At 37.5% G+C, this 72,089-nt stretch overlaps 1 pseudogene; it reads right to left on the reverse strand.

Annotated features, from left to right (window-relative positions):
* Window positions 1-25,884: 25,884 nt before the first annotated feature.
* Window positions 25,885-37,304, reverse strand: LOC122690418 (annotated as a pseudogene).
* Between the last annotated feature and the right edge of the window lie 34,785 nt (window positions 37,305-72,089).

The raw sequence follows: 72,089 nt of genomic DNA on the forward strand, positions 1-72,089 counted from the left end.
ATCTCTATATCAGACCAATGCCAAATAAGTACTTGAATACAGAAAAAAAAAAAAAACTGAACAAGAAAAAATAAAAAAGAAACTTTAAATAGATCCTTAATAAAGCCTGGGGAGCTTCAAATGAAAACCAACAAAAATATGCCTTCAAAAGACATACCTTCAAACTCAAAGGTTGGCCTGAAAAGAAGTGAGCTATTGGGGTTCAATTTTGGGTTTCACATCTGTTTGCTCACTAGCCCTGAAGCCTTCAAGGGTTTGCTCTTGTCCCCGTACAGGCCAAAAAATATTGACATAAAACAAATAGACTGCCAGATATTCTCCAGGAAAAGATGAACTTATTCTGTATCAGCAGAGAACTGTTATTCAGGTATCTGCAACCATGGTGAGTCAGTCTAAGTCCTCACATAGCAAGGAAGGAGAAAAAAAATTACAAGAGGAAAATGTTGAAAAGGTGTTTATATTTAACAAAGAGTCTATAACTATTTATTGGCTGAGTCCTTGCCAGGAAAGAAGAGGAGCCTTTCTTCTTTCTGTTGGGCTTTGTGATCATCACAAGGTGTAAAAATTCTCCCTTCTGGTCTCATGACTCTAACTGAGGTTTTAGTTTATTAAGCCTTTACAACCTCAATAATAATTAGAGATATTAAATATAAAGTGTCACTGGCGTGCCACCTTAGAACTATTAGAAGGCAAAACAAGAGGATCAAATAATTTAAAATGTTGGTAGGAATTTGGGGAAGCATAAATTCTTATGTACAGCCAGGAGAAATTTAAATTCCTGTGGATGTTTTGAGCCACTATAGCAATATTTAGTAAAATTGAAGATGTTTATTTTTAAATAATTCCATGTCTGGGAAATATATTAAAAACAAATAAACTACAGCCAAGTACTTAAGAAGCTATGATTTAGTTTGTTCATTAGTTTAACTTATGGTAACACTAAGTTGTAGACAACCTAAGTGTCCATCTACAGCAGAACAAATACATGAAGTGTTTATACAATGAATTGTAATGCACTTTATTTTTTTAACTGATGAAATTATTTGTAATGTACTTTAAACTAAAACTACACAGTAAAGCTCCCTTCATGGATCACAGCGTTGTCATGGAAAGGGCTTTGCATAACTCAATGAAGCTAGGAACCATGCCATTCATGGCCACTCAAGATGATAGTAAAAAGTTCTGACAAATGTGGTCCATTGGAGAAGGAAATGGCAACCCAATCCAGTATTATTGTTGGAGAATCCTATGAACAGTATGGGAAAGGACAAAAATATGTGATGGACAAGATGAGCCTCTCAGATTAGAAGATATCCAATATGCTATTGGGGAAGGTTGGAGGACTATTACCAATAGCTCCAGTAAGAATGAAATGGCTGGGCTAAAGCAGAAATGATGCTCAGCTGTGGATGTGTCTGTTAGTGAAAATAAAGACTGATTCTGTAAAGAACAATATTGCATAGGAACCCGGAATGTTAGATCCACCAATAAAGGTAAATTGGACACAGTCAAGCAGGAGATAGCAAGAGTAAACATAGACATCTTAGGAATCAGTAAAATAAAATGGACAGCAATAGGAGAATTTAATTCACATGAGTATTATATCTACTACTGTGGGAAAGAATCCCTTAGAAGAAATGGAGTAGCCCTCAAAGTCAACAAAAGAGTCCAAAATGCAGTACTTGGATGCAATCTAAAGAGTGACGGAATTATCTTGGTTCATTTCCAAGGCAAACCATTCACCATCACAGTAATACAAGTCTATGCCCCAAATACAAGTGCTGAAGAAGCTGAAGTTAACTGGTTCTATAAAGACCTACAACACTTTCTAGAAGTAATGCCAAAAGAAGATGTCCTTTTTATCATAGGGAGTTTGAATGCAAAAGTAGGAAGTCAAGAGATTCCCATATATATAGGCAAGTTCGGTCTTGGTGAACAAAATGAAGCAGGACAAAAACTAACAGAGCTTTGTCAAGAGAATACACTGATCATAGCAGACACCCTTTTCCAAGAACCCAGGAAACAACTTTACATATGGATATCACGAGATAGTCAATATTGAAATAAGATTATGTTCTTCATAGCCAAAGATGGAGAAACTCTATGTATTCAGTAAAAACAAGACCTGGAGCTAACTGGCTCTGATCATGAGCTCCTTATTGCAAAATTAAGAGTTAAATTGAAGAAAATAGGGAAAACCACTAAGCAAATCAGGTATAACCTAAATCAAATCCCTTATGATTATACAGTGGAGATGATGAATAGAATCAAGGGAAGGAATTAGATCAGGGAGAAAGAGTGCCTAAGCGACTATGGATGGTAGCTCATAACACTGTACAGGAGGCAGTGACCAAACCATCCTTAAGAAAAAGAAATCCAAGAAGACAAAGTGGTTGTCTAAGGACAATTTAAAAATAACTGAGGAAAGAAGAGATGTGAAAGGGAAGGGAGAAAAGGAAAGATACACCCAGCGGAATACAGAGTTCCAAAGAATAGCAAGGAGAAATAAGGACTTCTGAAATGAACAATTCAAAGAAATAGAGGGGAAAAAAAAAGGATTGGGAAAGACTGGATATCTCTTCAAGAAAACTGGAGATATCAAGGTAGCAGTTCATGCAAGGATGAGCACAATAAATTACAGAAAGAGTAAGGACCTAAAAGAAGTGGAAGAGATTAATAAGAGGTGGCAAGAATACACAGAAGAACTATACAAATAAGGGCTTAATGACCTGGATAATGATGATGATGTGGTCACTCACCTAGAGCTGGACATCCTGGAGTGTGAAGTGAAGTGGGCCTCAGATAGCATTAATATTAACAAAGCTAGTGGAGGTGATGGAACTTCAGCTGAGCTGAAGTTAAAATCCAGAATATGATGCTGTTAACATGCTGCACTCAATATTTCAGTGAATCTGTAAAACTCAGCAGTGGGCACAGTATGAGAAAAGTTCAGTTTTCATTCCAATCCAAAAAAAGAACAATGTCAAAGAATATTCAAGCTACTATACAATTAGGCTTATTTCACATTCTAGTAAGGTTATGCTCAAAATCCTTCAAATTAGGCTTCAGCAGTATGTGAACCAAGAATTTCCAAATGTACAAGATGGGTTTGAAAAAGGGAGAAGGACCAGAGATCAAATTGCCAACATTTGCTGGATCATGGAGAAGCAAGGGACTTCCAGGAAAAAAAAAAAATCTACTTCTGCATCATTGACTACACTAAACTCTTTGACTGTGTGAATCACAACAAACTGTGGAAAATTCTTAAAAGGATGAGCGTTCCAGACTACCTTACCTGTCTCCTGAGAAACCTGCATGCAGGTCAAGAAGCAACAGAACCGAACATGAAATAATGGGCTGGTTCAAACCTGGGAAAGGAGTATGACAAGGTTTTATATTGTCACTCTGCTTATGTAATTTCTCTGCAGAGTACATATTATGAAATACCATGCTGGATGAATCACAAGCTAGAATTAAGATTTCCAGGAGAAATATTAACAGCCTCAGATATGCAGATGTTACCACTCTTATAGCAGAAACTGGAGAGGAACTAAAGAGTTTCTTGATGAGGGTGAAAGAGAAGAGTGAAAAAGCTGACTTCAAACTCAACATCAAAAATCTAAGATCATGGCATCCAGTATCATCACTTTAGATGAATAGAAGGGTAAGAAGTGCAAGCAATGACAGATTTTATTTTCTTGAGCTCCAAATTCACTGGAGACAGTGACTGTGGACATGAAATTAAAAGATGCTTGCTCCTTGAAAAGAAATCTATAACTAATATAGATAGCATATTAAAAATCAAAGATATCATTTTGCCAACAAAACTGCACTTTCACATATTGATCAATCTATTGATATCTGTTTAGCTATTTACTGTCTATCTAGGTATAGAGATAGTATGCAAGATGGATTGGAAATGTATACATCAAATACATAAAAATATGTATCTAAGGGAGAAGAAGAAATATAAGTTGGAGAAGGATGAAGAATAAAGCCAATGGAAATTATTTTTTAACAAACAAAGAGCTGTGAATACAGCAATCTATGAAATGACCATAAAAAACACAATTCTATATGCTGGATTAAAAAAAAGAGAAAAACATATTCCTGACTTTTTACATATATTTTTCAAACTAAATTTATGAAGTTGTATGCTGCAATTTGCATTTCTAATATTTTCCTCATGTAGTTCTGATGCCTATTATTCTTTGTCAATAACTGTCATACCCTATTACCTCAACATCATGTGAAATATTGGTGCTACATTATTTCCTGAATTCCAGAGTTGTCCATAACATGTGACAGTACACACATGAAGCAAAAGTGAAAAAGGAGGTTTGCACATCATATGCCTAAACATTAAATGTCATTATGCTATAGAAATATGTCATATCCTTCTGTTGTTAAAAGTGTGTCTGTTTAGCAATTTGATGACAAGTAATTTATATTTATTTGTCAGTCATTTTGTGTCTTTAGTGTGTGTGTTTGTGCATTCACACATGCATACAGATTTGAGGAGGAGGGTTGGGGCAGACTGATTCAATCTTAAGTGAAGAGCTGAGCTCTGTTTGGGTTTTGTTGCTACAATGCCTACCTTAATTGTTCCACAAGCTTCAAATTCCTCCAGCAGTAGTTCTGCTGTGACCTTTGCTTAGTGTGAAATCTAGGGTACTAGAGGGTTTTTGTCAGGGTTTTTACTCCACATTCAACTTTCAGTGGCTGATGGAAACCTGTGTTAATTGTGTAGGAGTAATTTTCTATGATCTTTGAGTCGTATGTTCTATGTTCTTCAAGAGACGGGAATACCAGATCACCTGACCTGCCTCTTGATAAATCTGTATGCCCGTCAAGAAGCAAAAGTTAGAACTGGACATGGAACAACAAACTGGTTCCAAATAGGGAAAGGAGTACAACAAGGTTGTATACTGTCACCCTGCTTATTTAACTTATATGCAGAGTACATCACGAGAAATGCTCGGCTGGATGAATGAAGCCCAAGCTAGGATGAACATTTCCAGGAGAAATATCAACAACCTCAGATATGCAGGTGACCCTACCCTTATGGCAGAAAATGAAGAAGAACTACAGAGTCTTTTTTTGAAAGTGAAAGAGGAGAGTGAACAAGTTGGGTTAAAACTCAACCCTCAAAAAACAAAGATCATGGCATCTGGTCCCATCACTTCATGGGAAATAGATGGATAAACAGTGGAAACAGTGGCAGACTTTATTTTTTCGGCTCCAAAATCACTGCAGATGGTGACTACAGCCATGATATAAAAAGACACTTGCTCTTTGGAAGAAAAGTTATGACCAACCTAGACAATTTATTAAAAAGCAGAGACATTCCTTTGCCAACAAAGTCAATCTAGTCAAAGCTATGTTTTTTCCAGTAGTCATGTATGGATGTGAGAGTTGGACTGTGAAGAAAGCTGAGTGCCGAAGAACTGATGCTTTTGAACTGTGGTGCTGGAGAAGACTCTTGAGAGTCTCTTGGACTGCAAGGAGATCCAACCAGTCCATCCTAAAGGAGATCAGTCCTGAATATTCATTGGAAGGACTGATGTTGAAACTGAAACTCCAATACTTTGGCCATCTGATGTGAAGAGCTGACTCATTTGAAAATACCCTGCTGCTGAGACAGTCATTTCCTAAGCAGGTTGATAAGAAGTCTAGGGGTCCCCAAGAAGAGAGGGGTCTGGAATTCTTAAGGCGGAAGAAAGGACAAACCCTTTTCCTTCTACAATCTTTAGGATTATATAACACTAATGTATCTTGCCTGAGTATAGTCTCTGGATTAAACCTTCTGGCTAATCCTGTTATCTTAAAATGTAACTTATGGAAGTAGGTCTGGTGAGGTCTTTACAACATCCAGACATTCTTTGGATTCATTGGAGAGTATATAACTCCGTTGCTAACACTAGCAAGGGGGTACTCTTTCTATCCCCTTCTGATGTCTATGGCAGAAGCTTTTTCTATCTCCTTTATACTTTAATAAAACTTTATTGCACAAAAGCTATGAGTGATCAAGCCTCATCTCTGGCCCCGGATTGAATTCTTCTCCTCCAGAGGCCAAGAATCTCGGCGCCTTTTCGAGGTTCAGCAACAAACTTTCATCTTGGTGGCTCATCCAGGATTCTTCAGGACAAGGTAAGGATGCTTGGAGCTCTAGTTCTTTGTTTTCCTAGCGAACACGTTTTCTGCTGTACTTTACTAACTCTACGGTGTGCTTGCGTGAATGAATGAAACGTCCTGTGTGAAGCAAGTGAGGAGCCCTGCTCTGGTGTTTCCACAGTGACCTCATACAGCTTATGGCAGAAACCTGTCGGAGGTTTATACTAACCTGCCAATGCCAAGAGGTACCCAATGTCTCCTTCAGGGACCAACCAGAAATGGGCAAAGTGTGTGGACCAAACTCTCCTTTCTTGGTCAAACTTTTCAGTCTCTTTGACCATTTCATAACTCATTGGAAATTAGAAGTACTAACCTAATCTGTCAGATCATAGACTTTCAAGGGACTTGTGATCTATGCTGTTACTGTGTACTATGACTTAGGTCCCAAATTTGGACTGGTAGTCAGGAAGCGCCTAGCCTCACTAGGCATGGAAAGTTCAGAAGATAGATGGAGATCTAGCTACAAGAGCATCTCTGAGGTTAAAGGTTACTCAGATTGGAACTGCAATGTTTCTTTTTTTCTTTCCCCTTTGGTAACACTGGCTCTTAGGGACCAGAGAGGCTCTTATACTAGTGTGGTGATGCTTGGAAGAAACATCTCAGTTTTATGCTTATATTGGTCTTGTTGTGGTCAGGAATATACTCAGGGTCATGCACAGGCACTCAGGTGATGAATGTTTCCCCCAGTGGTCTAGCCTGGGAGGCATTCCGGAAGGTTACTCTGATCTCACCCTGGATGGCATCAGAGGCAAGCAAGGTTTTAATGGTGAGGAGCTGGACATCAGTCAGGGATGCCTTCAGGTCTACTCCTGGTGCATCTCCACCCTGTCTTGGTGGTAGAACCAGGAGGGACGAGTAGGTCGCCTGTGTCAGTAAGGGACAGACTAAGTCCAACCAGAAAAGGAAAGCTTTGGTGTAAAGTCTGTCTATACTCCCATCTAGAGCAGGGATGGACACCTCTGGTAGAAAGAGGACACTGGTTGCTTTTTTTCTCTCTTACAGATGGGAGCTAACAATTACAGCTTCACACCTTTGAACTGTATCCCGAAAAACTGGGATAGATTCGATCCCCAGGGCTTCAAGAAGACACACCTGATCTTCCTATGTGATACGGCATGGCCGTGGTACCCACTGGAGGATGGAGAATGGTGGCCAGTTGAAGGGTCTCTTAAGTATAATACAGTTTTACAATTAGACTGGTTCTGTAGAAAACAAGGGAAATGGGTAGAAGTAACATATGTGTTGCCCTTTTTCTCTCTGCAAAATATGCCAGACTTATGTCCTAAGGGTACAGATTTGGGTGTGACACCTTCAGCTCCCTCCTGTCCTACTTTGCTAGAAGATATGGAGGACAGGAGACAAAGAAATAAAGAAAAGCAGGTTTCTCCAATCTATCCCTGGGATCATATGTGCAGAGCAGCCAGAGAGACTAAGGAACAGCCACACAAGCTGTTGCCTCTTCATGAAGCACCCATTAGGAGAAATGATCAGTCTATGAGAGTTAATAAGCCTTTTTCTTATCAAGAAATACAAATAATCAAGGAGGATCTGGGAGACCATTTAGAGGACCCAGAAAAATATATTAGAACTTTTAAAGGTGTTACTCTGCTTTATGACCTTACTTGGAAAGATGTGATGTATATCTTGGGACAAATGCTGACTCCCAAGTCAAAAACTCGAGTTTTGGGAAAAGCAGTTGCTTATGGAGATGAGTGGTTTGGTAATGAATCAGTAGGGAAGAGGGAGGACGAGATAACCGCCTTCCCCACTGGGAATCAGGCGGTTCCAATTACAGAACCAGACTGGAACTACAACACAGCTAAAGGGATCAGAGTCATTTTGTCAGATGTATTCTTGAAGGATTCAGGCAGGTGTGTACTAAGCTTTTAACTATGGCAAATTGTAAACATAGAACAGGAGGAGAAGGAAGCTCCTGGTAAATTCCTAGATAGACTGAGAGAAGCCCTTTGCAGATTCACTGAAATTGATCCCAAAGAGGGAAAAGTTATCTTAAAAGATAGATTTCTCACTTAGTCAGCTCCAGATATCTGTGGTAAGCTATTAAAACGGATCTATCAATCGAATCAGTCTTTAGATAATCTGTTACAACTGGCTCAGACAGTCTATCATGGTAGGAAATATGAGGAAAAGAAAGGCAGAAAAAGACGAACAGGCAGAACCCTTCAAAATGGCTGTGAAAACCATTCTTAAACAGCCTGAGAAAAATGACCAGAGGGACCCAGGTGAAAAGAGATGGGCTTGCAATAACTGTGGAAAGGAGGGGCACCTCAAGCAGGATAGCCCTCAGGCATCTAAGCCACCCCCAGCTCCATGTCCGGTCTGCAAAGGACCACACTGGAAAAGAAACTGCACCCAGAGGCATAGGTTTCAGGGGTCAGACTCTCAAGACAATCAGGATTGAAGGTGTTCAGGGATCCCCACACAAGCTCCTGTCCTAATTACACCTGAGGAGCCCTGGGTATTAATAACTGTGGAGGCCAATCCGTTGATTTCCTTTTAGATACTGGGGCAACTTACTCTGTGCTTACTGAAGCCCCTGTCCCACTTTCTTCCTGATCTGCTTCCATAATAGGACTGTCCGGACGAGCCAAAAGAGCGGCCTGATCATATATGTGAGCCTACTTCTGCTGACTCCAAAAATCCTGAGTCTGCCATTTGATCCTCAGGATAATCCCTTCCTGTCCTGGGCTCACTCCACTGCATTCCATAATCAGTCTAACTGTTGGGTCTATGGAGTGCTCCCCTCTTCATCAGTGGAAGGCTTTCCATGGTGGACATCTCCACTTTGATGGAAAGTCTTTCTCCAAGTCTGCAAATACCTTCAACAACAATTGCATGTGATGACTCTTCTTAAACTGATGACATCTAACAACCTTAAGATGGACTGATATAACAATGGACATAATGTGACTTTTCATTTTGATTTTAACTTGGTTTAATGACTATTTTGCCTTATGTCTGTAACTGTATTTTTTTCTAACCGTCTAAAAGCTTTTAGATGTTTTCTAACCGTCTAAAAGCTTTTAAGTTACAAATGGTTGTCCAAACTCCCATGAGTGTCACAGCCTCCTCCAACTATTACTTGAGCCCCCTTGGTCAGAGACCCTCAATATGAGGGCTAGGAGAATATGTTGCCTCAACAATTTAGGGACCATGCCCCTAAACAGCAGGAAGTAGTTATGGAATGAAAATGACACCCCTTTCTCTTGGCAACATAATTCTCCTAAAAGAAAAGTGGTGAATGAGAGAGACATTTCCTAGGCAGGTTGATAAGAAGTCTAGGGGTCCCCAAGAAGAGAGGCGTCTGTAATTCTTAAGGAGGAAGAAAGGACAAACCTTTTTTCTTCTACATTCCTTAGGATTATATAACAATAATGTATCCTACCTGAGGACAATCTCTGGATTAAACCTTCTGGCTAATCCTGTTATTTTAAAATGTAAATTATAGGAGTAGGTCTGTGAGATCTTTACAACTTCCAGACATTCTTTGGATTCATTGGAGAGTATATAACTCCATTGCTAACACTAGCAAGGGAGTACTCTTTCTACCCCCTTCTAACATCTATGGCAGAAGCTTTTTCTATCTCCTTTATACTTTAATAAAACTTTATTACACAAAAGCTATGAGCGATCAAGCCTCGTCTCTGGCCCCGGATTGAATTCTTCTCCTCCAGTGGCCAAGAATCCTGGTGTATTTTTGAGGTTCAGCAACAAACTTTCACTGCTGGGAAAGATTGAGGGCAAGAGGAGAAGGGGACGGCAGAGGATGAGATGGGTGGATGGTATCACTGACTCAACGGACATGAATTAGGGTAAAATTTGTGAATTGGTGATGGACAGGGAGGTCTGGTGTGCTGCAGTCCATAGGGTCGTAAAGAGTCGGACACGAGTGGGTGACTGAACTGACTGAGTGCCCTGTAGCTGTAGTCTGCTGTGGCTGGTTACTCATAGTTTAACTCATGTTGTGAGTGGAGAGGCCTTGGATCTTCTAACCCAACATTAGTTTTACATTTATTTGAAAAGGATTGTTCAACTATGTTTCATTTTTAAGACAAATAGCCAATTTTTGAAACCTTGAACTTTTAAGTTAGCTACTGAGAGTTCTGATTATTTTGATTATTTCTTAGAAATAGTCATATTAAATAAAAACATATAGTGTACTTCTAATGCTAAATTCAAATTGCATTGTAGGTTACTCACTCATATTCCTTCTACCATTATTGGCAGTTTATATAATTTAAGTATGAAGCATTATAGATTTAAATACATTTCTAATAAAATTTCTAAATTCTAGTAAATTAACGCTTTTGATCCTTTAAAAACACTAATAAAGTAGCAACTTTAAATGTCTAAATCTTAATGTAGTTTTCAGATACCAAGTTTTGCCTCTGTGTTTGAATATTTGTAAATGAAGAAGACTGAGCATTAGAAAGTGATATCTGTGCATCACTTGGTCACATAGATTTCACTAGAACGTGTATAAAGCATATATTTGAAGCTCCCATCTGTTTAAAGAAATAACAAAACAACAAACTGAAAACTAAAAAATGAAGCAGGAGACCTTTGTATTAATAGCATTGACTTGAACTGATGTCCATTTGTCCATGCACATGACTCATATGTGTTAAACTAGAATATATATATATATATATATATATATATATATATATATATATATAATTTTACATAATGTCAGAGAAACTACAAAATTGTGCCTTTAAAGCTTTCTTTTAATGGAATGCACATGACTAGAAATATGACCTCTCCTTTTATCCATGAAAAACATTAAAAAAAAACAAAACAAAACAACACAGACCTTTAAGGAAGATTGGTTTAAAATGGTGAAGTAGAAGGATGTGCGCTCACCTCCTCCAACAAGAGCACCAAAATCTCAACTAGATGTTGAACAGCCATCCACAGGAGGGCAGTGGAACCCACCCCAAAGAAATATCTCAAGTCCAAAGACAAAGAAGAAACTGCAATGTGATGGTAGGAGGAATGCAATGAAGATAAAATCAATCCCTATACCTGCCAGGTGAGTGACCCTCAAACTGGAGAACAATAGTACCAAAGAAATTCCCCACTGTTGTAAATGTTCTGAGCCCCATGTCAGGATTCCCAACCCAGGGATCCTGTAAAGGGACTACGAATCTTCAGGGAATCTGACTTTGAAGGGCAGTTGGGTTTAATTCTGTGTATGAAGGGCATACACAAAATCTGTCTGTACCAAAACTGAAGGGGAAGGAGAAATGACCCCATAGGAGAACTGAAGTTGATTGCCATTTCCTTCTCCAGGGGATCTTCCCGACCCAGGGATCAAACCCAGTCTCCCATACTGCAGGCAGACTCTTTACCATCTGAGCCACCAGGGAAGCCCCCATATTAGACAAAATAGACTTTAAAATAAAGACTGTTATAAGAAAAAAGGCTTCTGCATAATAATCAAAAGATAAATCAAGGAAGAGGATATAGCAATTGTAAATATATATACACCAAACATAGGAGCACCTCAATATGTAAGGTAAATACTAACAACAATACAGGGAGAACTCAAAAGTAGCACAGTAGTAGTGGGGGACTTTAGCACCTCATTTTCATCAATTGACAGATCAACAAGGCAGGAAATTAATAAGGAAACAGGTTTTAAATTACACATAAGATCAAATGAACTTAATTCATATTTATAGAGCTTTCCATCCCAAAGCAGCAGAATACACATTCTTCCCAAGTGCACACAGAACATTCTCTAGGATTGAACACACGCTTGGCCAAAAGGTGAGCCACTGCAATTTTAAGAAAACTGAAATGATATCAAGCATATTTTCTGAACAACATGCTATGGGATTAGAAATAAGCTACAAGAACAAAACTATAAGGGCTTCCTTGGTGGTGCAGCTGGTAAAGAACCCACTTGCTAAGAACCCACCCATCAGACACAGGAGACACAGGTTCCATCCCTGGGTTGGGAAGATCCCCTGGAGGAGGTAATGGCAATCTGCTCCAGTATTCTTGACTGCAAAATTCCATGGACAGAGGAGCCTGGAAGGCTGCAATCCATGGAGTCTCAATGAGTTATGCATAGCTGAACGACTGAACACAAAACTATGAAAAACACAAATACAATGCAGCAAAACAATATGTTCCTAAACAACCAATGGATCATTGAAGAAATCTAGTTCAGTTCAGTTCAATCACTCAGTTGTGCCCGACTCTTTGACACCCCATGGACTGCAGCACGCCAGGCCTCCCTGTCCATAACCAATATCCAAAGTTTACTCAAATTCATGTCCATTAAGTTGGTGATGCCATTCAACCATCTCATCATCTGTCATCCACTTCTCCAGCCTTCACTCTTTCCCAACATCAGGGTCTTTTCAAATGAGTCCACTGTTTGCATCAGGTGGCCAAAGTACTGGAGCTTCAGCTTAAGCATCAGCCCTTCCAATGAATATTCAGGACTGAGTTCCTTTAGGTTGGCTCTCTTTTCAGTCCAAGGGACTCTCAAGAGTCTTCTCCAACACTACAGTTAAAAAGCATCAATTCTTCAGTGCTCAGCTTTCTTTGAAGTCCAAATTTCACAATCATACACGACTACTGGAAAAACCATAACTTTGACTAGATGGAACTTTGTCGGCAAAGCAATGTCTCTGTTTTTTAATATGCTGTCTAGTTTGGTCATAACTTTTCTTCCAAGGAACAAGCATCTTTTAATTCCATGGCTTCAGTCACCATCTGCAGTGATTTTGGAGCCCAAAAATTAAAGTCTGTCACTGTTTCCCCATATATTTGCCATGAAGTGAGGGACAAGATGCCATGATCTCAGTTTTCTTTATGTTGAGTTTTAAGCCAACTTTTTCACTCTTCTCTTTCACTTTCATCAAGAGGCTGTTTAGTTCTTCTTTGCATTCTGCCATGAGTGTGGTGTCATCTGCATATTTGAGGTTAGTGCTATTTCTCCTGGCAATCTTGATTCCATCTTGTACTTCATTCAGTCCAACAAATCACAAAACCTGAAGAGATAAGTGAAAATGAAAGCACAATGGTTCAAAACTTATGGGAGGCAGCAAAAGCAGCAGGAAGTTTTGGGGAATAAACTCTTACCTCAAGAAAACAGAAAAAAAAATATCAAATAAACGACCTAACCTTAATCTAAAACAACTAGAGAAAGAAGAAAAAACAAAACCTGAAGTTAGGAGAAGGAAAAAATACCATAAATATCTGAACAGAAATTAATTAAACAGAGACAAAGAGAGTAATCATAAAGATCAATGAAACTAAAAGATTGTTCTTTGAAAATATAAAAAAAAAAATTGATAAACCTTTAGTCAGACTCATCAAGAAAAAAGGAGATAGGGCTCAAGTCAATGAATTAGAAATTAAACAGGAAAAGTTAGAACAGACACCACAGAATTACATAGGATTATAAGAGACTACTTTGAGCAACTGTATGTCAAAAAAATAGACAATCTGGAAGATACAGACACATTCTTGTAAAGGTACAGTCTCCAAGGACTGAACCAGGAAGAAATAGAAAATTAAAAAAAAAAAAAGAAATTCAAGCACTGAAATTATTTTTATTTTTTTAATTTTGATTAAACATACACACACACACACACACACACACACACACACACACCCAACAACAAAAACAACAACTCCCAGCATACAAAAATCCAGGATCTAGTGGCGTCACAGGCAAAGTTTATCATTTAGAAAAGGCTTTACACCTATCTTTCTAAAACTGTTCCAAAAATAGCAGAGGAATGACAAGTTCCAAACTCATTCTATGATACCACCATCACTCTGAGAACAACACCAAACAAAGATACTACAAAAAGTAAAATTATGCGGCAATATCACTCATGAACATACATGCCAAAGTACTTAACAAAATATTAGGAATCTGAATCCAACAATACACTGAAAAAATCTTATACCATGATCAAATGGGATTCATCCCAAGAATGCAAGGATTTTTCAATATATGCACGTCAATCAATATGATATATCACAACAAAAATTTGGAGAATAAAACACCATATGAATGTTTCAATAATGTAGAAAAAGCTTTAGACAAAATTAAACACCCATATATGATAAAACTCTCCAGAAAGTGGGCATAGAGGGAACATATGTTAACATAATAAAGGCCATATGTGAAAAAATCTACAGCTAATATCATACTCAATGGTGAAAAGTTGAAAACCCTTCATCTAAGATAATGAAAGGAACAAGAAACGTATGTCCCCTCTCATCACTTTTGTTCCCCCATTTTATTCACTTAAAAATATATATATGAGGAAATTAGCTTTACAATTGTGGGATGGCTTCTGCCATACAACAGTGCAAATCAACCATAATTACACATATATCACCTCCCTCATTCTGGCCACTTTTATTCAACATAGTTTGGGAAGTCATAGCTATTTTCAATCAGAGAAAAAAAAGAAATAAATTGGAAAATAAGAAGTTAGATTGTCACTGTTTTCAGATGACATGATACTATACATAGAAGACCCTAAAGATAATACCAGAAAACTACTAAAGCTTAATGAGGTTGGTAAAGTTGCAAGTTACAAAATCAATACCCAGAAATCTATTTCATTTCTATATACTAACGACAAATGATAAGAAAGAGAAACTGAAGAAACAATTCAATTTGCCACTGCATCAAAAAGAATAAAATACCCAGGAATAAATATACCTAAGGAGACAAAAAAAATCTGTCCTCTGAAAACTATAAGACCCTGATGAAAGAAATCAAAGAAGACACAAACAGATGGGAAGAAATACAATGATCATGGATTGGAAGAATCAATATTGTCAAAATGATTATACTAACTGAGGCAATATTTAGCTTCAGTGCAATCCCTATCAAATTCAGTCAATTTAGTTCAGTCGCTCATTTGCGTCTGACTCTTTGTGACCCCATAAATCGCTGCATGCCATGCCTCCCTGTCCATCAAAAACTCCCAGAGTTTACTCAAACTCATGTCCATCGAGTTGGTGATGCCATCCAGCCTCTGTCGTCCCCTTCTCCTGCTGCCCCCAGTCCCTCCAAGCATCAGGGTCTTTTCCAATGAGTCAACTCTTCTCATGAGGTGGCCAAAGTATTGGAGTTTCAGCATCAGCATCAGTCCTTCCAATGAATATTCAGGACTGATTTCCTTTAGGGTGGACTGGATGGATCTCCTAGCAGTCCAAGGGACTCAAGAGTCTTCTCCAACATCACAGTTTAAAAGCATCAATTTTTAGGCGTTCAGTTTCTTCACAGTCCAACTCTCACACCCATACATGACCACTGGAAAAACCATAGCCTTGACTAGACGGACCTTTGTTGGCCAAGTAATGTCTCTGTTTTTTAATATGCTATCAAGGTTGGTCATCACTTTCCTTCCAAGGAGTAAGTGTCTTTTAATTTCATGGCTGCAATTACCATCTGCAGTGATTTTGGAGCCCCAAAAAATAAAGCCTAAGACTGTTTCCACTGTTTCCCCATCTATTTCCCATGAAGTGATGGAACCAGATGCCATGATCTTAGTTTTCTGAATGTTGAGCTTTAAGCCAACTTTCTCACTCTCCTCTTTCACTTTCACCAAGAGGCTTTTTAGTTCCTTTTCACTTTCTGCCATAAGGGTGGTGTCATCTGCATATCTGAGGTTATTGATATTTCTCCCGGCAATCTTGAATCCAGCTTGTGCTTCTTCCAGCCCAGCGTTTCTCATGATGTACTCTGCATATAAGTTAAATAAGCAGGGTGACAATATACAGCCTTGACATACTCCTTTTCCTATTTGGAAGCAGTCTGTTGGGCCATGTCTGGTTCTAACTGTTGCTTCCTGACATGCATATAGGTTTCTCAAGAGGTGGGTCAGGTAGTCTGGTATTCCCATCTCTTTCAGGATTTTCCACATTTTATTATGATCCACACTGTCAAAGGCTTTGGCATAGTCAATAAAGCAGAAATAGATGTTTTTTCTGGAAATCTCTTGTTTTCTCGATGATCCAGTGGATGTTGGGAATCTGATCTCCGGTTCCTCTGACTTTTCTAAAACCAGGTTGGGCATCTGGAAGTTCATGGTTTACGTATTGCTGAAGCCTGGCTTGGAGAACTTTGAGAATTACTTTACTAGCGTGTGAGATGAGTGCAATTGTGTGGTAGTTTCAGCATTCTTTGGGTTTTCCTTTCTTTGGGATTGGAATGAAAACTGACCTTTTACAGCCCTGTGGCCACTGCTGAGTTTTCCAAATTTGCTGGCATATTGAGTGCAGCACTTTCACAGCATCATCTTTCAGGATGTGAAATAGCTTAACTGGAATTCCATCACCTCCACTAGCTTTTTTTCACAGTGATGCTTTCTAAGGTCCACCTGACTTCACATTCCAGGATGTCTGGCTCTAGGCGAGTGATCACACCATCGTGATCATCTGGGTCGTGAAGATATTTTTTGTACAGTTCTGTGTATTCTTGCCACCTCTTCTTAATATCTTTTGTTTCTGTTAGGTCCATACCATTTCTGTCCTTTATAGAGCCCATCTTTGCATGAAATGTTCCCTTTGTATCTCTAATTTTCTTGAAGAGATCTCTAGTCTTCCCTATTCTGTTGTTTTCCTCTATTTCTTTGCATTGATCACTCAGGAAGGCTTTCTGATCTCTCCTTGCTATTCTTTGGAACTCTGCATTCAGATGGGAAAACCTTTCCTTTTCTCCTTTGCTTTTTGCTTCTTTTCTTTTCACAGATGTTTGTAAGGCCTCCTCAGACAGCCATTTTGCCATTTTGCATTTCTTTTCCATGGGGATGGTCTTGATCCCTGACTCCTGTACAATGTCACAAACCTCCATACATAGTTCATCAGGCAATCTGTCTCTCAGATCTAGTCCCTTAAATATATTTCTCATTTCCACTGTATAGTCATAAGGCATTTGATTTCGATCATACCTGAATGGTCTAGTAGTTTTCCCTACTTTCTTCAATGTAAGTCTGATTTTGGCTATAAGGAGTTCATGATCTGAGCCACAGTCAGCTCCCAGTCTTGTTTTTGCTGACTCTATAGAGCTTCTCCATCTTTGGCTGCAAATAATATAATCAGTGAGATTTCCGTGTTGACCATCTGGTGATGTCCATGTGTAGAATCTTCTCTTGTGTTTGTTGGAAAAGTGTGTTTGCTATGACTAGTGTGTTCTCTTGGGAAAAGTCTATTAGCCTTTGCCCTTCTTCATTCTGTACTCCAAGGCCAAATTTGCCTGTTACTCCAGGTGTTTCTTGACTTCCTGCTTTTGCATTCCAGTCCCCTATAATGAAAAGGACATCTCTTTTGGGTGTTAGTTCTAAAAGGTCTTGTAGGTCTTCATAGAACCGTTCAACTTCAGCTTCTTCAGCGTTACTGGATGGGACATAGGCTTGGATTACCGTGATATTGAATAGTTTGCTTTGGAAACGAACAGAGATCATTCTGTCATTTTTGAGATTACATCCAAGTAATGCATTTCAGACTCTTTTGTTGACCATGATGGCTACTCCATTTCTTCTAAGGGATTCCTACAGACAATAGTAGATATAATGGTCATCTGAGTTAAATTCACCCATTTCAGTACATCTTAGTTGGCTGATTCCTAGAATGTCGACATTCGCTATTGCCATCTCCTGTTTTTCCACTTCCAATTTGCCTTGTTCATGGACCTAACATTCCAGGTTCCTATGCAGTATTGCTCTTTACCATATTGGACCTTGCTTCTATCAATGGTATTTTTTGCAGAACCAGAAAAAAAAAAATCTTAAAACATGTATGGATTCAAAAAAGACACTGAATAGCCAAAGCAACTTTAAGAAAGAAATATGGAGCTGGAGGAATCAGTCTCCCTGACTTTCAGACTACACTACAAGGCTATAGTTACCAAAACAGTATAGTGCTGGTACAGAAATAGAAATATGAATCAATGGAACAGGATAGAAACCCCAGATAGAAGCCAATGCACTTGTGGTCAGTTAATCTCTGAGAAAGGAGGCAAGACTACACAATGTTGGAAAGACAGTCTCTTCAACAAAAGGTACTGGGCAAACTGGACATTTTCATGCAAAAGAAATGAAATTAGATTATTTAATACTATACACAAAAAATAATTCCAAATTGGATTACAGACCTAAATGTGAGACCAGACACTATAAAATCCCTACAGGAAAACATAGGCAGAATATTCTCTGACATAAATAGCAGCAGTATATTTTTCAATCCATCTCCTGGAATAATGGAAATAAAAACAGAAGTAAGTGAGACCTATTTAAACTCAAAAGTTTTTGAACAGTAAAGGAAACAGTAAGCATGACAAAAAGACAAATATTGGGAAACATATTTGCAAATAAATTGACCAACAAGGCATTAGTGTTTAAAATTTACAAACAATTCATGAGGCTTTAGGTTATGAAAACAAACAACTCAATCAAAAAATTGGTAAAATACCTAAATAGACATTTCTTCAAAGAAGACATACAGATGTTCAAAAGGCACATTAAAATGTTAATTATTAGAGAAATGATAATCAAAAGTACAGTGAGATATCACCTCACACCAGTCAAAACAACTATCATCAAAAAAGTCACAAACAGTAAATGCTGCAGAGGGTTTTAAGATAGGGGCACCCTCCTAACACTGTTGGTGAGTATGTATATTGGTATAGCCACAGTAGAGAACAGTATGGCGAGTCTTTAAAAAAATTAAAAATAAAGCTACCATATGACCCTGCAATCCCATTCCCACAATACCCAAGAAAAACATGGTCCAAAAGGAAACATGCACCTCAGTGTTCATTGAATCACTCTTTACAATAGCCAAGACATCTGGGACCAACCTAAGTGTCCATGAACAGAGGAATGGATAAAGAATATGTGGTATGTACACAATGGAATGTTGCTCAGCCATTAAAAATGAAACATTGCCAGTTGCAGCTATACGGATGGACTTATAGATTGTCGTGTTGAGTGAAGTAAGTCAGACAGAGATGGAGAAATATTGTATGGCATTACTTACATGCAAAATCTAAAAAAGAAATTATACAAATGAACTTATTTACCAAACAGAAACTGATTCACAAACTTAGAGGGCAAATTTATGGTTGCCTGGGAGGAAATAATATGGGGCAAGAATCATTTAGGGAGTTTGGGATTAACAGGTAAGCACTGCTAAATTTAAAATAGATAACAAGCAAGACCTACTGTATAGCACAGGGAACTCTCTTCAATATGTGGCAGCCTGGATGGGAGGGGAGTTTAGGGGAAAATGGATACATGCATATGTATGGCTGAGTCCCTTTGTAGTCCACCTGAAAATATCAGAACATGGTTAATTGGCTATACTCCAATATAAAATAAAAAGTTTAAATATAAGTTAATGTTTTGTTGCTTACTTAATTATATAAACTGAGTGGAAGTCTTATTAAGAAGCACAGACAATCTGTGCTTTCAGGTTACAGACAATATATAAAGTTAGCCTGATGTGAAAATTAGTAGATTCAAAATTAGAGATTTAGCTTTAATTGAAATGCCATGACAGAATTGAATTTGCTCCTACAAAATAAAGTAGTTTATAACTGTTTCAAGTTGCTTCATGCTCCAGACAAATCAACATTCCTTTATGATTGTTTTAACATCTGTAAACCACAAGTCCTCTACTTTTAAAGTACATGATGAAAAGATGACATTCCAATTCAGAGCTCTTTCCATGTTCTTCAAAAGATAGTGCTGACAATTTTCTATCCATCCAAATGTAGAACAATGTGAATTTGCAGTTGTTGCTCTCATTTATTCTAATTTGTTGTTTAAAAAATATAAAGACATGTAGATATATAATGTATCATATTAAAGCCTATACGATCTCAAGCTTCCACCTTCTAAACGGGAATTAAATGTGTACTTAAGGGAGAAAATAACAAAGCAGACTTGGGAAATGAAAATTATGTAGCTGCAAAATCCATTATATAACATTAATTGAGAATATTTGTTAGCATCATATGCAGATGTGCAAATTGTGTTTATATTTAAGGTAAAAATTCCATTAAGTTTCAGCTCTGTTTTGTTTTTTATCTTGTTTTCATTCATTTGAAACAGAGGTTAGCCTGACTAAAAGTAAGACAATATTGGATATTAGCTGTAAAAATGCAGATAACAATGGCCATTGTTTTGTTCCTGCCAACTGTTAACAAATACTCTCCCTTTGTCAACAGGCATGCAAGAAGGAAGTTGCTTCAGTTTCAGGTGTGCAACAAAGTGATTTAGCTATATATACACATGTATCTATTCTTTCTCAAATTATTTTCCTATTTAAGTTACTTTAGAATATTGAGCAGAGTTCCCTCTCCTGTATAGTAAATCCTTGTTTATCTATTTAAAATATACCAGTGTGCACATGTTATTTTAACAATTGAATTTATGTGATAAAAAAGACTAGTTTTTGGGTGAGAAAAACAGTAATGTTTAGAATTCTGTAGAAGCATACAAGCAGCTAGTTTAATTTGATATATACATATATATATATATATATATATATATATATTCATCCATTTCAGATGTAATTGTGTAATGATGTAATTAATCAGATCATATTTATTCAAAGTTCAAATGACAAAGAGGAAACAGAAAAAAATAATAATATTGGCAGGCACTGTCAAGAGCTTCAATGAAAGATAAAAAGAAAAAAAAACACAGAAAATATTTTCAAAAATAAAATTATCTACTAATAAATACTATTCAAAAGTCAAAAGTCAAGAAATATATATTACAATAAAATAAGTTCATGTATATATATAATTGCCCCAATATTTTCATTAAATGTAATATGAGAGCTCACTAGAGGTTTAGAAGAACTCCTGAACGGATTTTCCATAGCATAAAATAAGGTAAAATCAGAGAGCAATGTCTGAATAAGATCATCTCTAATTAAAAATAAATTTTATATTACAATAATTGTGAAATAATTTATTTTGCCAAATCGACTAATCTAAAACTGGTATATTTATTCAAACCCTCTTAAGTAGAAGTTGTATTTTTATTTTAAAACATACCCATCTTAGGTTGATCACATTAGTACCATTTTAATCGAATCACTATTCAAAGTTGTAATAAGAAAAATAAATAAGCTAATTTTTAAAACTGTAAACACTCAGCGTGCTTTGTTTTCATTTCATTTGCTGTTTCAGGAGCAAAACTTAATCTTATTAAACTAGGTAACTAATGTGTACTGATATTTTGTTGATATGATACACTGAGAAATATTTTACTGTATCTCTAATTTTGGACTTTGGGTATGGAGGCAAAGCAATGTGGGAAGCTCAGAGATGAGTCAGAAGACTCCTCTCACCATGGAAATTAAAGACTGGTTGAAGAAGTAAAACACCTGATTACAAAACAAAGTATAAATATTATGCATATTTATTAAAAACTATAATGATATTGACTTTTAAATAAATGGTGACTTAATCAGCTTTCAACTTTATTGATGTTTTTATACTTTATTCATAGAAGCATAAACAGTTATTTTAATAATTGAGTTGGATTTAGATCTAACGCCATTATTTTAAAATACTTTCTGGGCACTTCCCTGGTTGTCTAAGACTCTGCACTACTAATGTAGGGGACCTGGGTTCTATCCCCGGTCAGGGAATTAGACGCCACATGCCACAGCTAAGACCTGGCAGAGTCAAACAAATAAATATTTTAAAAATTTTTAAAAAAATTAAAAACTTTCTGAATATAAAAAAAAAATTACCCATAAATATTGAAGTATATATTCTCCTCTAAAAATATTTATGATAATTGATCATCTCTGTTCTATAATTTAGCAATACCTGTACAGAAAAGAAGCAATTTAAGCACAACCTTTCAAATATTTTTTAAAAGTATTTTATTTATTTTCCCTAATGATCTCCTTTACTCACCTTTCTGCTAATGAGAGAGAGGGGGGAATGAAGAATATAAAGCAAGGAAAGGTATAAACAAACATAGGCTTTCCAATTAAAATATCCCCAGAAAGTAATTTTGTGAATACTGATAAACTGATTCTGAAGGTCACACAAAAATGCAGCAGATCTCAAATAGCCAACAAATTGCTGAAGAAGTCAGAGAATTGACATTACTCAGCTTCAGTCTTACCGCAATGCTGTGATCAAGACAATGTGGTAAAAGAATAGATATAGATCCCTGAAATCAGTTCAGTTCAGTTCAGTCACTCAATCGTGTCTGAAACTTTCTGACCCCGAGGACTGCAGCACATCATGGCCCCCTGTCCATCACCAACTCCAGGAGCTTGCTCAAACTCATATCCATTGAGTCGGTGATGCCATCCAACCATCCCATCCTCTGTTGTACCCTTCTCCTCCTGTCTTCAATCTTTCCCAGCATCAGAGTCTTTACCAAAGAGCCAGCTCTTCGCAACAGGTGGCCAAAGTATTGGAGCTTCAAATTCAGCATCAGTCTTTCCAATGAATATTCAGACTGAATTCCTTTAAGGTTGACTGGTTTGATATCCTTGCAATCCAAGGGATTCTCAAGAGTCTTCTCCAACACAACAGTTCAAAAGCATCAATTCTTCAGTGCTCACCTTTCTTTATAGTCCAACTCTCACATCCATACATGACTACTGGAAAAACCATAGCTTTGACTAGATGGACCTTTGTTGGCAAAGTAATGCCTCTGCTTTATAATATGCTGTTTAGGTTGGTCATGACTTTTCTTCCAAGGAGCAAGTGTTTTTTAATTTCAATGCTGCATTCACCACCTGCAGTGATTTTCGAGGCCAAGAAAACAAATCTTGTCACTGTTTCTGTTGTTTCCCCATCTACTTGCCATGAAGTGATGGGATTGGAATCCATGATCTTCATTTTTTGAATGTTGAGTTTTAAGCCAGCTTTTTCACTCTCCTCTTTCGTTTTCATCAAGAGGCTCTTTAGTTCCTCTTTGCTTTTTTCCATAAGGGTGGTGTCATCTGGAATGCAAAAGTAGGAAGTCAAGAGATACCTGGAGTAACAGGAAAGTTTGTTCTTGGACTACACAATGAAACAGGGCAAAGGCTAACGGAGTTTTGCCAAGATAACACACTGGTCATAGCAAACACCCTCTTCCAATAACACAAAAGACGACTCTAGACATGGACTTCTCCAGATGGTCAAAACTGAAGTCAGATTAATTATATATTTTAAGAGCCAAAGATGGAGAAGTTTCATACATTCAGCAAAAACAAGACATGTAGCTCACTGTGGCTCAGATCATGAACTCCTTACAGCCAAATTCAGACTTACATTGAAGAAAGTAGGGAAAACCACTAGACCATTCAGGTATGACCTAAACCAAATCTCTTACGATTATACCATGGAAGTGACAAATAGATTCAAGGGATTAGATCTTATTGACAGAGCTCTTGAAGAACTATGGACAGAGGTTTGTTATACTGTACAGTAGGCAGTGATCAAAACCATCCCCAAGAAAAAGAAATGCAAAAAGGCAAAATGATTGTCTCAGGAGGCCTTACAAACAGTGGAGGAAAAAAAAGAAAAGTGAAAGGAAAAGAGAAAAGGAATGATATATCCATCTGAATGCAGAGTTCCAAAGAAAAGCAAGGAGAAATAAGAAACCTTCTTAAGTGATCAATGCAAAGAAATAGAGGAAAACAACAGAATGGGAAAGGCTAGAGATCTCTTCAAGAAAATTAGAGATACCAAGGGAATATTTCATGCAAAGATGGGCACAATAAAGGACAGAAACATTAGGATATAACAGAAGAAGATATTAAGAAAAGGTGGTAAGAACACACAGAAGAACTATACAAAAAATATCTCAATGACTCAGACAATCATCATGGTATGATCACTCACCTAGAGCCAGACATCCTGGAATGTGAAGTCAAGTGGGTCTTAGGAAGCATCACTATGAACAAAGCTAGTGGAGGTGATGGAATTCCACTTGAGCTACTTCAAATCCTAAAAGATGATACTGTGAAAGTGTTGCACTCCTTATGCCAGCACATTTGGAAAACTCAGCAGTGGCCACAGGACTGGAAAGGTCAGTTTTCATTCCAATCCAAAAGAAAGGTAATGCCAAGGAATGTTCAAACTACTGCACACTTGCACTCATATCATATGCTGGCAAAGTAATGCTCAAAATTATCCCCAAGCTAGGCTTCAACAGTATGTGAACTGAGAACTTTCAGTTGTTCAAGTTGGATTTTAAAAAGGCAGAGGAATCAGAGATCAAATTGCCAACATCTGTTGGATCATAGAAAAATCAAGAGAATTCCAGAAAAAAGCATCTACTCCTGCTTTATTGACTATGCTAAAGCCTTTGAGTGTGTGGATTAAAACAAATGGGGAAATTCTCAAAGAGATGGGAATACCATATCACCTCACCTGCCTCCTGAGTAACCTGTATGCAGGTCAAGAAGCAACAGTTAGGAACAGATATGGAGCAATGGACTGGATTAAAATTGGGAAAGGAGGACCAAGGCTGCATATTGTTACCCTGCTTATTTAGCTTATATGAAGAGTACATCATGAGAAATGCCAGGCTGGATAAAGTACAAGTTTGAATCAAGACTCCTGGGAGAAATATTAATAATCTCATTTATGAGATTCCTGAAATAATTCTACATTAATATAGTCAGCTGATATTTGACCAAAACAAGAAAAGCAAAAGTGACTCAATGGAAAATGACAATCTTTTCAACAGTGGTTCTAGAAAAACTAAACATCCACAATCAAAGAAACAGTAACTTAGACACAAACCTTACACCTTCACAGAAAACAACTCAAAATGAAGCATAGACCCAAATGCAACATTTTGCATTACTTTTACTCTTAGACGATAATATGGATGGTCTTGTATTTCACCAGGCTTTTTAGATCCAACACTAAAAACACAATTTATAAATGGAATTTTCTTTTATAAGTTGGACTTTAATTCTTCTGTGAAAGGCATTGTTAGGAGAAAAAAGGAGATAAGCCACAGAGATGGGGAAATTTTTTGCAAAACACATATCAGGTAAAGAACTGGCATCCAAAATATACAATGAACTCTTAAAACTCAACAACAGGAGCACAAAAATCCACTTAAAAAATGAACAGAAGATCTGAATCAATATTTGCTCATCAGTTGTAACCAATGTGTTACACTGTGTGCTTAGTTGCTCAGTCTTGTCCGACTGCACTGTGTGCTTAGCTGATCAGTCGTGTCCAGCTCTTTGCGACCCCATGGACCTGCCCAGGCTTCTCTGTCCATGGGGATTCTCCAGGCAAGAATACTGGAGTGGTTTGCCATGCCCTCCTCCAGGAGATCTTTCCAATGTAGGGATGGAACCCAGGTATCCCGCACTGCAAGTGGATTTTTTACCGTCTGAGCCCCCAGGGAAATCCAAGAATACTGAAGTGGGTAGCCTATCCCTTCTCCAGGGGATCTTCCCAACCCAGGAATCCAACTGGGTCTCCTACATTGCAGGTGGATTCTTTACCAGCTGAGCTACCAGGGAAGCCCAAAACAGATCTAGAAATGCTCATTTGGAGAAAGATGCTTTCATAAAGTTTGGGGGCAAATGAAGCCATCCAACGGAACTGTCATACGCAACATCGATAGGCACAGACTTCCAGGCTAGAATCTTTTCCAAGCCCAAATTTCCTGCTCACCTCTGGTCTAGGCCCCCGGCTACACTCCGTTACACAGTCAATGCTGGGTGTATCTTCTGCTCACCGTTAGTGTGAGGCAAGTGAGCCTGGGTCTGTCTGTAGCCTGTCTGCAGCCCATCCAGGAACAGGGGCACTGGGGTCATGGTCACTGAGTCTGACTGCAGGGTGTACCCCATGAAGGGGGGATGCAGGTACTGCCTCTTATAGGGCATGATCTGGGTGGCCTGATGGCAGCTGAACATTGAGAAGTTTGTGGGCATGTCCATGTACGTGTTGTTCATGGTGCCCTTGGGCAAGCAATAGTTGGTTTGGGACCTGTTCAGGGGCGCCTGGGCCCCCAAGTTGCCTCTAGAACTGGACAGGTGGGAGGGGTAGCCCCAGGAGATGCTGGCGCTCAGAATCATGGGGATGGTTTCCATTGAGCAGGGCCCTCCCCGGGCCAGCTCTGCTGTGGCTCCTTCTTGGGCCAGAGGCATCTCCAGCAGCCATGAGGGACCCCAAGATGATGAAGGTGACAAATACTGACTTGACTATGAGGAAGGGCACGTAGATGGGAACTAGTGTTACACTAATGCAAGATAATAATAGAGCAAATTGGTAGAAAGGGATTGCTATGTGGTCTATTAGAATTGTGTACTTTTCATTCAGTTTTTCTGTAAGCCTCAGAGTGCTCAAAAAATAGTCTATTAATTTAAAATTTTGCAATCAATTATGTCAAGTACTTCTGATCAGTTTTCAAGTTAAGAACTTATTTCTCTACAATCATGAAATAATACATGTAGGTAACATTAATTTCATTATTAACTCTATGTGAGATCACTGATTGCTTATTAATAAGTATAGAAAATAAAGTCCATATATCTTAGGGATCTCTTAACATATACATTTTTTGATCTCTGTTTTGAGGAACTATATGATACTTGAAAATTATGAGATACTTTCATCTCTTCCTCATTTTTTGGATTAAAATTTGTTTAAAAATCATTGATGTATGTTAGAGATTATTATATATTTGGACATTTTTACATTTTAGACAATATTTCTCATAATAATCCATTCCTCACAGGTGGACCATGAGAGCTAATTAAATAACTCAAAATTTGATACAAATTTATTTTCCTATATTTAGAATAAAATGATGCACAGTTTCATAGATTCTATACTTTTCATATGACTGAAATGTAATATTCAAAATTAAATTTAGCATTTCAACAAAAAAAATTATCTTCCATTCAATTTCTATATTTAGTAAGAAGGACTTTCCATGAAGGACTCACTATGAAGGACTTGAAAATATTTTAAATCTCCTACTGAATATATTGGCAATAGAGCTGAAATCTCCACTATTTGGGGGAATTCCCATTATATTTGTCATTGGCATCTTTAAATGGTCATATTTGTCAATTTATTTTATTTTTATGTTAACATTCTTATTCAATTATGACGGCTCTACTTTTACTTTCATTCTTATGTCATCTCTCAGAATGAGAGATTTACCCAGCTAACGGGAGGTAGTAGTGGACTAGGATCTTCCTATGTGTTAAGAGCAGAAGAGTGGTAAAATTCCAAGCAGAAAATAATTTGAAGCTAATCATTCTTTTCAATTTTAACATTTAGTTTGGTCATCCCAAATTGCATGAAGGGACAGAGTGAGTAAAGGAGAAAGTCAGTGCAAGAATTGTTTTTAAAAATGATGTGGAGATACCTTAACAACTTAAACAATTTAAAAGGAGTCCTATAATATATAGTCCCTGTGAATTGCTTTTTTTCATCTATGTAATGTTTTCAGGAGGCTTCCCTGATGGCCCAGTGGTAAACAATCTGCCTGACAATGCAGGAGACATGGGTTTGATCCCTGAGTCCTGAAGATCCCCTGGAGAAGGAAATGACAAGCCACTCCAGTATCCTTGCCTGGGAAATTGCATGGACAGAGGAGCTTGGCAGGCTACAGTCCATGGAGTCACAAAAGAATGGGACATGATTTAGTGATGAAACAAAAACAACAATATTTCAGGATACAAGAGGACTTGAATATTTAACTACACAACATGTGTTCTCTTTTCTAGTAATTATTTTTTAAATATATATTTTAATTGGAGGAAGATTGCTTTATAATGTTGTGCTGGTTTCTGTGGTACAATATTAATCAGCCATAATTGTGCATATATCCCCTCCCTCCTGAGCCTCCCTGCTCTCCCCCCACCCCATTCCTCTATGTCATCACAGGATGCCAGGCTGGGCTCCCTGTCTTATACAGCAATTCTTGATGAAATTTACCTCTATTGTACTTTGGCAGTTATCTAATTTTCTTCTGTGTGCTTTTTGTTTATCCATACAGATGAGAATCACCTTTTAGGATCAAGTGAACATATTCTATGAAAGAATGTGTTAAAGTAGATGTAAAGTGTAGCAAACTGATGTTCAGACATTTCTATTAGCTTCTTATATTCAGTAATGGGAAAAATACCAGCAATGTTTTCTATCCATGAACCATTAAAAACAGGAGCTTAGAAAACCAATTCTTGAACACTAACAATTGTTATCAAATTATCTCTCTTACCTATGAGATGTCAGGTCCTGGATGTGTGCTTTTGATACTAGTGAAGGAATGCATTGCCTATGTAGCTAAAGCTGTTGATCTTTCAGGAAAATCTTAGAGCACAGATAACTGCTTCTACAGTTCTGTCCACTTAATTTCTTTGCTCTTCTTCATAAATCTCTTTATCACCTCCAGATATACCAGCTCTGCAAACTTGCTTGCATTTTCTTTGGACTGCTTCAGTTCCATTGTTCCCATATAAGTGCATATTCATTGGAAGTGAATATTCATTGGAAGGATTGATGCTGAAGCTGAAACTCCAAGACTTTGGCCACCTGATGTGAAGAACTGACTCATTTGAAAAGGCTCTGATGCTGGGAAAGTTTGAAGGCATGAGGAGAACGGGAAGTGTATGACAGAGGATGAGATGGTTGGATGGCATCACCAACTCAATGGACAAGAGTTTGAGTAAATTCCAGGAGTTGGTGATGGACAGAGAGGCCTGGTGTTCTGCATTCCATGGGGTCACAGAGAGTCGGACATGACTGACTGAACTGAACTGAAGTGAACTGAAGTGCTATTAACTCAAGAGGAGGTCACCTGATAGATATCATATAATCTGGCAATTATACTTTCTTTACCCTTTCAGATCAACTCTCTATATAGAAAAATTGCCTGACTAAAAGTTTAATTTGGAGCTTTCTGACATCAGTTTATGCTGGTAATTTTGTTAGTACATACATTATTACAGCTAGACCTCTTTTTTAGACTATATGCACCTTGAAAACAGTATGTAGCTTGTGTAGTGTTGCATATCTTCCAGATGCACTCAAAGATCTTAAGACACTCATTAGTGAATATATTTGTGCAGTTAATATTCCTTCTATGATGGGGAAAATTCCCAATTTTCTTCTTATAGTCTCCAAATTTAGATACTTGAATATGAGAATTTTTAAATAGTATATACCTATGCTAATCCTCTCAATGTTCACAAGAGAAAATACTAGAATTCTGAACAATTTATGCTTAATTTTGAATATAGATCTCTGTTCCACAGTTGATAGAAGCACTGATATAACCATTATGGTATCGAATAACTCTTAGGATAGACTTAAAAATTATTTGTCATTAACTAATTGCACAAATGACAGGAGAGTCTGGCAATACTCTCAAAGAGCTTTTCTTTCCAAACTACTTAAAACTTGCAGATGAATGTACTGTTAGTCTCTGCTCCATGCCCAACTCCATCTAGCAATAACAAATACTCATTTTTCTAAAGCTCTGGGTTCTGAGATGGTAAACCCAGCACAGAAAATGACTCTCAGTAGGGATACCTACATCTAAAAAGAACAAGATCATATTTTGCCACAAATCAAATCTGACAAAATTACATTTGGGGATACTGCAAAATCAGTGTGCAAGTTAAGTCAAATTAAATCTTTAGAGCGTCATTGCTATTTGTGAACTCACATCATTCTTTCACTTATTACCCAGTGCCTAGTTATACTTTTCTCTTGGTACACAGAGAATGAATCCTATAAATACTGCTGATTAGAGGCAACCCCTACTACTTGTCTTGAGGTATGACAAATTCAGCCCTAATCTATAATTTCTCTCCCTTTTGCTCTGATAAAATATTCATGTCTTAAGATTTTTATTTTCTAGAAACTTAATAATCTCTAACCCAGTCTTCTGTATTATATTAGTGGCACTCTTCACCAGTCCTAATTACTCTCCCCCACAGTTAGATGGCTGATCTCCTCATTTCATTATTCTTTTAGTCACATGCATTTCACCTAGGTGTTAAATAGAAATATTTCTCTGATCTCTTGGAAAGGATTTATAGTCTATTTTAGATGTCTTTTCATATTATCTCAGTTTAATAATAATTATGCCCTATAAGAAAAGTGGACTATGTACTTCAAGAGGACCACAGTGAGTCTAGTGTCAACCTGGTATCAGTCATAAGACTTTATTAAATTACCCATTCAGTAAATCCATGGCTGGTTCATGTCAATGTATGACAAAAACCACTACAATATTGTAAAGTAATTAGCCTCCAACTAATAAAAATCAATGAAAAAAAATTACCCATTCATTCACTCACTTGTTTACTCCTCCTGCTTTCAGATATTTACTGAGCAGCTACTTGTCAATCATGCTGATGAATGCTCTAGGGAATGTATAAATGGCTAGAATGCCATTTTTTTCTCTCTAGTAGTTCAATCTTAAAGAGACAGACATGTCCACAAATAAATACAGTATGTCAAATTCTATAATAGAGGTTTGAAAAAGCTCTATGACAAGATAAACTTTCACCCTATGAAGAAATGATAAAAGGCATCTCAAGGAAAATTATATTTAGCTTGGCTGACAGATCAGAATTAGATGGTAATACATAAAAATTGAGAATGGGTATCTCAAGAAAGGAAATAGCATTTGCAAAGGGTAGGGAATTAAAGAATTTTTTTTTTTTCAGGGAAAGGGAAAAATATGTTGGTAGCTGAAGCATGAAGTGCAAAGGAGGCAATGATTGGAGATAGCAAATAAGTCAGATTTGGCATTATTGTGGAAGGTCTTATATGGCACAGAATAAATTTGAAATTTATGTTGTACATTACAGATAAGCAATAGAAGCCAGTTTGTTGTTCATTAAAAAAAAAAAAAAAAGAAAAAAAAAAAGAATCTGAAGTCTATTATGAAGGATAATTTAAATTAAGGAGATATATTTTTCTAGAGAAAAAATGACAAAATAAATTTGCTATCTCTCGAGAAGAATGATTATTGGCAAATTCCAAGTACTGTGCCCATAATAATTTTATTATGCAAAAAAAAAATAATGGTGATTAAGCAGCAACAGAGAATTTTGGTTGTAAATCTTCACCATGAAGAAAATATGAGCAGAAGTAGAAGAGTGGCACCTTGGTACTGAAAATAAGTACTTTGTTCCTTTTCTGTTTGCCTATTTCTGTTCCCCTCTAACATTCAGTTCAGTTCAGTTCAGTCACACAGTCATGTCTGACACTTTGTGATCCCATGAACTGCAGCACACCAGGCCTCCCTGTCCATCACCAAACCCCGGAGCCTACCCAAACTCGTGTCCATTGAGCCGGTGATGCCAACCAACAATCTCATCCTCTGTCGTCCCCTTCTCCTCCTGTCCTCAATCTTTCCAGCATCAAGGTCTTTTCAGATGAGTCAACTCTTCGCATCAGGTAGCCAAAGTATTGCAGTTTCAGCTTCAACATTGGTCCTTCCAATGAACACCCAGGACTGATCTTCTTTAGGATGGACTGCTTGGATCTCCTTGCAGCCCAAGGGACTCTCAAGTGTCTTCTCCAAGAACCACTACAATATTGTAAATTAGCCTCCAACTAATAAAAATAAATGAAATAAATAAATAAAGATTCTTCTCCAACACCACAGTTCAAAAGCATCAATTCTTTGGCACTCAGCTTTCTTTATAGTCCAACTCTCACATCCATACATGACTACTGGAAAAAACAATAGCCTTGACTAAATGGACCTTTGTTGGCAAAGGAATGTCTCTGCTTTTTAATAAACTGTCTAGGTTGGTCATAATTTTCCTTCCATTGAGTAAGAATCTTTTAATTTCATGGCTGCAGTCACCATCTACAGTGATTTTGGAGCCCCAAAAAAATGAAGTCAGCCACTGTTTCCCCATCTATTTGCCATGAAGTGGTTAAAGAATCTAATTATAGGAATGAGATCACTAAGCAATTGAAATTTATACCTGACTTATGCTCTCCTCCAATGCACCTCATGCCTTGCCTAACCTGTTAATTATTTTCCTACATAAAAAGAAGTAAGAATGAAGAATGAAGCAGTTAAACCATGAATAGCTGTCCACCTCCAAATGCTCCCATAGCAATCCTGCAGGTAAAACATGCAGGCAAGATAACATCTAAAGAAAGAGCCAGCTGGTCTGCACGTAATGGATAATAATGTAGAACCCAATTCCCTGCCTCTCTGACTCACTGAGATTCTTCCCTCTGTTTTTTGTTGTTGTTGTTGTTGTTGTTGTTGTTTGTTTGTTTTGTTTTTTTCCCTTTGAAAACTGTCGGCTGAGCAGAAATTTTGAAGTTGATCTCTGGGCACTAGTCCACCTTCTCCCCAGATTGCCAGCTTTTCTGATTAAAGATTATTTCTTTTCTACTGACAATTGACTCTTGAATTATTAGCTTATGGACAGTGAGCTTCTTAATGAACCCTGGGTTTAGTTACAGGATAATAGATTCAATGATAGAAGAAAAGAAAGAAATATAAAATGATCAAAGGAGATGCAACTATTGCTTATGTCCTGATCTTTACTATTTTTCTGTCTTTGAATGTGGGATGTTTCTCAGGAAGATTCAAATATTTCACATCACTAATGCATCAGTCCAAAGATATTTAGGAATAACCTTATATCTCCTTTTTTGACCTAATGATCCTACCAACAACATGTATACTTGTTCTAATAATAATTTTTACTATTATTACCTATATTTATTGAAGTATAACTATATGCCAGGCAATCTGCTAAGTACTTACATTATTTCAGCTAATCCTTATAATCACACACAAAATTAGTTTTCATGCATTTTGTTTTCTTACATAATTGATTACCAAGTGCTCCGGATAAAATCTTAGACATGTCTATTGACTCTCACTCTTCTTGCTATTCACACTGTAATTTTCTTTGTGTGTGCCTTCATATTTTTTGTTATAAATAACTATAACAGCTATATAAACTGTCTTTAATGCTACCAATTATTTTTTTGCTCCAGTATATTTCTTATACAACTTCAGATATTATATTCTTCTTGTAAAAGTTAACAGACCACTCCCTTAATAGACCTGTACATGTTTCTAGGCCCTTCTAGCCTGTGTTGATAAAAATGAAAATAAAAATTTTGAGAGTTTCTGTAACTCTAAAAGATGATGTAAAACATTGCAATCCTGAAGAATGCCTATTATCCAGTATTTTTAGGAAGTCTCTGAAGAAAGTTCACATAACAATTCACAAATATTTTACTCCTTTGCAATCTGTACTGTTTTGCAGGTTATGCTGTTGTAACACACAGTCTCTTCTCTTAATTTTCCCATAGGCTTGGTTTCCTTAGAAAAGTATCCTTCACACTGCCTGGCTACTCTATTAGTTTCTGAAATTTTCCCACACACATATGAACCCTCACATAAGAAACCCCAACACATGAGCTGTTTTTTCATTATGTTGTAATTGGTTATAATATTAATGAGTTACACATCATAGCCAAACACAAGAAGATAGATAAAATATTTAAAAATTATGAAATAAAAACTACACAGATTTAAAATATATAGCTCATTTTAAGGGATGGCATGAGTATCAAAATGACATAAGACATTCTTTTTTATGTCCTTTTTCAACAAAGAATTAAACATTTCAACAACAACAAAAAGATTTAAACTTATCATAAGCCAAAGCACCACACTTATGTAAGCTGTGGGTCTATTCAACTTTGCTTCCAGTAACAAACACACAGAACATAGTATGGGCTGTGGAATTAGCAGAGCAGCAAACCTGCTCCAATTTCTCCTGTCATGGTTAGGGGAAAAGTTGGAGAGTGTTCACCAGGGAAGATACACATGGATCTGTCAGGAGAGTGTGTAATTTCCTTGGTTCTGCCTCTCTGCAGCCAAGACTGGAAATGGCAGACCAGTATTACAGCTCAGTTACAACTCAGAGTCTTACTCAGCAAGCAAAGGAGAGTACACACTCCAGGCGTGGGGGAAGGCTGACCCTATAGGAGAAGCTTCAATCTGTCTTCCTCATTTTATACATTTGTTTCCACCCACCGTGATCCTGGCCTGTGCAAATTGGTCTAGCCAAGAAGGGGGCATGTTTTTTTCACCTGAAGTTCTCACTCCAGTCTGCAGATTTGTTTGTTCTGTTTTCACAGGCTCTTCTCTTTCTTTGTCTTTTAGCCACCGCCAGTTTGGATTCCTTTTTCCTATTCTAACTACCCAACATTCTCTCCTCAAGAGTTGGGAGGCCAAATTGTTGGGAATAGGGGCATTGAGGTCTCTCTGGCTACTTCCTGCTGAGTTGGGACAGCAAGGAGTCTTGGGCCTCCCTCTCTTGCTAGTCTCAAGCCTCAGAGTCCTTATAATGGTGTCCATCTAAGGGTGAGTGATATTTTCTGTGGTCAGGTGTAGTTTTATATATCTTTGTTGAACTAGCACTGCATTTTGTAGCTTATTGACTAGGGCAGAGAAAAAAAAATGCATTAAGCAATTAATACATGGATCAATCATAAGCAGTATCAATATAGTGATAACAGAGGTTAGTAGGGGCATTGGCCAACTCCAAATCCACCTTAACCAGGAGAAGGATCCCTCAAAGAGAGATTGCAGCCACCTGAGGACTCTCAAGCTCGTTCTTTGAGATCCCATAGGACTGAATGTTTATCTTGAAGACTGTGAGATTTTTTTTTCAACTTAGCTGAGGTATTTACCCAGAAACAACACTTCTCATTAAAGATGGCTCAAGTCCCTCCTTGTTCAGGGATCAGGAGATCTAGCTCCTGTCTATTTTGGAGTACATCTGCTAATCTGTGTTGGCTCTTTAAAGCTATCTTGAGAAACTTAATTTTGGGGGAGTTCCTTAGAATGACCCTCATTCGTAGTCCTGAATAGGTATCTGAGATCTCTAAAGGGCTCATAGGTGTATTGAGTGACCTCTTCTGTTTTTTTTTCCACAGCTTGACTCATGAGTAGTGAATCCAGGAGTTGTACCCCGGTAACGTGACTCCTGTGGGAGTAGAAAGTATTACAGGGTAGGGGCCCTTCCATGTGGGCTAGAGTTGAGCCTTTGGGGGCCCATCTTTCCAAACTTTAATTAAGACTTGAGTCCCTAGAGCATACAGTGGTGGTTCTTTAGAATCTTTGGTTCCTGGTTGACACCATACATGCATATTTCTTATTGGAATTGCCCAATGGCAATGGTATAAAGCAGCAGGTCTGAGCCTCTGGATCTAGGAAGAGGTAACTGACATAAACAAAAGGCTTGCAGTATAGCATCTCATAAGGTCTAAGACCAACCTGTTCCTTAGGGGCTATATGGGTGCAGAGGAGAGCTATTGGTAAAGCCTCCTTCCATCCCAGGGAGATCTCCTGGGTTATCTTTTTATCACTGATTTTAAGAATTGGTTGCCTCTTTCTACTTTTCCTGAGGACTGAGGCCTCCAGGCACAATGGAGATAATAAGTAATGTCCAATGCTTTAGAGACCCCTTGGGTGACGTTGGAAGTAAATGATGTTCCATTGTCACTTTGTAATTACCTGGGCTGGCCAAATCTCAGAATGATTTCATGGAGCAGCTTTTTACCACCCCCTTAGCCTTCTCAGTTTGGGTGGGAGAGACTTCAATTCATCCTGTGAATGTATCTATCATGACTAGTCGGTATTTATACACTTGAGAAACTGGCATATGGGTAAAGCCCATCTGCCAGTCCTCTCCTGGCTAGGTCCCACGCCATTGGATGTGCTGGGCCAGCTGGGGTCTTTGACCTCCTTGGGGGTTGTTCAATTGGCAAGTAAGACAAGAGGAGACCACTTGTCTTACAGTCATTTGGAGACCTGTTCCTCTGAAGGACCTTTTTAGCAATCTTTGGAGGGCCTTTTTCCATAAATGAGTGGTGGAATGTAAGGAGTTAACCAACTTCCACTGGAGATTCCCAGGCAGAAAAAGGAGCCCCTCTTTTTGAAACCACCCCATATGATCCTCTTGAAAGCCCTCACTCTTCGCTTTGAGTCTCATCTTCAGTATATGAAGGTGTTTCTGGCAAATTAGTCTTTGGAACTAATGTGGCAACCTCTATTAGGTCATTGTTCTGTAATGCTGCTCTCTTAGCTGCCTGATCGGCTGCTTGGTTCCCTCGTCCCACTTCCATGCTCCCATTTTGGTGTCTGGGAGACTGAAACCTCAGTGGGCAGATGAGCTGCCTCCAAGAGCCTAAGGATTTGATCACCATATATGATTTGGGATGCTCGGGTAGTCAAGTGGCCTCTTTCTCTCCAAATAGAAGCATCAGAAAGGCATACTTGGAGTCAGTTTAAGTAGCTACTCTTTTTTTTTTTTTCCTTTTCCCAGCTCTAAAGCTCGAGTCAGGGCTATGAGCTCAGCCAATTGGGCTGAAGTACCTGGTGGCAAAGGTTTAGGCTCTATGATCTCGAAATTGGAGACTATTGCATATTCGGTTCTTCTTTTTCCATCTAAGACAAAGCTGCTTCCATCAGCATACCAGATATCCTCATGATTGGTCAGCAGATCTCCTGATAATCCTTCTTGGGGTTTTGCCCAATGGTCCAAAGTTTCTAGGCAAGAGTGAAAGGGGAGAGGAGAGAGCCCTCGGGGTAGGCAGAGGGGTAGCTGGGTTAAGAACCTGACAAGGGGATGTAGTCAGGCCTGCATTTTCCATCAGCACTGTGTGATATCTGAGGATTCTTTGATCAGGCATCTGTAAATGGCCTCTCCCATTCAGGAGTTGTTTCACTTGGTGGCTGGTAAAAATAGTTAGTTTACCCCCAAGAGATAATTTTAAAGCATCTTCTATCAGAACTGCGATAGCTTTCCTGATTTTGATTTTGAAGGCAGGGAGAGATCTCTTCCCAGTAAGGGAGTAGGACACTCAGGGACCACCAGAACCTAGTGGGAAAATATTTGTCCATCCCAGCAACAAATAAGTGCTTGGGTGAACAAGCACTTGTTAAGTGTTTTTCCTGTAGCACCCAAAATGGCACAGGTTTAGTGGGAGAGGAAGCTCTGGAGCAGAAGGTCAGGACAGAGTAGGTAGTCCCTGTGTCAACCAAGAAATCCTCTGACCTACCTGCCACAACCAGTTGCAACCTTGGCTGTAACCCCATGATGGTTATCTGTGACAGGTGGGTTGGCTGGAGCAGGCTGCTTCAGTACTGTTGAACCATCATGAGCGAAGGCTTGGTGCTTGACCTTGAGGCTTTTGGGTCATGAGGACAGAGTGCAGCCCAGTGTCCCAATTGATGGCATTTATAGCAAGCCATTTTAGGAGACTTGCCACAGTTTGGACACTCCTTGGCCCAATGTCCCACTTGTCTACAGATTAGGCATTTGCTCTTGCCTTGTCCTTCAAGGACCTGGTGTTTGCCATAGTGCTTTCCTGGAGGGCAGCCAGTATCTGGGCATGCCTTGTCTCCTTCCTTCTCTCCCTGTTCTGGGCCTTGGCCTCCTTATAAAATGTATTGGTGGCAGTCCAGACCATTTCATCTAAAGAGGCAGCAGTGTCCTGCTGCTGTAGCTGTTGTAACTTTATCCTCATGTCTGAGGATAAAATCACCTGTCCTTCATAAGAGTATAAGTCCAGACTGGCAAACTTTTAAAGGGCATCTTTTATACTTTCCAGAAAGGCAATGGGGTTCTCTTTGGACTCCTGAGTTATTTCTGAGACTGGGCACAGTCCCACAACTAATAGGTTTTCTTCTATTTCCATGGGTGGAATTCCTTAGGGGTGAGCCTTTCTGAAGTTTATCCTACCCAATACTGTTGCAACCTGAGGGCTGGGCATCCCCAGGTCAGGGTGCAGATCGCTAGGCAGGTTGAGGCATGACAACCTCCTGGAGATCAAATCCCCAGGAAGATCGAGGCATGTTGGCCTCCTGAGAATTGGGTCCCTAGGCAGGGCGAGGCAGGTCGACTTCCTGGGACCTCAGGCTGTAACTGGGATTCCCCAAGGTCTCCAGCATGACTAGTGCTGGGTAGGATTAAGGGGTTGTAATCTTAACTCATTGTCAGTTTGTCCACTACTGATAGGAATAGATACCATGATGTAAAGCAAACCAAGCCTGTGCCCTGAGACCGGGAACCTGGTAAAATAGCCATAAGCTTTATCCTCTTATTGCTCTGGGGGAATGTAAGTCACTGATTTCCTCCCCTAGTATTCCATAAGACCAGATTAGGGTATTTCCAATGGTAAACATTTCATTGTCATAGATCCACTCTAGGTAATAGCAGAAGTAATGACAAAGGAGTGGATAATCTGGTCCTGTTAGGGGAGTTAAGATTATTTTAATAATAGGCTGGGTGGAGTGATGTTGCCTACAGAGGGGGCAGGGTAGTGGTTGTAGGAGTTAATAAGTGGTTTAAAGCAACAGACCAGATGTTCTACAAAACTGGAGTGGAAATTTGATCTGGGGGTATGTTTGTAGCTTTTGGAGAAGGGTGGTAAAGGTTTAAGCCCAAATGGCCTGCAGGGCTAACCCCCAAAGTGGAAAACATTGCTCCTGGAAACCTAGTCGCCCTTGAAGGGATGCCAACAGATGGACTTCTAGCAGCCATTATGTGCCTGTCATCCACTGTAGTGAGCCCACTGAGAGGTGCTGTTGTCCCACTTGTTGTAGGAAACATGGAAGATAAAGGCCTGAATCTCTAGAGGGACTGGATATTATACAGTATTTCCCTCCTAAGGGCCAGCTATTTTCTGGTTGTCCTGCCAGAAGATTGTAGAGGCAATATTGTAGGCCCAGATGGAGTTCCCGAAAAGAGCATGAACAGGATGGAAGGAAGGCAAGGCACAACATTTGAAAGAATGAGTTACCCCAAGGGCATAACATAAACCCATTAAAATCAAATGGGACCAAGATGGCAGAAAAGCCAAATTCAACTAAACCTTGATCCTCAATCTGCAAGCTAAATGACACACCCAAAGGCTCCATGATTGTTCCAAGGTGCTATCAAGGACCAAGGAATGGATGATTCTCCAACTGTTGAAATGATCCTCCCACTCATTAACATATGAAATCACCCAGCTCACAAAAATTAATCACACATTTCATGGCCACTGAACCCACCGTCTGCCATAGCACACATTCTGTGGAGTGTGCTTCTCTCTGAATCCAAACAAATATACCTCTTAACCTATTGCTGTGTGTCTCACTGAATTCTTTTTACAATGAGACATCAAGAACCTGAGCTTCATTAGGTCCTGAAACCAGGCACTGTGGGTTTTGGCCAGGTTTGAATCCTTTCCATGCACACCTGAGTGACTAAGCACAGCACAGAGTCCCTGCCACACAGGCTTGAGTACCAATCTTAGGGAAATGGCTTCAAACACAACTCACAGAAATAGAAAGATAATGACCTGCCCAAAACTTTGTAAACAGTGGAACACATGGAGAGAGGAGCTGAAGGACAGGAGGAAAAAGCAGTGGGAAGAACAGTGAGAAGTACCCCTTCCATAACTTGCTGGAAACTCAGCTAAATACCTGACCTGTGCCCACAGTTTTCATTGGCCTGATCCTTGGCACAAAAGACATTAAGGACAGAAGACCCTCACCCACTTGGGCGACAGCTACTAGGATTCAGAGTACAGTGGAGCCTTTGGGACACACTGGGGAATGGCCCCTGCCAGAGTCCCTCAGTTGCACCCAATGCCACTTACCTGTTCACAGGGGGTTCAAAGAAACAAGAAACGAGAGATTGTAAAGGAATTAAGATTTTATTAGTCATATGTCCTTCCAGCCATAGGGGTGAGGATTTCCTATCTTAACCAGAGGTCTTTTGGAATCTGAGACTGAGCTGTGTGAGCTTTCTGCCGAGTGTGTTTTTGCTGTCCCAGTTTCCAGCACACTAGGTTTCTTATCACTTCCACTGTGTTGGGTTTCTTTTGCATTCAGCTTCCACAGTGTGAGCTTTCACCGAGTTGTGCTTCTTCTGTGCTTGGCCTCCACTGCGTGGGGGCTGAGTCGAGCTTGATTCAGTCAGGTTACATTCAGGTCATGGCACCAGATATGTCAGGGGAGTGTGTAGTTTCCTCGATTCTGTCTCATCACAGCAAAGATTTGAAATGGCAGACTAGTTTTACAGCTCAGTTTCAGCTCAGAGTCTTATTCAGCAAGCAAAGGAAAGTACACCCTCGAGGTGTGAGGGTGGGCTGACCCCAAAGGAGAGTCCTTAATCTTCCTGGTTTCCTCCTTTTATATATTCATCTCCACTTCCCTGAGCCTGGCCTATGCAAATTGGGCTAGCCAAAAAGGGGGCGTGTTTGTTTCACCTGAAGTTCTCATTTTTGCAGGCTTTTTCTTTTCTTTGTCTTTTAGCCACCACCATTTTGGACTCCTTTTTCCTATTCTAACCACCTAACAGACCAGAGAAAAATTACAGAAGTCCAGTCCTCCCACAGGGGAAAAAGGAGAAAAGGAAGTGTCCAGCTGCCCTAGAGTTATGGGAAGCAGCCAAAGAGCCCATTTCACCCAGGGTATTGAGGCAGGACCTTGATGATTAGGAGGAGGGAGGAGACTGAGGAAGAGGAACATAAGAATATCAAAGGGCATTAAAATTACAGTTGTCCCTGCTGACTGCACTCAATAGGAAGTCCACCCACAAGCCTCTGGGAGTACCACACCCAAGAATCTCCCTATCAGGTCTGCAGACACTCCCAGTACTCAGAGTGCTAAAACCATCCCACCATCACTACCACCACCACCACCCATAATGCTTGCTTGAGTAACTGAGTAATCTTTGAGTAATTCTGAATACAGTAGGGATAGCAAATTCTGGTAGACAGTAAGCATGCTCAGAAAACAGGCCAGGGTCTGTGGGCAAGGCAGAAACCATAAACTGGTACTATAGCAGCACCTTCTGAGAAACAAAAGAGAGTTCCAATAGCCAGTCTAGTTAGTTGCAAGAACCAGAGACAATATAAAAGTTTAAGAATTCTGCCACAAGAAGAAGCATAAAAACTAGAATGACAGTACCCGTACAAAGGCAATGAAAACCTCAGACATTAACAACTCCCCCAACAAAAAAAAAAAAAAAAAATAGAAAAAAAAAAAAAAAAACTATCTGAAGGCAACTAGCAAATGTTTTAGAAGGCATCTGCTACTTCAAATGTGAAAGAAGCAACACAAAATTACAAGGAACATGAAAAATCACAAAAACACATCATCACCAAAAGATAATAATTCTTCAAAAATCAAGCTCAGAGGCACAGAATTCAGTGATCTGAAAAAGAATTTAAAATAGCTGATTTGAAGAAACTCAATGAGCTAAAGAAAACTCAGAAAGACAATTCAACAAAATTAGAAAAAAATACGAGCTCAAAATATATTTACCAAAGAATCAAGCAAGCATTCTGAAGCTGAAGAACAAATGAGTGAAATTAAAAAAATTAAAAAAAAAAAAAAGTAGTGGAGAGGATCTGCAGTAGAGTATAGCAAATGCAAATAGTATTAGTGAGTAAAAGGACAGTGTTGGTATTTTAATGGACTGGAACCTGGTGGTCCGGAGTTGACGATAATAAAGTAAGAGAGAGAAAGAGGCTGATATACCCTGGTTTAGGCGGAACGCCAATAAAGCCCTGTTCTTAGAGCTTGCACTGCTGCACGTAGGCACCAGGTGCCCTCTCGAGTGGGTGAAGGCACAGTGCACCTTCTCGAGAGGGTCTTAAAAGCCCAGGCAAGAAAGCGAGCTCAGCAGGCCTCCACGCTCCATGGAATTAGCCTGAAAGAGAGAGAGAAGGAAAGAAAGACATGGGGACCAAAGCTCTGATGGAGCAAAGGTGTTTTAATCAACATGGTGTGGGCATATATATTGTCTTACAGGATAGTTATTCTCAGCAAAGATAGTAAAATTCCAGACTTACAAAACATAAGGCGATCCCTATCAAAGAGAGAGAGTTGTAAACAATCATTTTTTACCATATGGTTCATAAAAAGGAAGAGGGTACTTATCACCACAATGAGAAACTAACGAAGGAAATGCCTGGATTCCTCAGCCCCAGGAAAGGCGTGCCTCTCCTCTTAATTCATGAATATTCAGGAATTAATAAGGCCCAGATAATTCCTGACAGATCCAAAACAGCACACAGGAAGCCTCCTGTTAAATGTTTCCTGACAGGATAGGAGGTGTGAAATAAACGAATTAGAGGAGAATGAAACAAATTAAATTTGAAGGAGTAAAGAAAGTCTAAGATTCCTATACTAAGATTCCTGTGGGAGTACACCAAAATAACAAACATTAGAATAATTAATAATGCAGAATTAAAAACTAAAAGAAGGATGCAAATAGTTTATTTAAAAAAATAATATCTGAAAAAAAAAATAATAATATCTGAGATCTTCCCAAACATGGTGAGAGATTTGGACATCCAAATTTATGAAGCTAATATATCACTTCATTATTTTAAAGTTAAAAGAACTTCTCCAAGACACATTATAATGAAACTGTCACAAATCAAACATAAAGAGAAAATTCTAAAAAAAAAGCCAAGGCAAAGAAAGATAGTAACCTACAAGGGAACCCTCATTAGGCTATCAGCAGATTTCTCAACAGAAAGCCTATAGGGCAGGAGGGAGCAGAATGACATATTTGAAGTGTTAAAAAATGTTCCTTAATAATACTCTATCCAGCAAAACTATCCTTCAGATTGAAGGAGTATATATATCATCAGGCCTCATAAGATGTCTGCTCTCTTGCTTTCTTGCCCCAACTGGCCTGATTCACCCTTACCTTTGTGTATGGTTGACTACCTCACATAAGCTGAAATTTTAATCAGTAACTACCTGTGTGATCAACTTGACCCCTAGCTAAGGATTGTTTTAGCCCTCAAACTAGAATGGCTCCATCAATAGGTCATCAGTAGGAAACAGTGGCCCTCATGACAGTGGGTAACCCAAAGAGCTGTAGAGGAACATGTTCAGCAGTCCTTCTAGCAACCAAGAAACCCTTCTGAAGGTATGCCTACTATAACTGATAACTTCCTCCTCCTGTGTGCAGCAAAGATTGATGTTGTATCCTGCCATCAGCCTTATGCAGTGGGATGTTCCTCTAGGACTTTTGTCTCAGGCCTGTAAAATTCTCCATCCAATAAATCATTGATGTCTCTGTCACTGACCCCAGGTTCTTTTTTGGGTATAGCAGTTGGGCAACTGCAAGAATTGCAGGAGTGTGGGGCACAGCCTAACAAGGGAACATAATGACTTTCCTCAACAAATAAAAGCTGAGAGGGTTTATTACCACTAGACCTGTGTTGCAAGAAATGCTAGAAGGAACTCTTCAGTTTGAAATGAAAAGATGTTATCAGTGACATGAAAACGTACAAAAGTATACAACATTCACATAAAGGTAAATATACAGTCAGAATTAAAAAGGTTTAATTCTGTAATAGGATGGTGTGTTACTAACTTTACTATTGTATAAATGTAGAATGAAAAGAATATTTAAGACAATTATAGCTATTATGATTTGTTAATGAATACACAAAAATAGTTAAAAATACAAAAAAAGGGAGTTTTTGTAAATGAAAAAAGCTAGGTTTTTATCAGCTTAAAGTGGACAATATTATCTATGGTATGTCTTTATGTAAGCCTCATGTTAACTGCAAAGCAAAAACCTAGAGTAGGTGTACAAAGAATAAGGAAACAATATATCACCATGGAAAATCACCATTTTAAAAATATAGGTAGATGCAGAAGGGGAAAGAAACAATGGAAATACAAAACAAACAAACACAATTACTAAGATCACATTATTAAGTCCTTAAATATTAATAGTAACTCTCAATAAAGATGAATTGAAGTCATCAATCAAATAGCACAGAGTAGCTGACTGAATAAAAAAACACAAAATCTAACTATAATGTGCTGCCTATGAGAGATTCACATAAGCTTTAAGGACACATATAGGTTTATTTAACTTATATGTAGAGTTCAGTTCAGTTCAGTCACTCAGCCATGTCCGACCCTTTGTGACCTCATGGACTGAATCACGCCAGGTTTCCCTGTCCATCACCAACACACGGAGTTACTCAATCTCACGTCCATTGAGTCAGTGATGCCATTCAACCGTCTCATCCTCTGTTGTCCCCTTCTCACCCTCAATCTTTCCCAGCAGCAGGGTCTTTTCAAGTGAGTCAGTTCTTCATATCAGGTGGCCATAGTATTGGCATTTCAGCTTCGACATCAGTCCTTCCAATGAACATTCAGGATTGATCTCCTTTAGGATGGACTGGTTGGATGTCCTTGCAGTCCAAGGGACTTTCAAGAGTTTTCCCCAACACCACAGTTTAAAAGCATCAATTACTCAGCACTCAGCTTTCTTTATAGTCCAACTCTCACATCTATACATGACTACTGGAAAAACCATAGCCTTGACTAGATTGACCTTTGTTGGCAAAGGAATATCTCTATTTTTAATAAACTGTCTAGGTTGGTCATAATTTTTCTTTCAAGGAGCAAGTGTCTTTTGATATCATGACTGTAGTCACCATCTGCAGTGATTTTGGAGCCCAAAAAAATAGTCTGCCACTGTTTCCGGTGTTTCGCCATCTATTTGCCATTAAGTGATGGGACCAGATGCCATGATCTTTGATTTTTGAGGGTTGAGTTTTAACCCAACTTCTTCACCTTCCTCTTTCACTTTCAAAAAGAGACTGTGTAGTTCTTCTTCACTTTCTGCCATAACGGTAGGGTCACCTGCATATTGGAGGTTATTGGTATTTCTCCCGGAAATGTCAATTCCAGCTTGGGCTTCATCCAGTCCAGCATTTCTCATGATGTACTTTGAATATAAGTTAAATAAGCAGGGTGACAACATACAGCCTTGACATACTCCTTTCCCTATTTGGAACCAGTCTGTTGCTCCATGTCCAGTTCTAACTTTTGCTTCCTGACCTGCATACAGATTTCTCCTGAGGCAGGTCAGGTGGTCTGGTATTCTCATCTCTTTCAGAATTTTCCACAGTTTATTGTGATCCACATAGGCAAAGACTTTCACATAGTCAATAAAGCAGAAGTAGATACTTTTCTGGAACTCTCTTGCTTTTCCAATGATCTAGCAGATGTTTGCAATTTGATCTCTGGTTCCTCTGCCTTTTCTAAAACCAGCCTGGAAGTTCACGGTTCACATTTTGTTGAAGGCTGGCTTGGAGAATTTTGAGTATTACTTTGCTAGCATGTGAGATGAATGCAGTTGTGCGGTAGTACAACATGCAGAGTACATCATGTGAAATGCAGGACTGGATGAAGCACAAGCTGGAATCAAATTTGCTTGGAGAATTATCAATAACCTCTGATACACAGATATCACCACCCTTATGGCAGAAATTGAAGAAGAACTAAAGAGCCTCTTGATGAAAGTGAAGGAGGAGAGTGAAAAAGTTGGCTTAAAGCTCAACATTCAGAAAACAAAGATCATGGAATCCAATTCCATCATTTCATGGCAAATAGTTGGGGAAACAATGGAAACCTTGACAGATTTTATATTCTTGGACTCCAGAATCACTGCAGATGGTGACTGCAGCCATGACATTAAAAGACGCTTGTCCATTGGAAGAAAAGTTATGACCAACTTAGACAGCAAATTAAAAAGCAGAGATGTGACTTTACTGTCAACATTCCATCTAGTCAAATCTATGGTTTTTCCAGCAGTCATGTATGGATATGAGACTTGGACTATAAAGAAAGCTGAATGTAAAATAATTTATGCTTTTGAACTGTGGTATTGGAGAAAACTCTTGAGAGTCCCTTGGATTGCAAGGACATCAAATCAGTCCATCCTAAAGGAAATCAGTCCTGAAGAATATTCATTGACAGGACTGATGGTGAAATCGAAGCTCCAATAGTTTGGTCACCTGTTGCCAAGATCTGACACATTTGAGAAGACCCTGATGCTGGGAAAGGTTGAAGGCAGGAGGAGAAGTGGATGACAGAGGAAGAGATGGCTGGATTGAGTCACCAACTGGATGGACCTGAGTTTGAACAAACTCTGAGAATTGGTGATGGACAGGGAAGCCTGGCGGGCTGCAGTCCATGGGGTTGCAAAGAGTCAGATGCAACTGAACAGAACTGATAGGTTTAAAGTGAAGGCATAGGAAAATATATGTCATGCAAGTGAAAACCTTTTAGAAAGCATGGATAGCTATGATTTACATCAGAAAAAAAAGTAGATTTTAGTCAAAAACAGTAAGAAAGGCTAAAAATGGCAGTTTCTAATGAAAAAGTCAATGCAACAAGAAGATATGACAAACATAATTATAAATGCATCCAACATAAGAACAAATATATTAAGGAAACACAAACTTGAAGGGAGCAACAGACAATAATACATTAATAGTAGGGGATTTCAGTACCCCATGTCCAGTAATGGATTGACCATCCAAACAGAAAATGAAAAAGGAAACATCGGACTTAGAAAAGACATTAGACCAAATGGACCTAGCAGACATTTATAGAACACTCCATTTTTCAGAAGCAGAATACACATGCTTCTCAATTGATTACAGAATGTTCTTCTGAACATAATACATATTGGGGAACAAAACAAGTCTTAGAAATTTGAAGAAGATTGAAATCATATCAAGTACACTTCCAAACACAGCAGTATGAAACCAGAAATAAACAAGAGCAAAGATGGAAAATACACAAACATTTGGAAATAAAACAACACAGTCCTGAAAAACCATTGAGTCAAAGTAGAAATTAAAAGGTAAATTTAAGAAATCTTGAAAGAAGTGAAAAAAGAAAATTGAAACACTAAATCTTATAAGATGCTGCAAAATCCATTCTGAGAAATAAGTTTATAACCATAAACTTTTAAAATCTCAAACAATTTAACTTTACAATTCTGAAGAACAAATTAAATGCCAGTTAACAGAAGGAAAGACATCATAAAGATAACAGTAGAAATTCAAGAAAGAGGAGATATGTGTATATGTGTGGCTGATTCACTGTGCTGTATAGCAGAAACTTACACAACATTGTAAAGCAACTGTACTCCAGTAAAAATTTTAAAAAAAATTAAAAATGCACCAAAAAATCAACAAAATGAAATAGAGATTAGAACCAAAAGAGAGAAAAAATTAAAAATGGACTTATGCTTTTTTCAAAAAGATAAAATTCACAAACATTTGGCTAGAATAATTAAGAAAAAAGAAACAAGGTGCAAATGAATAAAATCAGAAATTAAAAATGAGGCATTACAGCTGATATTACAGAAATACAAAGGATCACAAGAGATTATATGCCAACATTTACATATATATAAATATATATTTATATAAAAAATATATATATAAGACAATTATATGCCAACATTTAATAACATAGAAGAAATTGATAATTCCTAGAAACAGGAAAGCTATTAAGTCTTAATTGGGAAGAAACAGATTTAAACAGACCAATAATGAGTAAGGAGATTGAGGCTTTAACCCAAAAACTCAAACACAGAAAATCCCAGGACCAAATGTCTTCACAGGTAAATTCTATCAACATTTAAAAAAGAATCAATGCCAACATTTCTCAAACTCTTCCAAACAATGGAAGAGCAAGCAGTTCCAACCTCATTTTACAAGGCTAACATTACTCTGATACCATAATCAGGTAAGGATACTATAAGAAATGAAAACTATAGATTAATATCTCTGATAAATATAAATTTTAAAAAAAGTTTTAACAAAATATTAGCAAATTCACTTGAAGACATATTATGAGCAAGTGGTGTTTTATCCTTGGGATACATAAATGGTTCAACATATGCAAATCAAAAAAATTTGATACACATCATTAATAAAATAACCACAAATTATATCATCAATTCAATTAATGCAAAATAGCATTTGACAAAATAAAATATCATTTCATGGCAAAAATTCTAAACAAACTGTTTATAGAAGGAACATTGCTGTTGTTCAGTCATTAAGTCATGTCCAACTTGTTGCAACCCCATGGAATGCAGCACACCAGGTTTTCCTGTCAATCACTATATCCCAGAGTTTTCTCAAATTCACGTCCCCTGAGTCAGTTATGCTAACTAAACATCTCACCCTCTGCCTTCTTTATGGTCCAACTCTCACATCTGTACATGACTACCCGAAAAACCATAGCTTTGACTATATGGACTTTGTTGACAAAAGGATCTCTTTGCTTTTTAACATGTTGTCTAGGTTCGTCATAATTTTCTTTCCAAGGAGCAAGCATCTTTTAATTTCATAGCTGCTGTCATTGTCCAGAGTGATTATGGAGCCAAATAAATTGAAATCTGTATCTGTTTCCATTTTTTCCCTATCTATTTGCCATGAAGTGGCAGGACCAGCTTCATGATTTTAGTTTTTTTGAATCCTGAGTTTTAAGCCAGCTTTTTCACTCTCCTTTCACCTTCATCAAGAGGCTCTTTAGTTTCTCTTCACTCTCTGCCATTAGAATGGTATCATCTGCATATCTGATGTTATTGGTATTTCTCCCAGCAATCTTGATTCCAGCTTGTACTTCATTCAGCCTGGCATTGCCCATGATGTGCTCTGCTTAAAAAATTAAACAAAGAGGGTGACAATATACAGCCTTGTCATATGCCTTTGCCAATCCATGTCAAGTTCTAACTGTTGCTTCTTGATCCACATACAGGTTTCTCAGGAGACAGGTAAAGTCTTCTGGTATTCTCATCTCTAAGAATTTACCACAAATTACTGCATCCACAGAGTCAAAGGCTTTAGCATAGTCAATGAAGCAGAAGTAGATACTTTTCTGTAATTCCCTTGCTTTCTCTATGATACAATGAATGTTGAAAATTTGATCTCTTGTCCCTCTGCCTTTTCTAAACTCAGTTTGTACATCTGGAATTTCACAGTTCACATACTGCTGACACCTAATTTGAAGTATCTTGATCATGACTTTATGACCATGTGTAATGATCACAAATGTCCAGTAGTTTAAACATTCTTTGGTATTGTTCTTTTTTGGGATTGGAATGAAAATTGAACTTTTCCAGTCCTATGGTCACTGTGAATGTTCCAAATTTGCTGACATATTGAGTGTAGCACTTCAATAGCATCATCTTTTAGGATTTGAAATAGCTCAAGTAAAATTCCATCACCGCCACTAGCTTTGTACTTAGTAAAGCTTCTTAAGGCCCACTTGACTTCACACTCCAAAATGTCTGGCTCTAGGTGAATGACCACACCATCCTGGCTACCTGGGTCATTAAGACCTTTCTTGTACAGTTCTTCTGCGTATTCTTGCCATAACTTCTTGATCTCCTTTGTTTCTCTTAGGTCCTTATGGTTTCTGTATATTATCATGCCCATAATTACATGAAGTTTTCCCTTGATATCTCCAATTTTCTTGTGGAGATCTCTAGTCTTTCCCATTCTATAGTTTTTCATTATTTCTTTGCATTGTTCATTCAGGAAGGCCTTCTTATCTCTCCTTGCTATTCTCTGGAACTCTGCATTCTCTTGGGTATATCTTTCCCTTTTTCCCTTGCCTTTTGCTTCTCTTCTTTTCTTATCTATTTGTAAAAAAGCCTTCTCAACCAACCAATTTTCCTCCTTGCATTTCTTTTTCTTTGGGAGTGTTTTGGTTACAGCTTCCTGTATTATGTTACTAACCTCCATCCATAGTTCTCCTGGCACTCTGTCTATCACATCTGATCTTTGGAATCTATTCATCACCTCCACTGTGTGATCATAATCTATTTGATTTAGTTCATGCCTGAATGGTCTAGTGATCATCCCTACTTTCTTCAATTTAAGCCTGAATTTTGCAGTAATCATGATCTGAGCCACAGTCAGCTCCAGGTCTTGTTTTTCCTGATGGTATAAAGCTTCTTCATCTTCAGCTGCAAAGAATATAATCAATCTGATTTTGGTATTGACAATTTGGTGATGTATAGAGATGTCTCTTGAGTTTTTGAATGAGGATGTTTTCTATGACCAGTTCATTCTCTTGGCAAAACTCTTGCTATCCTTTGCCTTGCTTCATTTTTAATTCCAAAGACAACTTGCCTGTTATTCCAGGTTATCTCTTGACTTCCTACTTTTGTATTCCAATCCCTTATGATAGAAATTACATCTTTTTTTTTATATTAGTTCTAAAAGGTCTTATAAGTCTTCACAGAACCAATCAACTTCAGCTTCAGCTTCTTCACTATCAGTGGTTTGGGCATAGACTTGGATTACTGCACTATTGAATGGTTTGCTCTGGAGACATTGAGATTATCCTGTAATTTATGAGATTGCAACCAAGTACAGCATTTTGAACTCTTCAGTTGACCATGAGTGCTACTCCATTTCTTCTAAGGGATTATTTCTCACAGTAGTATATACCATGGTCATTTGAATTAAATTCCCTTATTTCTGTTCATTTTAGTTCAATGATACCTAAGACATTGATGTTAACTCATGCCATCTCCTGCTTGACCATGTTCAACTTAGCCTGAATCAGACTTTACTTTCACCACCAGATACATCCTCAACTGAGTGATGCTTCCACTTTGACTCAGCTGCTTCATTCTTTCTGGATCTATCAGTAATTATCTTCTACTCTTCCCCAGTAGCATATTGGACACTTCCAACCTGGGAGACTCATCTTTCAGTGTCATATATATATATATATATATATATATATAATATTGCTTTTTAATACTGTTTATTTGGATATTGGAATGGTTTGCCATTGCCTTCTCCAGTGGACCACTTTTTATCAGAACTCTTCACTATGACCCACCTGTCCTGGGTTACCCTGCATGACATGGCTCATAGTGACATTGAGTTATGTAAGCCCCTTTGCCACAAGGCTGAGAGCCATGATTATCTTAGTAATTTTTAAAAAACCCAGATATCTCATATTGCAATACTTTAAACAATATATACATACATGTGTATATATATATATATATATATATATATATATACATATACACATATATAGACACACACACACACATATATGTATATATATGTCTTGCATGTAATTTTTAGAGGTTACCAAAAGAAGGCTGAAAATGAGAAAAATGTTCTGAAAATGTTCTAAGATGTGTGTGTATGTTAGTCACTCAGTTGTGTCCAACTCTTTGTGACCCCATGGACTGGAGCCTTTTAAGCTCCATTGTCCATGGAATTCTCCAGGCAAGAATACTGGGGTGAGTGGCTATTTTCTTCTTCAGGGGACCTTCTCAACCCAGGGATTGAACCTGGGTCTCCCACATTGCAGGCAAATTATTTTCCATCTGAGCCACCAGGGAAACCCAAGATGTTTTACAACATCTGAAAATGTTCTAAGAAAAGTTGATATTTATCTTCTCATTAAAGTACTTAGTAGATTAAACTTTGAATTAAAAAATGACAGTAGTAAATTGGCAACTCTATGGTAACAGTTTTCTAAGGAAAAATTAAAAACAAACAAACAAACAAAAAAACTGTGGGAGAAAATTTAAAGCTGGAAAAAGACAAATACAAATAGGTAGAAATTTTTAGGGCCTCCCAGGAAGCTCAGTGGTAAAGAATTTGCCTGCAATCCAGGAGACACAAGAAGACAGGAGCTTGATCCCAGGGTCAGGAAGATACCCTGGAGGAGGAAATGAAGAAAACAGGATGCACTGTGGGAAAATTTAGTCCAGTGTCTCTTATCCTTAAATTTTGATTACTTTTTTTTTCTTTGGAGAAGCACTTTTAAAATATTGAAAAGATTCATGTTTAGATAATGATGAAGTAAACCAACACAATAATGTTATTATTCTCTACAGTCAGCATACTTTAGAAATATAAATATTTAATAGTATTTTGTTGACTTGCTGTGGTTGATAGATATTACTAAATATATATCTGTACGATTGTAGTGTATATACTTATTCAGAAGAAATATAATACAAAACATTTAGGTGAAAGATGAGACTATTATTCACTTCTTGCTGTACAGACAAGTAATTAAAGTATCATCAACCTAATTCCAAATGAATCTGATGATAATATATAACTCCGTTAGAATGAGATGTGTAAATTAGATCATTTAAACTTCAAGGGTCCTCAAGCAATTTAGATTAAGATTTTCACACTCTGTCAACTGAAATTTAACAAAATTTGTTAAAACACTAGAAGCAAGTTTTCCATCAATTCAGTATGGAATTATCAACACTAATATATTTTGTGGAGAAGGAAATGGCAACCCACTCCAGCATTCTTGTCTAGAGAACTCTGTGGACAGAGGAGCCTGGTGGGCTGCTGTCCATGGGGTCGCACAGAGTCAGAAACGACTGAAACGACTTAGCATGCGTGCATGCATTGGAGAGGGCTTTCCTGGTGGCTCAGAAGGTAAAGCCTCTGCCTGCAATGCAGGAGACCTGGGTTCGATCCCTGGGTCAGGAAGATCCCCTGGAGAAGGAAATGGCAACCCACTCCAGTACTCTTGCCTCGAAAATCCCATGGACTGAGAAGCCTGGTAGAATACAGTCCATGGGATCGCAAAGAGTCAGACACGACTGAGCGACTTCACTTTCACATGCATTGGAGAAGGAAACGGCAACCCACTCCAGTATTCTTGCCTGGAGAGTCCTAGGGACAGAGGAGCCTGGTGGCCTTCCGTCTATGGGGCAGCACAGAGTTGGACACAACTGAACTGACTTAGCAGCAGCAGCAGCAACAATATATTTTGAGGAATTATTAAAACTGAAGAAAACAATCTTCTAAGAGAACTCTTCTGGTTGTACAAAAGAGACATGTTTCAGACATTTATTTGCATTCACAATTTCTAAATAAGTATCTCTTGAGATTGTTTATAAATCATAATTTATTTGCAAGTATCTTGCTCTATTCCAGATACTATGACAAACGTCCATAAACTGGTGGCTTATAAACAAAAGAAAATTATTCCTCACAGTTTTAGAGTCCGGGAAGTCCAATATCAAGGTGTTGGCAGAATCAGTGTCTACTGAGAACCTGGCTACTGATTCATAGATTACCATCTTATCACTGCCCCCTCACACGGTGGAAGGAGTAAAGTTCTTTCGGGTCGTTTTAATAATGGCACCAAATCTCATTCATAAGAACTTTGCCCTCAGGACCTAACACAGTTCAAAGGCCCCACCTGTTAATACCACCACATTAGAGATTAGGATTTCAACATATCAATTTTTTATGACACAAGCATACAATCTGTTGTACCAAGATAACAGGATTTTAGTTTGTAATATCAAGTGATCTGTTTTATTCTTGTAACACTAGTTATTAAAAAAAAAAGATTGCAAATGAGAAGGAGAAATGAATAATTTATTAAAGGCAATTTATATCAATGACTGTATATAGTCCAAAGATAAAACAGGTATGCTCAGAGGTAGCTTCTAAATTTATAAAGAACTAAAATCCTTTCTGCTTTATAAGCAAGAAAAATAATTATCCCAGAAGCAGTTGTAAATGGTTAGCAGAAACACAACCAAAAAATCAACAATTGACATTTAAAAAGCAGAAGTATCACCAAAGTGGCAAGAGCACATTTGAATTGGAAAGCTTTTAAATAGTGCCTTCTATTTGCATCATTAATACAATACATTATCTTATCAGATACCACATGTAGCCACTACTAATGCTGCTTCTTTTCTGAAGATAACTAAACAGAAATAATGTGGCTTTGTTAAAGAACTTTGAAGTCTCTGCTTGATAGCATATAGTATATGGTGCTTGCTCAATAAATATAATTTTGCAAATCTAGAACATATACAGATTTTAGTGTAAAGTATCATATTTTGAGAAATATATTCATATTCTACTGCTTGAGATTGTTTAATTTAGCAATTGTATAATTGTTTAATTTGTGTAGCAAATTACCACAAACTTAACAGCTTAAAACAACACTCATCTATTAGTCTACAGTTCTCTAGATCGTAAGTCTAGTAGAGTGTGATTGGAGCTTCTGTGCCTAAGGGATCACAGAGTTGAAAACAATCTGTTGGTCAGACTGGCTTCTTATATGAGGGCTCTGGAGGGAGATCCACTTCCAAGCTTATTCTGATTTGAAAGAATTCAGTTCCTTGTGACTCTAAGACAAATATTCCTTTTTCTTGCTGGTTGCCAACCAAGGACTTCACTCAAGTCTTTAATGCTGTTCACATTTCTTTTTACAGAGGCCCCTCCATCTTAAAACTAGAAACAGGTTGTTGAATCTCAATAAAGAAAGCCAATGCCAAAGAATGCTCAAACTACCAGACAATTGCACTCATCTCACACGCTAGTAAAGTAATGCTCAAAATTCTCCAAGCCAGGCCTCAGCAATACATGAACCATGAACTTCCAGATGTTCAAGCTGGTGTTAGAAAAGGCAGAGGAACCAGAGATCAAATTGCCAACAACTGCTGGATCATCAAAAATGCAAGAGAGTTCCAGAGAAACATTTATTTCTGCTTTACTGACTATGACAAAGCCTTTGACTTTGTGGACAACAATAAACTGTGGAAAATTCTGAAAGAGATGGGAATACCAGACCACCTGACCTGCCTCTTGAGAAACCTATATGCAGGTCAGGAAGCAACAGTTAGAACTGGACATGGAACAACAGATTGGTTCCAAATAGGAAAAGGAGTTATGTCAAGGCTGTATATTGTCACCCTGCTTATTTAACTTATATGCAGAATGCATCATGAGAAATGCTGGGATGGAAGAAGCACAAGCTGGAATCAAGATGGCTGGGAGAAGTATCAATAACCTCAGATATGCAGATGACACCACCCTTATGGCAGAAAGTGAAGAGGAACTAAAAAGCCTCTTGATGAAAGTGAAAGAGGAGAGTGAAAAAGTTGGCTTAAAGCTCAACATTCAGAAAACTAAGATCATGGTATCTGGTCCCATCACTTCATGGCAAATAGATGGGGAAACAGTGGAAATAGTGTCAGACTTTATTTTTGGGGATCCAAAATCACTGTAGATGGTGATTGTAGCCATGAAATTAAAAGACAGTCACTCCTTGGAAAGAAAGTTATGACCAACCTAGATAGCATATCAAAAACCAGAGACATTACTTTGCCAACAAAGGTCCATCTAGTCAAGGCTATGGTTTTTTCAGTGGTCATGTATGGATGTAAGACTTGGACTGTGAAGAAAGCTGAGCTCCTAAGAATTGATGCTTTTGATCTGTGGTGTTGGAGAAGAGTCTTGAGAGTCTCTTGGACTGCAAGGAGATCCAACCAGTTCATCTTAAAGGAGATCAGTCCTGGGTGTTCATTGGAAGGACTGATGCTAAAGCTGAAATTCCAGTACTTTGGCCACCTCGTGCGAAGAGTTGACTCACTGGAAAAGACCCTGATGCTGGGAGGGGTTGGGTGCAGGAGGAGAAGGAGACAACAGAGGATGAGATAGCTGGATGGCATCACCGACCCGATGGGCATGAGTTTGAGTAAGCTCCAGAGGGTTGGTGATGGACAGGGAGGCCTGGCGTGCTGATTCATGTGGTCGCAAAGAGTCTGACACGACTGAACGACTGAACCGAACTGAACTGAATATGTTAAATGTTTCTTTTCCTTCACCACCAGCCTAATAAATCTCTCTTTTTTTAAGAGCTCATGTGATTTTATTAGGCCCCCAGATTATCCAGGATAATCTCCTTAAAGACAACTAAGTCATAAAATATAACATAATTATGGAAGTGATATATCATCACCTTCACAGGTTCTGAGTATTAAGCTAGGCCATCCTAGGCAGGTCATTTTGGAAATTATACTAAAAATGTGAAGGCATATAGAAATTTTATAGAAACATTTTGCAAAAGAACTCTTTATAAAATAAGAAAATTTAGACCTATATTTCAAGAAAATATATTTGCAAAAACATGGAAAGAAATATAATATGTCTCTGAGGTTCAACTTCAAATGGTGGGATGTGGAGATTCACTGTTTGGATACCCCATTGCAACAGAATTCAATTTCCTGAGTCAAAGCTAACATGCTGCTTTCTCTAATCCCCTGCAGTAGTAGGCAAGTTTGGGCTTTTCCCAAAAGAGATAGTGAGAAAAGTGACAACACTACAAACAGAAAATGAATTATGTTTAAGAGTAATTCTGTATATTAAGACAGTGTTCATGACAAACAGTATGAAAAGGGAAGTTTGATCAGAATAAACAGCAGTCTCTTAATCAAGGGTAAGAACACACACACACATACACACACACACACACACACACACTGCAATATTGATACATATTTATCTGAGAACCATTCTGTGGATGGAGGGAAGTGGACTATATTATCTCTAAGGTATGAAAAGTCTCTTTCAACTTCCATAATTTGTATCTTTGGACAAATAGAAAACATTTCAATGAATATGCAATATTTAAATACATTATTTTCAATTTTCTGTTAGCCATGAAACATAAGTTATAACAAATTGAGTATGTAAACAAGATTGCAGAGACAATTTTTAAAATTACTAAGGGAACAAAATATTTAACATCACTCCTATGTATATCACTCATGGTGTACAAAACAGGTTAACATAACTTATACATGCTAATCCTATAATAGCTTGATATATTGTTTATTTTCTATATTAGTCCTTCACTTTACTCAGGCCTCTGTACAAATATCAGCTTCCCATAGAGGTTTTTATCTGTTTGCTTATCTACAAATATGATCAATTTCATTATTTACTCAGCTTATATTTACTGTATACCACCTATCACTATCTGACACAATATTACATATTAATTTTGTTATTATTTGACTTCTCCACTAAAACATAAGATCCAAGAGGCTGGGGAATTGATGTTTTCTGATCCCAATGTATCAAAAAAGAGGCAGGCATATAGTAAGTAATTATTAATACTCCCAATTTCTTGTTGAATGAATAATATAAATAAAATAAATATATATTTATATTTTATACACCTATACACATATATGTAGATATCTTGTTTATAAAAAATTTAGATTAACCTCACATTTTTCTAAGAGTTCAAATTTGTGAAAATATAAAATTTATATTTGCTGTAGAAAATTATCAGGTGATAATTTCATGTCAGTTTATAAGAGTTTCAATAAACTCCAAAACAAGCACCAATCAATAATGTTATCTCTCTACTTCCTGTTGACAAGATCTACATACTTAATATTGATATAAATATTTTTGTCTTATTTTTATGTAACTAGTAGTCTAATTACTTATGATTTAATTATACTTAAAATATTTTTGAATTTACAGATGAAATAGCTTTCTTTGTGAAATTCAGTTCAGTTCAATGATTTAGTCATGTCTGACTCTTTCCAACTCCATGAATTGCAGCATGCCAGGCCTCCCTGTCCATCACCAACCCCTGGAGCTTACTCAAACTCATGCCCATCGAGTCGGTGATGCCATCCAGCTATCTCATCCTCTGTTGTCTCCTTCTCCTCCTGCACCCAACCCCTCCCAGCATCAGGGTCTTTTCCAGTGAGTCAACTCTTCGCACGAGGTGGCCAAAGTACTGGAATTTCAGCTTTAGCATCAGTCCTTCCAATGAACACCCAGGACTGATCTCCTTTAAGATGAACTGGTTGGATCTCCTTGCAGTCCAAGAGACTCTCAAGACTCTTCTCCAACACCACAGATCAAAAGCATCAATTCTTTGGCGCTCAGCTTATTAGGGCATATCAATCTCCTCAAGAAATGACATGAGTATACTCTATGTAAAATGCACGTGTTTATACTACAAACAAAACAAAAAACTGTACCTTCTATAGCGTTGTCTATACATCAAACCAGGAAATTGTAACCTGCAAAACAATATACCATCCTTGACAGCTTGACAGCTTGATTTTGATGCAAAGGCTGGTTTACCATTTTATGTGTTTTTCAAAAGATAGTCAGATAATTGGAATTGCTATTGAATTAGCTTTGTTCTACTTTTAGTTTGGTTGACATAACATGTTATTGCACTTGAATTCTCCAAACACCTGAGCTATGATACCAGTGAGTGTGTTAGCAACTCATTATTGTTAATACATATATTAATGAATTTTTTCAGTCATCAAACTGCAACAGGGAATACAGGATAGGTGCAGTATAAAATAAGGAGAACTTAAAGACCTAAGTTTGCACAAAGCAAAAGCACAACACATTTCTTACAACAACCATATGTTTCATTGTAAGTAGCAATAATGTCCTGAAATTACTAGGCTATATTCTTGATACTAGACTTTTACCTTTCCTGAACCTGTTTTTAATGCAAACGACTAATAATATGAAGGGAGAAGTGTACAAATTAGTAACTTACAATGAAATATAAATTATGAAGCCTTGATTTCTCATGAATTACAACAATTCTATAGAAACTGATGAAGTTTTCTCTTTTTTCTCACTTTCTGCCCAGGCTGTCGTTTAGGATTAAGGGTGAACATACAATATTGTGGCGGCAAAAATATTTCTAAACTCATCTTGACAGCCAGTAGTATTCCAGAGACACTAGGGACAGAAAATACTTAACTACATTTTTAGACTCTGCATGTAAATAAAATTCATCAGTTTAAACAACAGAGATATACATATTAGGAAGTAAAGAATCATTTTGGTGCAAACACAGCATAATACTCCACAAACCATGAATGATGAGCTGCATATTTCCAGCCTACAAGCATTTTCCAGTTGACTGTAGAATCCATTAAAATAACTCTTCTGGAGAGAACAAGATGGTGGAGGAGCAGAGGATTACAATTCTCTCCACAGATACATCAGAAATACACCTTCAAATACAGAAGTGCATACAGAACACCAGCTGAGAGTGGACAGGAGGACCTGACCAGTGGAAAAGAATATATAGAACCACACAAAACTTGGTAGGATGAAGGAACTGGGGGATGGGGAACAGTGTTAGTAGGACTGGACCTACCCTCGGTGAGTGGAGGAACTGAAGAAGGTGTCCAATTCCTATAGTGGGCCAATTGTCTGAGTCAGAAGAGAAACATTTAAGGCTGACAGTGAAACAGCTGATCTGTGGCAGCCTAAATGGAATGAAAATCAGACAGTCCTTGCCACAGCCATATGTACCCTGGACAGGGATGCAGTTCCCCTACAAGGTGCAGTGGCTGGGAGCTGGAGCATAGGGATTGTGGAGCAATTCCAGGGCAAGGACTGCTGTTGACTGTGTAGAGACGAACGGAGGGGATGTGAGGGAGGAGATTGTGGTGAGAAATGCCTGTGGAGGAAAGCCAGGTGGCCATGGAAGAAAAGTGATACTGCTGAGTCACATGCAGGGGGTGGAGCCATCACCATAGCCTCTCTCTCCCCACACACCAGCATCAGCTGCTGAACAATAGAGAGGCTGGCCCATCAAGCACCTGACTCATGGAATTACAGAGCATGTGCCTGACATGCCAAACAACAGAAAAGAACCCCAGGGAAGGGTGCCTTCTAAGTGCCTGAATGGGCAGAGCTAAGGATAAATACTAGCCAAAGAGGTCTTCTGATCGCCAGCTATAAGATACTCAAAAAAAGACTCTGATAGGGCCATGACTCCTGCCATAGAGGCAGTTTGTGTCCCTGAACACTTGGCACCGCCAGGGTCCCTTTAAGCCAAGCAGCTGCACCACCTTCATGCTCAGCTCTCATTGGGGCAGAGCTGCCACAGGCAAAAAAAAAAAAAAAAAAAAAAAAATCTTGTGTTCATGCATGCAGGGTCGCTTTGGTCCTGTCCGACTCTTTGTGACCCTGTAAACTGTGTCCTACCAGGCTTCTCTGTCAGAGAGGAGGTTCCCCAGGCAAGAATACTGCAGCATATTGGCCAATACTGGTTGCCATATCCTTCTAGAGCACTATATTTCCTGTTGTCCTAGCCGCCAACCCCCCTTATTACCTGCTGCTGCCAGAAGCCCTGCGACCCAAACAGCTGCACCACTTACACACCTGGCCCTCCAGGGCAGCCACAGGAGCTAAACCCCAGTGGACAACCCACATGTAGAGGTGGAAATAAAACCACAATTGAAATCCAGGGGCAGTGTGGCTAAGGAAGAAGACTCAAACCTTCCCACCAGCTGCACAAGCTGTAGATTAAATCCACACAATCAGCTAAGCAGACTCTGTGTCTATGGAATATGTAAAAGACCTTTGAGAGCTCCCACAAAAGAAAACGCACTAGCTCCAACAGCTGTGGACATTTGAGGCAAGAACACACAGTAGTATGACCAGATTAAAATATGAACAGCACCTACAGCAGGTCCAGATATCAGTACAGTATTGGAAGACATCCTAGGGAGCTAAGGTGGACTGTGATTCCCAGAAGTAGGAAAGGACTCTGACAGCAGAAACTCAAGAAAAACATTTCTTCTTTTTTTTTTTGACTTGTTTTGTAGATTCTTTGGATTTTTTTTTTTTCTTTTTCCTTTTTTCCGCCCTCTGTTGTAGTTGGCAATTTTATTGGCACTAAGAAATCCAATTAAGCTTTTGAGCTTTTTTTTTTCCCCTCAGTCACATTTTTTTTTTATCATTTTCATAAGCCTCTGCCTCTATGTTGTGCTTTTGTAGTTCTGTGGAGTTTTTCTCTTTTATTTCTTTTCTCTTTTTTTTTTTAATTTTAATTTTTAATACATATTGTTATTTTTTCTACATTTTTTCCTTTGTTTTTTTTTTTTTCTTACTGTTCTTTTTCCCTTGCAATTAATTTTTAACATATATGTTTTTATCTGCCTCTATTTAACTTTGCATATCTATTTTTTCTTACTTTTCTTTATCTTCCCTCTCAACATATTTGTTAGTTTTATTTTCATTGTTTTATTCCCCAATTGGCATCTTGCTTCAGTTTTGTTTTCCAGTTTGTGCTTTAATTAGTTTTGTTCTGGTCAATATAATTTTTAGTTTTCTTTGTTCGCTGGGTCAATTTTTGCTGGACTGTTTTGATTTTGCTTATGGGTGTCTATGTATATGTGCATATTCAGTCACACTTTCTATTGTTGTTATAAACCACTGCCTGTACATTGGGCTTTTGCAGTTCTCTGGAGTTTTACATTTATCCCCCCTCTCTTCTTTTTTCTTCCATTTTTATTTTTTTTTATAATTTTAATTTGTAATTTTTTAAACCTATTATATTTTTTCTACATTTATTTCTTCATTTACCTTTCCTACTCTTCTTTTGCCCTTGCAGTTAATATTTAATGTACATAAATCTTCTTCATCTATCTCTATTTAACTTTGCATATCTATTCTTTCTTTCTTTTCCTGTAAACATATTTGTTAGTTTTGTTTTCATTGCTTTATTCCCCACTTGGCGACTTTCTTTAGTTTTGCTCTCCAGTTTGTGCTTAAATTAGTTTTGTTCTTAACTCATAAATATAATTGTTAATCAATTTACTGTACTTTATTTTTGTTGGACTGTTTTCACTTTGCTCATGGGTATATATGAATATTCCATTATTTTAAGTATTATTTACCTTATTTTGTAACTTCCATTTGTCTGGGGCTCATCTTTGGTTTCTCGTTTTGGAATATTTTATTTACTCTTCCTTATTGCCATAACAAACCACTTGTGGAATCCTCGTTCCTGACCAGAGGTCAAACCCTGCACCTTTCAAGTGGGAGCACTGACTCCAAGACCATAAACTACCAGAGAACTAACCCTAGGGAGTATCAAATAGCGAGAACACATACAAAGGAAACCACTTGAATACAAGACCTGGCATCACCAGTAGCACCCTGGGCAGGACGCCTCATCTAAACAACAAACAAAACAAAAATATAAACTCAATCACCAGCAAACAGGAGAACCAACTCACTCAGTCTTGCCCATCAGAGGAAAAACAAACAAACAAATAAAACCTCAGCACAAATCTCACCCTATACAAAGCTCACACAAACCACTGAACCAACATTTGAGGGCCAAAGCCAAAAGGAAGAAATAATTCAACCTTCTTCAAGGAAAGAATTCAACTTTCTATGAAGTCTGGGAAAAGGAGACCTCAAACACAATAACTTAAAAAAAAAAAACAAAACAGAGAAATACTGGAAAAATGAAGAAACAAACTAGAAACAGAGAAGTCCAAATAAATGAAGAGGAAGTAGAAAATTACTTGAAAAATAATTCAGAATAGTGATAGTAAAGATGATCCAAAACCTTGATATCAAAATGGAGAAAATGCAAGAATCAATTAACAAAGACCTAGAAGAATTAAAGGATAAGCTTACAGAGACAAACAACACAATTACTGAAATTAAAAATACTCTAAAAGGAATCAGTAGCAGAATATCTGAAGCAGAAGAATGAATCAGTGAGCTGGAAGTTAAAATGGTGGAAATAAATTCTGAAGAGCAGAATAAAGTAAAAAGAATGAAAAGAGCTGAGGACAGTCTCAGAGACCTCTGGGACCATATGAAATGCATCAACATTCGAATTATAGGGGTCCCAGATGAAGAGAAAAAGAAAGGGTATGAGGAAATATTTGAAGAGATTTTAATTAAAAATTTCCCTAACATGGAAAAGGAAAGAACCAATCAATTCCAAGAGGCATAAAGAGTCCAATACAGTATAAACCCAAAGAGAAACATGCTAAGACACATACCAATCAAACTAACAAAGATTAAGAACAAAGAATGAATATTATAAGCAGCAAGGGAGAAGCAACAAGTAGCATACAAGGGAAACCCCATACACTTAACAGCTGATCTTTCAGCAGAAACTCTGCAGGCCAGATGGGAATGGGAGGATATATTTAAATTATTGAAAGGGAAACACCTACAACCAAGATTACGATACCCAACAAGGATCTCATTCAAAATTGATGGAGAAATAAAAAGCTTTTCAGACAAGAAAAAGTTAAGAGGATTCAGTACCACCAAACCAGCCTTAAAACAAATGTTAAACGGATTTATATAGTCAAGAAATACAACAGAAGAAAAAAGATCTACAAAATCAACCCCTCAAAATGATAAAATGTGAATGGGAAGATATATATCAATAATTATTTTAAATGTAAATGGATTACTGGAGTAGCAATCCTCATATTAGACAAAATAAACCTTAAAATAAAGAAGATTGCAAGAGAGAAGGAAGGACACTACATAATGATCAAGATATCTGTCCAAGAGGAAGACATAGCAATTGCAAATATCTGTTCACCCAACATAGGAACAGCTCAATACATAAGACAAACACTAATAGACATAAAAGGAGAAATTGATAGCAACATAATGATAGTAGGAGACTTTAGCATCCCACTCATACCAATGGACAGATCATCAAAACAGTAAATTAATAAGGAAACACAAGTTTTAAATGATACGCTGGATGAGCTGGATCTCATTGATATCTTCAGGACATTCCATACAAATGCAGAAGAATGCAACTTCTTCTCAAGTACACATGGAACATTCTCCAGGATATATCACATCTTGGGTCACAAATCAAATATTAGCAAATTAAAGAAAATTGAATTTGTATCGAGCATCTTCTCTGATCACAATTATATTCTATCAATTACAAGAAAAAAAAAAACTGTAAGAAATGAGGACACATTGAGATTAAACAACACATTTATAAACAACCAACAGATTGTTGAAGAAATAAAAAAGGAAATACAAAAATTCTAGAAGCAAATGACAATGAAAACATGACAACTCAAAACCTATGGGATGCAGCAAAAACATTTATAAGAGGGAAGTTTATAGCAATACAATCCTACCACAAGAAACAAGAAAATCATTGAGTAGACAACCTAAATTTAAACCTAAAGCAACTTGAAAAAGAAGAAGAAAAAAAAATTAGTAGAAGGAAAGAGATCATAAATATCTGAGCAGAAATTGATGAAAAAAAAAATGAAAGAAACATTAGTAAACATTAATAAAATAAAACTGGTTCTTTGAGAAGATAAACAAAATTGACAAACCCTTAGCCAGATTCATCAAGACAAAAGAGAAAATAATCAAAACAACAAAATTAGCAATGAAAAGGGAGAGGTTATAGCAGACAATGCAGAAATACAAAGGATTATAAAAGACTATTATGAATAACTATATAGCAATAAAATAGGTAACCTGGAAGAAATAGACAGATTCTGAGAAAAGTTTGATCTTCCAAGACTGAACCAGGAAGAAATAGAAATGATGAACAACCCAATTACAAGTACTGAAATTGAAGCTGTGATCAAAAATCTCCCAAAAAACAAAGGCCCAGGACCAGATGGCTTCACAGGAGAATTCTATCAAACTTTTAGAGAAGAGCTAATGCCTATCCTTCTAAAGCTCTTTCAAAAAATTGCAGAGGAAGGAACACTTCTAAACTCACTCTATGAGGCCACCATCACCCTGATACCAAAACCAGAAAAAGACAACACACAAAAAAAGAAAACTACAGTCCAATATTACTGATGAACATAGATGCAAAAATCCTCAATGTAATTTTAGCATTCAGAATTCAGAAACACATCAGAAAGCTCATACACCATGATGAAATTTGGTTTATTCCAGGGATGCAAGGATTTTTCAATAAATGTAAATCAATCAATGTGATACCATAGTAACATATTGAAAGATAAAAATGATATGATCATCTCAATAGATGCAGAAAAAAGCCTTTGACAAAATTCAGCACCTATTTATGATTAAAACTCTTCAAAAAATAAGCATAGAAGGAACCTACCTCAAATAGGAACCTACCTCAAATAGGAACCTACCTCAAATAGGAACCTACCTCAAATATCATATATGATAAGCCTACAGCAGACATTATTCTCAGTGGTGAAAACTGAAAGCATTCCCCCTAAGATCAGGAACAAGACAAGGGTGTCCACTTTCACCACTATTGTCAACATAGTTCTGGAAGTCCTAGCTACAGCAATTAGAGAAGAATAATAAACAAAATGAATCCAGATCAGAAAAGAAGTAAAGCTCTCACTGTTTTGCAGATGACATGGTATTATATATAGACAATGCCAAAAATAGTATCATAAAATTATTAGAGCTATTCAGTGAATTTGGCAAAGCTGCAGGATACAAAATCAATACACAGAAATCACTAGCATTTCTAAATACTAACAATGAAAAATCAGAAAAAGCGATTAAGGAATCAATCTCATTCACCATTGCAACAAAATGAATTAAGTATCTAGAAATAAATTTACCTAAGTAGAAAAAGAACTGTACACAGAAAATTATAAGACACTATTGAAAGAAATCAAAGATGACATAAAGAGATGTAGAGATATTCCATGTTCCTGGGTAAGAAGAATCAACATTTTGAAAATGACTATACTATCAAATGCAATCAACAGACTTAATGCAATCCTATCAAATTAACAATGACATTTTTTACAGAACTAGAAAAAAATATCACAATTCATATGGAAACACAGAAGATCCGGAACAGCTAAATCAATCTTGACAAAGAAGAATGGAGCTGGAGGAATCAGACTTCCTGACTTCAGATTATGCTACAAAGCTACAGTCATCAAGACAGTATGGTACTAGAACAAAAACAGGAATATAGACCAATGGAACAAGATAGAAAACCCAGAAATAAAGACATGCACCTATGGGTACCTTGTTTTAGACGAAGGAGGCAAGAATATACATTGGGGCAAAGACAGCCTCTTTAATAAATGGTGCTGGGGAAACTGGACAGCTACATGTAAAAGAATGAAATTAGAACACTCCCTAACACCATGCACAAAAATAAACTCAAAATGGATTAAGGACCTAAATGTAAGACCAGAAACTATAAATCTCTTCAAGGAAAACATAGGCAGAACACTCGATGACATAAATCAAAGCAAGATCCTCTTTGACACACCTCTTAGAGAAATGGAAATAAAACAAAAGTAAAAAAAAAAAAAAAAAAAAGAAAGAGAGAGATGGGACCTGATTAAACTTAAAAGCTTTTGCACATCAAAGGAAACTATAAGCAAGGTGAAAAGACAAACCTCAGAATGGGATAAAATATTACAAATGAAACAAGTGACAAAGGATTAATTTCCAAAATATGCAAGCAGCTCATACAACTCAATACCAGAAAAACAAAAACCCAGTCAAAAAGTGGGAAAAAGACCTAAACAGACATTTCTCCAAAGACATACAGAAGGCTAACAAACATATGAAAAGATGCTCAACATCACTCATTATTAGAGAAATGTAAATCAAAACTACAATGAAATATCACCTCACACCACTCAGAATGACCCTCATTAAAAAGTCTACAAACAATAAATGCTGGAAAGGAGAAAAGGGAACATTCTTGCACTGTTGGTGGGAATGTAAATTGATACAGCCACTATGGAGGATGGTATTGAAATTTCTTATAAAGCTAGGAATAAAACCACCATATGACCCAGAAATCCCACCCGTAGTCATATACCCTGAGGAAACCAAAATTGAAAGAGACACATGTATCCCCCACTGTTCATTGCAGCACTAATTACAATAGCTAGAACTTGGAAACAACCTAGATGTCCATTAACAGATGAGTGGATAAAGAAGTTATGGTATATATATACAATGGAATGTTACTCAGCCATCAATAGGAATGCATTTGAGTCAGTTCTAATGAGGTGGATGAACCTAGAATCTATTATACAGAGTGAAGTGAGTCAGAAAGATAAAGATAAATACCATATTCTATCACATATACACAGTATCTAGAAAAATGTTACTGAAGAATTTATTTACAGGGCTACAATAAAGAAACAGACATAGAGAATAGATTTATGGACATGGGGAAAGGGGAGAAGAGGGTGAGATATATGGAAAGAGTAACATGGAAACTTACACGACCGTATGTAAAATAGATACCCAATGGGAATTTGCTGTATGGCTCAGGAAACGCAAACTGGGGCTCTGTATCCACCTAGAGGGGTGGGATGGAGAGGAAGGTGGGAGGGAGTTTCAAAAGGGAGGGTATATATGTATATACATGGCTGATTCATGTTGAGGTTTGACAGAAAAAAGCAAAATTCTGTAAAACATTTATCCTTTAATAAAAAAATAAATTAATTAAAAAAATAAGTATTCTGTCACTGATGGCCGTGATTGTGATATCATTCAAGATTAATCAGCAGAAGAATAAAACATTCAAACTTAGGCTCTGAGAGGTAATTTTAAGTGGTTCTCAAATGTTCAATTATAAGAATCCTCAGTTTTCAGTTTATGTAACTTTTAAAAACATAATTTATTTTTAAAATATTTATCTGTTAACAGTATCTATACTGTAATTTTGCTTCTACTTTCTAGCATGAGATCCTAATTAAACTTAAGTATTACAATCTCTATGTGGGCCTCAGCCTTTTGAAACATCTCCATGTTGCAATGGGGCTTCCCTCATAGCTCAGTTGGTAAACCATCTGCCTGCAATGCAGGAGACCCAGGTTCAATTCCTGGGTCGGGAAGATCCCCTGGAGAAGGAAATGGCAACCCACTCCAGTATTCTTGACTGGAGAATCCCATGGACAGAGGAGCCTGAAAGGCTACAGTCCATGGTATCACAAGAGTCAGACACGACTTGGAGACTAAACCCCCAACACCATGTTGCAATGCTTTTAGTGTTTCTTAGAGTAACATTTACAGCAAATAATAAAATGTTTGCAGACCATTGATAAAGAAATTGCAGAAAAAGTTTTACATAAAGATAATTTCATAGAGAAATATATTTTAAAAATTTATTTAGCATGGGAGAAGGTAACTTAGATCTTCTGTATATAAAACTAAAGTGAAAATCTGATTTTAAATATCTCATTTATGCTAGTTCTTACATGCATTCAATAATTCACTTATCTTGTAACATACTGCTCCCACGACCATAGCAGATATGTCTGAAGATATAATAGCTTTTTAACAATAATCTGTCATCTCTGATTGCTCTAAGTGTCTTTTCTTTTGTTTAGAAATCAAATGTATTTTTAAGTATAAAAGTGTCTGAATTATTAATAAGTTTATTAGTGTAAAGTAATACAGAATGAACAAAGTAGGTACATTTTCCAAAATCTTGCTTTAAATGAGAAACAGATGTACATATTTGTTTAATACTCTCTGGAATATCTATCAATGAAACAGCACATTTCTTTGCTAGGATTCTGTCACAGGACAATTTTATGGTCATTCTTAGGAACAAAATTAGTAGTCACAATAGTTGTTTTACTATGCATTAAACTAGCTGTCATGTATGAAAGCTGGAAATTTATTTCCCAGAATCAATGCCATCCTTTCAGCACGACAAGCCTGAATGCAAAAAAAGATTTCTCAGCATTGAGTATTTTTTTTTTTTAGGAATGAAATAAACTTTGTCCAAATCTGAAAGGAAAAGATCTTTAAAACCAGGTTAGTATGAATCCTTTAATCTCACGTTGGGAGAAAGTTTGCATCTCAATTGTGGAGGATAGAAATAACATGCTATAAGTTACAATCTTATTGTCAAGCAAAGAAACAAATAACTTTCATTCATAACTTTTATTGCATGAAATCCGTTATCAATGGCATAACGTGTTAAATAGCCATTTTGGAACTTATGACACTAAATAGGTGATTTGAAAAATTTTCCTTTAAAAAATGTCTTTATTAAACAAAAGTCTATTTGTATACTCTGAAGAGTTAGTGTACCTGAATTAACAAAACACACATATTTTAAATTAGAAAGGATTTATGAGAAATATATAAAATAATTTAAAACTTGAATCAGAATTCTACTCATATAATCATGTTATTATATCCAACTTTTGGCTTATGAAGATCAAATCTCATGGAAGAATGACTCATTTTACACAGATTTATTTAACTTCCAAATTTTACTTCTTATTCTCCAAATCTACTGAATATTTTTAAAATTTGCCTATCAAGATACTCATTACATTTTCAATGGTTCTAAGGTTTAAGGGAAACTACTGTTCAATAAAATATAACATGTATCCTTTAAGAGTCAAAGATCTGATATTTAATCCATAACTTACAGTCAGTTTATTAATGACATTATTAAAGTTTATTTTTGCATACAAGCTAATTTTATTTAGATTATTCTTGTTTATACAAAACAAACAAATAAAAAGACTAAAGTTTATGAACCAAAAAAGTCATGGTGATTTTCAAAGTGCCTGTAAATATATCTTCATCAGAATATTTGCCAAAATATTTTGTCCCTAGTGTTGCAAAATTCCCAATTCATGCATATAGGACCAGTGTTGTTAATAAGAGAACTGGTCTTACCCTTAGACAAGGTGTAAAAAATTTTATATGTACTGATAACAAAAAAAAAAAAACATAAAAGGAATAGGAATATTATGTAGACATTATTTTTCAGTCACAATACCTTTAATATAATTTAATAATGAAATTTATTATGTAGATTCTAAATTTTGCATTGTCACATCTAACTTCAAGATGGTCTTGGCTGAAGCTTCCTTTTCCACCAAGAAGTGTAATACATCAAATTTAGAATACAAGAGGGAAACCCAAATTAATGCACTGATTTTTTTTTTTCACTATATGGAGAAGAAAAAGAAATACCACAATGATTTTCTATTTCTGCTGTAACAAATTGCCACAGATTTAGTGGCTGAAAAACAACATCTACATATTACCTCACATTTATATACTCAGAAGTCTAGCAGTCTTGGCTGAGTTGACTAATTTGTATCGTACAAGACTCTTAGGCATCTCTGGGAACAATCTGCTTCCAAGTTCATCCAGGTAAGTTGTTGCTCAGTCGATAAGTTCTTTTACACTTTCCTATCCCATGGACTGCAACATGCCAGGCTTCTTTGCCCTTTACTCTCTCCCAGAGTTTTCCCAAATGCATTTCCATTGAGTTGGTGATGCCATCCAACCGTCTCATCCTCTGTCACTCCTTCTCCTGCCTTCAGTCTTTCATAACATCAGGGCCTTTCCCAGTGAGTCAGCACTTAACATCAGGTGGCCAAAGTACTGTAGCTTCAGTTTCACTATCAGTCCTGCCAATGAATATTCAGGGTTGATTTCCATTAGGATTGACTTACTTGATCTCCTTGCTGTCCAAGGAACTCTCAAGAGTCCTCTTCAGTAACACAGTTCAAAGGCATCAATTCTTCAGTGCTCAGCCTCCACTTCTGGTCCAACTTTCACATCTGTACATGGCTACAGGAAAAAACATAGCTTTGACTGCACGGACTTTTGTCAGCAAAGTGATGTCTCTGCTTTTTAATATGCTGTCTAGGTTTGTTATAGCTTTTCTTCCAAAGAGCAAGCACCATCCACAGTGATTTTGGAGCCCAAGAAAATAAAGTCTGCCACTGTTTCCATTTTTTCACCATCCGTTTGTTGTGAAATGATGGGACCAGATGTCATGATCTTAGTTTTTGAATGTTGAGTTTTAAGCCAGCTTTTTCACCCTCATCAAAAGGCTCTTTAGCTCCTCTTCAATTTCTGCCATTAGAATGGTATTATCTGCATACATGAGGTTATTAATATTTATCCCTGCAATCTTTACTCCAGCTTGTGATTCATCCAACCCAGCATGTTGCATGATGTAGTCTGCATATAAGTTACTTAAGCAGGGTGACAATATACAGCCTTGATGTACTCCTTTCCTGATTTGGAACCAGTTGGTTGTTTCATGTCCGGTTCTAACTGTTGCTTCTTGACCTGCATACAGATTTCTCAGGAGGTAGGTCAGGTGGTCTGATGTCCCCATCTCTTTCAGAATTTTCCACAGTTCGTTGTCATCAATAAAGTAAAAAACTCTGGTATAGTCAATGAAGCAGGGTTTGTTTTGTTTTGTTTTGTTTTTTATGGAATTCTCTTTCTTTTTCGATGATCCAGCAGATTTTGGTCATTTGATATCAGGTTCCTCTGCCTTTTCTAAAACCAGATTGAACATCTGGAAGTTCTCGGTTCATATACTTTTGAAGCCTAGCTTGAAGGATTTTGAGCATTCCCTTGCTAGCATGTGAAATGAGTGCAATAGTTCAGTAGTTTGAAGATTCTTTGACATTGCCCTTCTTTGGAATTGGAATGAAAACTGATTTTTCCTGTCCTGTGGCCATTCCTGAGTTTTCCAAATGTCCTGGCATATTGAGTGCAATGCTTTCACAGCATCATCTTAAAGATTTGTAATAGCTCAGCTGGCATTCCATCACCTCCACTAGCACTGTTCCTAGTGATGCTTCCTAAGGTCCACTTAATTTCACACTCCTGGATGTCAGGCTGTAGGTGAGCAATCACACCATCGTGGTTGTCTGGGTCATTAAGACTTTTTTTTTTTTTTTTTTTTTGTAGGGTTCTTCTGTGTATTTTTGCCACCACTCCTTATTCTCTTCTGCTTCTGTTAGGTTTTTCCAATTTCTGTCCTTTATTGTGCCCCTTTCTGCATGAAATGTCCCCTTGGTCTCCAGTTTTCTTGAAGAGTTCTCTAGTCTTTTCCACTCTATTGTTATTCTCTACTTCTTTGCATTGTTCACTTAAGAAGATTTTCTTATCTCTCCTTGCTATTCTTTGGAACTCGACATTCAATTGGGTATATCTTTCATTTCCTCCTTTGCCTTTTGCTTCTCTTTTTTCTCAGCTATTTGTAAGGCCTCCTCAGACAACCATTTTCCTTTTTCCATTTCTTTTTCTTTGGGATGATTTTGGTGATCACCTCCTGTACAATGTTATGAACCTCCATCCATAGTCCTTAGACAATCTGTCTAACAGATCTAATCCCTTGAATCTGTTTGTCACTTTCACTGTATAATCATAAGTTATTTGAGTTAGGCCACATCTGAATGACCTAGTGATTTTCTCTAATTTCTTTAGTTTAAGTCCAAATTTTGCAATAAGGAGCTTATTATCTGAGCCCCAGTGAGCTCTTGTTTTTGCTGACTGTATAGAACTTCTCCATCTTCATTTGCAAAGAATATAATCAACCTGATTTTGGTATTGACCATCTGATGATGTCTATGTGTAGAGTCATATCTTGTATTGTTGAAAAAAATAAGTGACAAAATATAATTCTTCATATATTTCCCTAGCTTACTGG

This window comes from Cervus elaphus, chromosome X, assembly GCF_910594005.1.
Source record: "Cervus elaphus chromosome X, mCerEla1.1, whole genome shotgun sequence".
Lineage (NCBI taxonomy): Eukaryota > Metazoa > Chordata > Mammalia > Artiodactyla > Cervidae > Cervus > Cervus elaphus.